Genomic DNA, 72,089 nt, shown 5'->3' on the forward strand with positions numbered 1-72,089 from the left:
AATGAACTGTAAAGATTATCTCTCAAAAGTACTATTTAATTAATGAATGATACATTAATTTCATAATTAGTATTTTACTTACTTGTATCAGTACATATTTATATACATCTTCAACTGTTTTAGGTTGACGGACGCGCATATGGGTCGCCTGATAGTAATTGGTCACCATCACCCGTAGACAATGACGTTATAAGAAATATTAACTATTCCTTACATCGTCAATGTGCCACCGACCTTGGGAACTAAAATGTTATGTCCCTTGTGCCTGTAGTTACACTGGCTCACTCACCTTTCAAACCGGAACACAACAATACTGAGTGCTGTTATTTGGCGGTAGAATAACTGATGAGTGGGTGTGTACCTACCCAGACGGGCTTGCACGAAGCCTTACCACCAAGAAAAGTCTACAAAATGTTGCCTAAAAAATTGAAATCATTACTATTATTATCAAATAGTCATTTTTGATTTTAAGTTTTATTTAAAACTTAAATATATTTTCAAGCAATCTTTGTACTAAAACCAAGTAACAAAGCAAATTGTATTAAAAATAAAACAATAAAACCTTTTTGGTAATTCCGCCTACAAAGACCTGAATCCGGATATACGTACTGGGCATAGTGTATTGTTACTTTTGCATAGACCGAGTATAACAGCATACTGGAATAATAAGGAAGAATAACTTTAAACTTTTTTACCGAATATTGCATGTAAGAAATTTCTTGAATTATATTATGTGTTGAGAAAACTCCATATTTATATATTTTTTGTAACGTAACAGAGTATGCAGGAAGTTATGTTGAATATTTTCGTTATCGAATATAATAACAGGAACGGCGGAATAACGTCAACAAATGTTTGGATGTGATTTTAGGGTAGGATAAATATATTTTTGGATATTACTGTTTTTAGACATCATTTCCTTTAAGTTTCTTATATTTATAATGCATGTATAATTGTTTCGTTATCGATACATATCGGAAAATACGGACTCTGATCAAACCATTTATTTTGCAGGACAAATATTTTTTCAAATAATGTAGAAAATGATTTTGAGATTTAACAAAAAAAAATAGGCAGTACAGTACAGTATCAGCCCGTCAATTTCCCACTGCTGGGCTAAGGCCTCTACTCTTTGTGAAGAGGGTTTGAGCGTCAATCCTGGTTTTGTTTGGATGGATACACATATGGCCGTATTTCGTTTAAATTAGTCACATGCAGGTTTCCTCATGATGTTTTACTTCACCGTCAAGATGAATTATAGGTATTCGCCTGGATTTGAACCCACAATCATCGATTAAGATGCACGCCTTATAACCACCGGGCCATCTCCAACAAAAAAAAACAGCTAGTAGTCATTTTTGAGTAACATCACACATTTTGTCCTTGTTATACATACTCTTATAGCTACCACAATCGAGAGTACTCGTAAATGAAACTGTTGGGCGTCTCATCATAATGAAGGTATTTACAAAAAAATCGCTTGAAAATAATCAAGTGTAAAAATGGTCTAGGGATCCCGGACTAACAAGAAAAGAGAAAATCAAGGAATTTTATGATTATGAACAAAATTATCATTGATGCACCATGCTTTATTGGACCAATCGCAAGAATCATTAAAATTTATCATATAAAATAAAAATAAATAAATTGATATTTGTCGTTCCTATATAAAAACTCTTATTTTATAATATGCGATATAGATTTGCTTTTGTTTTCATGTATCATATATTTTAAGTTTTCTAGTCAACTTGAAGTTTGCCTAAAATTTAATACATAAATTTCCTTAAAATAATAAGTAAGATACGCAGTCTAATTGAACATACATAGATTCCATTATGTATATTAGCGATTGCTTACCTACGCAAATCACCCGTTGAATATGCAACATCTAGTTTAGGAGCTCAAGCATGTGCTTAGACTATTAATTTTCTACGTCACGACTTAAACAAATCCGTTTTATCCTTCCCGATCACAAGCTTAATAATCTCTTGTGATCCTTGACGCTCACGCTATGTGTGTGCATAGTAATATGCTTTTATCTACTTATGTTGTATGTTTATGTTACGACGCCTACATTGATAAGTGTAATATTATTTTTATTTTACATCCAGTAATCCGTTGGTGGAATAAATTTAGAATTTTTTCTCAAAAAAGGATGTCCTTGTTCAGTGGGATATGAAAAGGTTGACACTTATACTTTATTCTATACTATTATTATAAATGCGAAGTGTGAATCGAATGATGAGATTTGGTATTAAGCAAGTTCGAACCCTAAGGAATGTAATAGGCTACTTTTTTATACTTAATGTCTAATGATCATTCCCCAAAAGCGCGAAACATTGTTGAGTGAGAAAATGACCTAGGAGTTCTTGGATTTTATAAAAGTTACTGTATAACATTCAATATTAAAGATTTTGGAAGCTTACAAAGACAAGATTACAATATTAATGTTATATTATGCTATTGAAATTATTTGCAATTTTAATGTACCGATTTTTGTAATAAAAAAACCGCAATAAAATAAATTAATACAGTCCCTTTTTTTATGGTACAGGTTGGCGGACAAGTATATGGGCCACCTGATGGTATGTGGTCACCATTACCCATAGACAATGACGCTTTAAGAAATATTAACTATTCCTTACATCGTCAATGTGCCGCCAACCTTGGGAACTAAGATGTTATGTCCCTTGTGCCTGTAGTTACACTCGCTCACTCACCCTTCAAACCGGAAGACAACCATACTGAGGACTGTTGTTTGACGGTAGAATAACTGATGAGTGGATAGTACCTACCCAGACGGCCTTGCATAAAAGCCCTACCACAAAGTAAAAAACCACTTAACAATCGACTTAAAATTAAAACTCGTAACTTCATAATCACTGATAATTTTACTTTAAATATAGGCTAAGCTGGATTTTCATTCATAATTCTTTATAATAAAACAAAAATTTGAAATTAAATCAGATTTTACAGTAATAAATATCCTTCATTGTGAAATGTTATGACATAATGTATCGCTTCAAAGTAAGACATGTTCATTGGTGCTAACATTATATCACGATCTTTCCCAGAAGAATTAGTATGTCATTATATTATATCATCAATATTTAGTTGCGTTCGCTCTAGTTAATGTTCCTCAAAACATGAACGATTTAAAGGTAATTTCATTAAGGGTTCAATCTTAGACTTTTGAAATTCAATATTTGCAAGTTTAATCACGATTATCTATTGGACTCAATCAAGCATTGACGTTAATCATTGCAATGATTTTTTCAACTATTATTTTGCTTTGTTTTGCCGTTTATATTTTACTAGACACCCGCCCCGGCTGCGCTCGGGTGCAAAACTAAATTTACCATAGAATTTGTTTATTTACGACATCACATTAGAAACTCCTAAAATGATTAATGTTTCTTTACTATATTGTCCATGTATTATACAGAACCTTCCTCTCGAATCACTCTATCTATTAAAAAAAACCGCATGTAAATGCGTTGCGTATCTAGTTTTATAGATTTAAGCATACTAAGGAATATACGGACAGAGGAAGCGACTTTCTTTTATACTATGTAGTGATTTCAATTTTATTAAATATCCCTGGCCTATATTAAGCTTCAAACAAATCTCATTGCTAACTCTTAACTAATTGACCAATAGTAGATCGTCACTAAATTAAGCTAAGTTTATATCTATGTAAGCTGAATCTATCAATATAATTAGCCATATTAATCGCTGTTTAAATGATTTAAGATGGCGATCCCAAATGATCTAATTATCCGCTGCATGTACTCAAAATACACAATAACTAATGACTGGAGTGTATCGATCAATGGTCCGTGCACCATAATTAATTATATTGTCTGGTTACAGATAATAACGGAAGGTGAATTTGGTGCAAGTTAAGACATTATTATTCACAGATAATAAAAACTTTTGATAAATCATTTCATAATTATTATCTCTATAAAATCTTGTTATTTATTTTTTGGTTTTTAAAACACTGTCAAGTTTCGAAATTTGAACAATTGTAATTGGATTAAATTAAAAAATAATATGAAACGTATTGGCAATTACAAGACAATTATAAAAGAAAAATAATTTTAATTGCAACAAAACTGTCCAAATGTTATAGAGTGAAAAAATATTACTTATTTTTGTATGTTAACACAGTCGCTCATCGTTTGTTTGCGTAACGTATGTCGTTCGTTCGTTCTTATTAATTTAAAATTTTGTACATTATTGTTTTATACACTAGCGAAGATCTGGTTAAGTTCAATAGACCTAACGTCTATTAAGCCTCACTAATAAGTTATAAATAAAAATGTAAAATCATAGAAAAGATAAATAAAAATTTTAACAAAAAGAAAAACCGACTTCAAACAAAACACTATTTTAAAACAAATGAATATGCACGAAAAAGTAATAAAAATAATTGCGTATTCAACATATTTTTTAGAGTCTTCCTAAGTTAAATGAAATGAAAAATATTAGACTACTTAAAAGTCGATTAACGATTATATCATGTAGTTATAGTTATTGGTATATTTGGAGCCGGTGTCAGCCACGGTGCCCTTGCCCCAACAATCAAAAGAAAGAAGCGATACGAGCCCCTTGATTGATCCAGTATATTATTGTGTAAAAGGTAATTTGTAAAAAACATATTTGTTAAAGTGTTCTCGTATTGTTTTTTGATAGATATACTGTAGGGTTTTATTGGCTGACACCGACTCCAAATATAACAATAATTATAACTACATGATATAATCGTTAATCGACTTTTAAGTAGTCTAATATTTTTCATTTCATTTAACTTAGGAAGACTCTAAAAAATATGTTGAATACGCAATTATTTTTATTACTTTTTCGTGCATATTCATTTGTTTTAAAATAGTGTTTTGTTTGAAGTCGGTTTTTCTTTTTGTTAAAATTTTTATTTATTTTTTGATTTTAAGTGAAGCTGATGTTGACTAATTTTTTTTTAATATGGATAGATTAAGCGTTCCGTTTATATGAGTCAGAAACTACTTCGAGGACAATTTCAAAGGAAACTTGCGAATAAAGCAAAAATAGACTTTCGAAAATGCGGATTTAATACGTCACGCAGCGTAAACTACAAGGATCCCTCGAAAGAACTGTAATCGAACTCAGCAAAAAAACTTTGAAAAAGACCAACTATATTTCGTACATCATATGACATCACATCACATACACAAAATTTGATTAAAGATAGTAAGAAATTCTGCCCCATATCGCACCCTAACTGCGAGCCGTATAGGAGTCCCATCACTACATAGTATAAAACAAAGTCGCTTTCTCTGTCCCTATATCTTTAAATCTACGCAACGGATTTTGATGCAGTTTTTTTTAAAAGATAGTGTGATTCAAGGGGAAGGTTTGTGTATTTAATACATGAACAATATAGTAAAGAAACACTGATAATTTTAGAAGTTTGCGATGTGATGTCGTAAATACACAAATTCTGTAGTATATTTAGTATCAGTATTGCACCCGTGCGAAGCCGGGGTGGGTAGCTAGTTGATTATAATATTCGACTATGATAATTACATAAACATAACCACATTACGGAAGGTGACTCAAATATCCAAATAACCTATAAATAAAAGATTCGACTGAGTATCGCTAACGTGCTCCTCAGAATTGTTCCGTTCCCTTCCGTTCCGTTACTTTGTCATGGATCCTGTGCTCAGAACCTTACCAAACTTTCACCAAATTACCCTTGAAGTATATTTTTTATAATAAAAAAAGAATTATCAAAATTGGTTAACGTGATTTTCAGTTATTCACCTATTTGTCGCGCATATACATAATGCAAATTTAAGACTTATGTCGTTTTCATATGGATACCATCATCGGAAAAAAATAAAAAAAAAATGGGACCCCACGGGAAGCACTACCTTTCAAACAAAAAAAAATTATCAAAATCGGTCCACCCAGTGAAAAGTTATGAGGTAACAAACATAAAAAAAAAAAAAAAAAAAAAAAAAAAAAAAAAAAAAAAAAAAAAAATACAGACGAATTGATAACCTCCTCCTTTTGGAAGTCGGTTGAAAAGCAAAACAGAGTTATGGTAAGACAGAGTGTCACAGTATAAAATTATTAAAACAAATGATTCAACTTTATTATATGTACATATATGTTGGTGTGCGTAACTGCTACGCTTGACACTCAAACAAACGTAGCTTAAGTAGGTACACGCACACCGTTAAACGTATCGACTTTAACGGTGTGCGTGTACCTAGTGGTCGTCTGTTGGCGACTATTTTCAATGCGTTCTCAGCTTTCTTTCTGTCTACAAATATTAATAATTAAAACAGTAGAATTAATTAAAAAGTATCCACAAAAAAATAGTCAAGGATTTTATTCACTCACGCACGCACACATACACACATACAAACATTTGAACATACTCTTAGTTTTACTACTATTTGAAAAACTTATTAGGTTTTAGGTTTTACAAAATATTTTTTTTTACTGATCTACTACTCTTGCCTGTATCGTTTCTTTATCGAAATAGTTATAAGACTATTTAATGAATTGTAACATTTTACTTTATCTGTTCCACACTCATCTCAGATGTACGAGTATATTAGTTTGAATAAGCCAGAGCTGTTTATAAGTATTTTCTGTGTAGAAACAAAATTAATATCCTGGCAACTACAAGTCGAAGTAACTTCATCCGGCTCTACAAACGTGTTCAAGTACAACATGCACTTTAAGTGTAGTTTCAGATGAGGCTTGTTTTGGTTTCGGGAGGATGTTGGTAAATGTATCCAATTAGCCAGATTATCGTTGTATTAAACAAGTCACTCTGTAACCTCTGTTCGTTAATTAAAGAATTAACCGATAAACTCCTGCCCCTGTTAATTGTCCTCGGAAATTGATTGCAATTGCGCTCCAGCTTTGAGAATTTAAAGCGCTTAATCCAATTGTTTCTGAAATATTTTATAGTGAAATATCATTTACGATTTTCGTTGTTCCGATATTAATACGTTTGTTATGAATGAAACTATGACTTTGCGATATCATCATCATTATCAAGTCAGTCAATGAACGTCCACTGCTGGACATAGGCCTCCCCCAAAGATCGCCACAGCAACCGGTCTTAAGCAGCCCGCAACCAGGTCGTCGGTCCACCTTGTGCGGGCCCACGCTGTGTCTTCCAGTCCGTGGTCGCCACTCCAGAACTTCTCTGCTCCATGGGCCGTCGGTTTGCGACATCAGTAAGACTAAAATATTTTTTCTTGAAATAATATTTATCTCTTAGGTTACTAGATCTGCTTGGATATTATAAGTAAAAATTCGAACACACCAATGTATCTAAATTAGGAAATCTTCGCGGATTTCGTTTGCGTAACTCTTATTCTCGAGCCCGCATGGATGTAAGACCCTCGTCAGACGTGGCGAGTAATTCAATCTAGGCCGACCCATCAATCTGTAAGTTCTCACGCATATATTCCGTTGATTTGACAAATGAGTAGGGTATCTTGGATGCACCATCGGGTGTCAATCGCTTAATAGTTGGATAAATATTTTTAAAAGGCATGCTGGTATGATCTTTAAATTTCTATCAACATAGTGTGTCAAAGCCTTAGGTGGTAGCCCGTTTCATGCTCATCATTGAGCTCGACTACCACAACCTACCTACTTAAGTTGTATTCTACTGCCAAACTAGTGTAATATCTTCTTCATTCTATTAATCATCTCATGACTTTGAAACAATTTTATGGTGTAAGATTTTATTTCTCGAGGTGTCGATTTATATTGGCTATGATTACTGCTGTCCTAATATAAAACGAGCTGAGATGGCCCAGTGGTTAGAACGCGTGCATCTTAACCGATGATTGCGGGTTCAAACCCAGGCAGGCACCACTATATATATGTGCTTAATTTGTATTTATAATTCATCTCGTGCTCGGCGGTGAAGGAAAACATCGTGAGGAAACCTGCATGTGTCTAATTTCATCGAAATTCTGCCACATGTGCATTCCACCAACCCGCATTGGAACAGCGTGGTGGTATATGTTCCAAACCCTCTCCTTAATGGAAGAGGAGGCCTTAACTCAGCAGTGGGAAATGTACAGGCTGTTACTTTACTTTACTTTAATATAAAACAAGTAGGTGACCATTGCTCATAGACATTCGTACGGTTAAGTATGCGCTAAAAAAAATCAATTCTTACAAGCTCAATACGCCGCCAATCTTGGAAACTATAACAACTATGTCCCATGTACCTGGAATTACATTGGCTCAGTCAACCTTGCAACTGGAAGACAACAATGTTGTTGTATGGCAGTAGAATATCTCCAAGTAAAAAGTAAAAATCCAACCAAAATAAGATTTTTCTAAAGTAAGTGTGAATGTAAATAGACAGATGAATGGTTTGTAAAAAGTTATATGTTAAAACGAATACATAAATAGGGCTTTGTGTAAGCTCGTCTGGGTAGGTACCACCTATCAGATATTTTCCCGCCAAGCCATACGCGTTACGCGTTTCCCCATGATGAGGGGGGGGGATTGTGGGTCTCGCCGGCACTGAAGGTGACGGAATACCTGGATGTCCTTCGACTTCACGGAGGGCACCACGGGATCGCTTGCGTATTCTACCGTGACGACGCAACGGTTCATTGGCCCACTATGGGCGTTCAAGCTAGAGGAGTTCCCGGTGTACTGAGTACCCCCTATGCCCGGCGACGCTTACAGCGTGGGGAAAAGGTACGCATAGCAGTAGCGCTATCTTCAGAGTGAGTGAGCCAATGTCCATTACATTAATTAGAGGCAGAAGGGTGTAACATATTAGTACAAGGTTGGTAGCACAGCGCCAATGTCTATGGAAGGTGGTGACCATTTAAAACCAGGAGGTCTTGTCCACCTACCTGTTACACGAAAAAACACATTAAAATGTCGTTGAAAATTTTTCAATAATTTCAAATACATAGATTAAATAGTATTAAATATACATACATTTTTATCCTTTAATAACCTTTATTACTGGAGAATTATTGGCTTTTGATTTGAGTTAATGTACTGTTTGTTTTCGAAAATTTTAAATAACAATACTATTTTACTTTTAATGTATTAAATAAAAGTGTTTGTTTTGATGAAAATGTATTATAAATAGAATTATGAGTATGTATGAATCGCTAATCTCTTTGTGTTTTCATAGAAGCGAATAATTTTTTGGTCAAAGGAAATTCCTCATTCGTATTTATACAATTGTGTCTGCACTTCACGAACAGCTTGTATTTATTATGTATGTCATTTTTATGCACGGTAAAAAGTTTTATACGTAGTTGATTTTTTTATTTAATATATATAATATTAATATTTTTATGTTCATTAATTTCTTTTGTTATACCCTATCTCTTTTTATTTGTGTATAAGCTTATAGTGTGATGTGTAAAAAAATAAATCTGTTTCACATCAAAAAGACAATAAGCCGAAACAACTGGTTTATATTAAGTTTCTAAGGATGTTCGGTCCATTTAGTTATCTTTTAAACGTTCAAGACAACTCATATAAATATTAGATATAAAAATGTTATAATCAGTTTGAGGTTAATGCACTTCAACACCGTGAGATAGATAAGCATGAAAGTTGAAACATGATGATGATTCATTGATGATGAAAAAGGCATCATAAAAACATGGCATGATGACTATGGCACTGTAAGAAATATTAAGCATTCTCCACATCGCCAATGCCATACCTGTGGTATATACCAAGGCGGACATGCGTAAAATATTAAAGTTGGTAGGGACCAACAAGAAAAATTTGTGTAGGTTTTTATACCAAGCACTACTAGATGATACTTGTATTCTGTTACTCATTTATTTGTTGACAAAAGAAACCTATATTAGAATTATAGATCTTCTAAATAAATACAAAAAAAATACACATTATTAATTTCACTAGAAAAACCCGAACTTTTCGAAAAAAATCCGCAGACAATTTTAACTTTGCCGTTTAGTTAATTAAAATCGTTTGTAAAAAATATTTTGGTAGAAAAAGCATATTATTCGATACATGATAAAAAAGCGTGGAGTTAATACCTGTTGACTTCCATGCAGGATATTAATTTAATTTTAATAATTGTATTTAACTAACATGACTTTGTATTTTTTAAATGTTGAAAAAGAGTAACTACTGTTTCTTGCCGGTTCTTCTCGGTAGAATCTACTTTCCGAACCGGTGGTAGCATCACTTAATTGTGAAATGACGATTCAAAAGTGCTCGTAAAAGCCTACTTGAATAAAGTTTATTTTGAATGATTGATTGATTGAAAGATATATAAAAAAAAAAAACAACTATAGACACAGTGTGATACACCCTTTTAGTCATAGGAAACAATAAAACGATAACACACAAGTGCTTTAATATATGTGACGTTGTCCAATATTTATTTATTTATTTACTTATCGACTTGAATTAATAAAAATTTAATGTTAATTAAAATATATAATATATCGAAATAAAACAAATAGGTATGTGTTACTGTTAATTCAGTGTTTTCATGAAAAATTCAATCGGTAGACATTACAAGTGTTACATTTTTTAACGAGGATATGTTTTAAAGGATTTTTTTTATCAAAGTAATTTAGTGTCTTTTTATTAAATCGAGGACAAAGCAGTTTTTAGTTCCGTTATGACCATCTACCGATATGTGGGAATAGTTAGCGTTGGAAATGATATGCTAACGCTCGCTGTGCCTTATAACTCACGGAGATACGATCATGCCGCAGGTGTCGGCTGGTGGTTCGGAATTATTAAATCTTTGTAAAATTCGCGTATATGGTAATGACTTCTTTATTATGTATGCGGTAAGAGCGATAATTGCTAGTAACATTAGTGAAAAAAGTAAGCCACTGTGAAGTGGGTTGCTTTGTTAGAGTTCTCTCAAAATGAGGATGTAATCGTTTTAATGGGATGAAAAGTATTCGATAAGTTGACAAATATTCAGATGTTCGAAATTCGATCTTTGTTTAAAAAATAATCTTATAAGACCTACCAGATGAAAAGTGTCCTCCTTCCTTGGATCCTGCAATACAGGAAGTTTTACCGACCGTAAACAATTTTGAAAATTCGAGGAAATCAAACATGAATCTCCATGTTTTCAATTCTGATATACATATTTTTAACTGATATCACTGAAGCTTGTAAAATCATCCTCCTGATCTTATCCCATATATAAAAAAAAATCTTGTCATATTGGTATCCTATGACAGTAATACAGGAGAAAAAAAATTGTTTTTCATGATTTTCTATTCATAGATATGCGAACTGGGATTATTAAAAGGAAAAACGTAGGATTTATACAAAACTCGTTAGCATATTTCCGGAAAAGATCAGATAGTGTACAATTTGTTTGTCCGTATATGTCAGATCGTATTTAAAAAAAAATCCTCTGTCGATTTCAAAATGTAATTAAAATATTTCAATGGTGTGCTACAAGATATACATGTATATTTTACTGTAAGAACAAGTAAACATAATAACCTATTTAATTTAATTTAGTTTTTTATATTTTGATGTCCTTTGAAGTATCTATTATTAAATTTGTATTTTTGATATTTGAGTTTCTGGTTTTAAAAAGAAAATGAAGAAATAAATTTAAAGTATTATATTAAGTTTAAGACCGGTTAGAAGCATACGAACACAAAACAAATCAGTTTTAATATGATAGTGTAATATTTTATAAATTATTCAATGGCGTTGTTTAATCACAAACCGGAAACCAGAAACATGCCAAGAAATATTTTAAAGATACCACAAGTACCACGAACATATATTTTTTAGTTTAATCAACTTGCAGTCAAAATTACTTTTAACTGATTCATAATATTCACTGTAACATATAATGTAATAAAATAATTGGTTTTTAGCTTTTCAGTGAGCGGTGGAGCTTATATTAAAAATAAAAAAATAAACATTAAATTTTTTTGAAAAGAAAATATATGAATACATCGGATATATGCCGACACAAATATGAAGGTACAATTTTGTACCATACACAACTACCGTACAGGTATTTTTTAATCGTAGATATTATATCTAGTAATTATGTGTTCCTAGTATAACTAGAAACATTGTAATTAATTGTTTTGCTTAGTATTACTTTTAACATGAAAATAGTTTTATATGTATTTCAATACAATTTCAAATATAATCTTACTTTAAATTTACTCATAAGACACACACATGCCCTACGAATGCATGCGTATTAAGTTTTATGTAGGCAAGGTAAACACGCGTAAAAAGTTCAAACACTTGCATCCTAGGGCACGGGTTCATAGCCTTCCACTGCGTAATTTACGCAAGTCGCCCTCATTACCGCAGCCGCCCAGCCGTGGATGATACAAGGGTCCGTAGACCTTCCTGCCCACATTGAGTGCTCAATATCTGAGCTCAGTCGGCAGTCCCCTTCACATGCAATCTTTCTATTATTGGACGGTTTAGCCTGTAACACTGGTTTTATTGCGGACAGTATTAGTGCTTCATTATTTCGCTATTACGATATTATTCCACTACATTGTACCGTATTGTAGTTCTATAATGATGTTTAATAACGTATTAATAACGTAGATTATAAAAATGAGCAAAATATATTCCGTGTATTTTAAAGCTTACCTATTTAAGCTTTTTATAATTATTTTTATTTGAATAGTAATTTTATAAAAAGAGAATATTTAAACGCAATTATACCAATGGGAATTATCAAGAAATTCTATTACTTGTTTTGCCGTTTTAGCTTTTTTCAGCAATAGATATTCCACGCGATAATGATCGTAGCATATGTATATATAAATATTAGTATTATTTGCTATTCAAGAGCATTCTTACTATAAATGTAAATATGGCCAAATTCAAGCCTAACTTTATAATTTTACATTTACAATTTCTGTTCGTAAAAACATTAACGTTTTTTAGCAACCAAACGGTTAATATACGTATTCAATGTACGTCTATTACACGTTAAACAGACATCAATTTTCCTAACTTGCGGTAGATTAATGGCAGTCTTTTTTAATAAACATTCGATCGATTCGAAGTAACAACCAGACAAATTTTTGCAATTACAATATTAATAAAGATAATATTATGACGTCACTCACCTACGCGATATCTGCGTGTTGTTTATAAAACAATTACTGATGTTTATTTTTGTCGAATTTCCTACCCGTCATGCAAATCGCGTTGTTTCAGATGTTTGCGGTATTAATGTTAACTTTTCGTATAAATAACATTGAGGCGGGCTCATCTCTGAAACTCTTGTTAACATGTTTGTTTGTTCACGAAAAAAGGAAACCAAGCGAAACATTCGGTTCGTAAGCGTAGTCGTTACTGGTAAAAGTTTTCTACGCAAACCAATATTGACTCTTGTAATGAGTAGGTTGGTGGTAGGGCTTTGTGCAAGCCCGTCTGGGTAGGTACCACCCACTCATCAGTTATTCTACCGCCAAACAACAGTACTAGTATTGTTGTGTTCCGGTTTGTAGGTGAGCCAGTAACTACAGGCACAAGGGACTTAACATCTTAGTTCTCGAGTTTGGTGGCGCATTGACGATGTGAGGAATAGTTAATATTTCTTTCAGCGCCATTGTCTATGGGTGATGGTGACCACTTACCATCAGGTGGCCCATATGGTCATCCGCCAACCTATACCATAAAAAAAAATATTGGGGTATTCCGTAACAAGGAACTCGATGCTCACTGTCAACTTGAGCGTGAACTGTCAGGATATGATATGCGATATTGACTATAATGACTATGATATCTATAACACACAAGTATTAAAATGGCTTATCAACTAAAGCCACAAATTTCACGAGTGAGATACGAAGTGACTGCATACAGAATCGCAATGCTGAAGTTGATCACGTCTAAAGGTGTAGAAAAGATTAATATAAACATATACCTTACTGTTGGGTTAATGCAATTTCTAGTGTTAAAATTTAGCGTAATTCACCTCCTCCCGTGCGTGTTGGTAATTTCACATGTATAACCTTACGATGTTTTCAACCACCGCTGAGCACTAAATTGTTAGCGTTTTAAAAGTCAGTTGTACTTGTGTTTTTGTCTCCTATATTCGTTTTACACTGAGCGTTTTTATTATAAAACTAGCTGTGCCCGCGACCTTGTACGCGTTTTAATTTAACAAAAAAAAATATTGTAGCCTAAGTTACTCCCTATTATATAAGTTATCTGCCAGTGAAAGTCCCATCAAAATCAGTCCAGCCGTTCCAGAGATTAGCCGGTACAAACATGTATCGTGTATACATGCATATGCATTGAGTAAAAAGGGCCATTTTAATATTACAGATAGACACTCCAATTTAATTATATGTATAGATGGTTTGGCTAACAGGTATATTGCTGTTTGTCCTGAAGCGCCTAGCGTTACTACCTAGTCCTACTACCTAGTGTCGGATTTGTAATAATAGTATCTTTTTTAATTCTCACAAAAAAGAATTAAAAAAACCTTTTGTAATAAATTAGTAATATTTTGGAGCAAAGGTTTTTATCTTATGACGAATAGGTTTATTGTAAAATACAACGTGAGTTCGTTGTGTAACTTTATTTGAATTATTTATTCTTACGAAGTCGGGGCCATCTACTAGTGTTGTATATTATTGGGGATTAAATCTGAAAATCAAGAACAATATTAAATAATTTAATCGTTAATATTTACAGTTCACAAAGTTCAATATTGATATACTTACATTGTGTATTGTAAAATTCAGCTGTGTATTTAAGTATTTATTAAAAAAAATTGTAATTCAACAGCCCGTATGCAAGTCAGAATCACAAAGGACCTTATATGCGGCTTAATTTGTAAAAAAAACGACTTATTAACAAATCCTTTCAGTAAGTTAAATTCGGTTGAGATATTTTGCATGCAATTCTGAATTCACTCATCATATACATTATCTTTGTTGCTTTTTCTGTTATTCCGTATTTCCTTTGTTTGGGGTTCGTAATGTATTTATTTGAGTAAAAGTTACGCAAATAAATCAATCTAGACATAATTCATAATTCGTTTTTAGTATCGTTTTTTATCTTTATGAAGTTTTAGATATATATACAAAGCCAATCATTTTCATTAAAAGAAGCTTATTTGATTACTATAGTAGTGGGTAAACGCGGGTGACGTCATGGAACGTTATAGTCACGTGGACAGAGTAGAGTTGGAGAATATGGGGACTGGATAATGACACTTGCGTTTGAGTAACTGATCAACCCACACCTCAAAGGTAAAACTGTAGGTTTACCTACTTGTAACAAGTTGTAAATCCGTAATAAAACTTCTGTCGCTATACCACGTGTTATTTTAACTCATCGTGATGGACCCCGTACCACCGAACACAGAAAAGGACAATTCTATCGCTAAGCCATCGCTGCTGCCGATATACATACATATATATTGAAATTAATTTTATATGTAAAGCTAAAACGAAGACAATATTGTATTTATGCAAGTTACTTGATGCGGCGTCCACTAGATTACCATCCACTCGTCATATATTCCACCGCCAATTCGCAATACTTAGTATTGTTGTGTTTCAATATGAAGGGTGAGTGAGTGTAATCTATATACTCTGTTATCTATATTAATAATAAATGTAAAAGTAATTAAGTAACTCTGTTTGTCTGTGCGCTCTTTCACGACCAAACCGCTGAACCGAATTTGATGATATTGGTTTGGAGAAAATTTGATGTCCAAGAATAGACTACTACTCTAATGGCTACTTTTTTTCCTAACACATCATAACTAACCTATATTTATAGCCGAGCGTCTTAACAGCCGAGAGTGAAGCCGCGGGCGGACTACTAGTTAAAGATAAAGAGTGTCACATTTGCGATCTAATATATTTTACAAATTATACAATTGACTTTGGATCAATACCAGTATACGCTGTCCAAACGATTATTTAGAGGCATTTAAGTAACGAGAAACAATTATAATGAAATATTAAACAATTATAATGGTCGTTCATGTCGCATTAAAGTTTTATTTACTTTCAACGAAAACCGCGACGCTCGACCGCGTGCCTCCGGCCCTTCGTAATATGTTATTATGTGAAATAAAACAGCAAACTCCAGTCTAACCAGCCCCTTAATACACTTATCGCTCGAATTACCTTATCAATATTAGCGTGGGTCGCTGGCCTAATTAAAATATACGAATGCTATTTAAAGTTCCTTTATAGACTTCTTTCAACTCGTATAAATATTGCATAATTTATTGTAACAACCTCTTGTTCCGGTTTTATTAGACACTAAATATGTCTATGAGTAGAGGCGGAGACTTTGCTTCGTTAAAGTGGAATCCGAAACGCATAAAACGCTAGAAAAAACCCGTTGAAGAGTCTTAAACGTGGGTTTTTGTGATGGTCGGTTTTTTAAAGGACAGTTTTAAGATGTTGATATATAATGCTTGAAAATTGTATACGAGAATACTGAAAAAATATTGAAATATTCGTTATCAGTGCTGAAAGTTCTCCATTTTTATAGTATATTTATAAATTTTAATTCTTGATGTAAATGATTGTTAATGAGGATGTAGTCGAAAATAATTAAAATATTTTCGATCGATTGGTTTTATTTAGGGTTATTATTAAAAATTAAACTTTTTTACCCAGCGTAGATTCAAAAATAAAGGTTTAATTTTATATAATAATTCTGTTGACAGCCTATAAATTATTTTATGGGAAGAAGGCCTCCAGTTCTTCTAGAGAAAAGCTTTATATCATATTCTATCAAGTTGAACATATGTGAAAATATATCGTCTAACACACACAGGGTTCGTCACGACTGACGAAATCGCTGAGTCCGATATGAATTATAACTTCTGCCAATTTTCCAATTAACTGTACTCTGCTCTTGACAATTTTTCGACTGTTAAACCCAGAATAAGTCCTTAATTCTGGGTTTTTAGGAACTAGAATTCAGGACGCCAGCCTCTATGAGCTTATAACTACCCACTAGACTAACGAGTCAGTCATGTATAAATACTAAATACGCACAACGTGTGATAGCTTTTTCACCTTCAATTTTATTTAAAACATTTACACGGACTCGCATTCATAAAAAATACTCTGCGATTTTTTTGTAGTCGTGTAGCTTAGTTTCGTATGTGTATTTGTGACTAATTAAACATACGTATGTATAAAAATCTCTATTACAACAAGTACGTATTTATATATCAAATAAGTTTTTAAAATATTTCATTAATTTCTATTAATTGTTTGTACAGAGAATCTTTACTCCATACAACCATACAATAAAGAAAACTTTACTAAAAGTATAACACGTCGCGCTATTGCCTCCAATCAAAAAACATGAAGGCTGTTTCGTTTCTTCTTTACCCAGAGCATCGGAATTGCGATTCCACTGCGAAATGCTCCTACTCCTACTGCTACTGCCTCCATTCCACGCGTTCTTACTTCATATTTTTATATATTTAATAAATTAATGTTAATAATTCTTATGCAAATAATACATAACGATACAACAATAAGAGATCATCTCACGTATACTTTGGTACTTAGTATTAATAAATGATTAAAAATCTTCTTCTATGACGTAAGTTATCTAGAAACCTTAGTCTTATCGAAATATAAGTGATTAATAACGTCAAGATCCGATAGTTAATCTTAATTATTATATAAATGTGAAAAGTTTCTTTGTTCGTTTATAGACGTGACGCGTTCGATAGGTCATAAACCACATACCACATGCGCGGAGATACATCTAACGTGAGTATAACGCAGATTATTTATTTATTTATTACGCAGAGCGTTAGCTATAGTACTACACAACTTAGATGTAACATCGGCAAAATAAACTGATCACATCCGAATTAAGTACGCCATCCCAAATTATCGATATTTATTTATTATGTGTAAATGACTTTACATGAACGTAATAACTTGTAATATCATAAGACCTAATATATTCGTCAATTAGACATGTCGATTTACATGCACTTGCTTTCTCCGCTTGAACTGACGCGAGAATCTATAGCGACGAATCACATCGAATTGCGCGACAGGGAGCTATTTCTATCGGTCTAATCGGTTTTTATTTAATTTGCCCATGCTACATCTAAGTTGTGTCGGACGATAATAATATTAATGTATACGAAAAATATTTATGAACAGCAACAACAGAAAATAAAATTCTCTGAGTTACGGATGCGAGTGAAAATTGTATGTGAATATTGAAATACCAATGATGCCGCGGGCGTCATATTTTTTGCCTACTAAAATATATTTCAAATTAGTTGCATATGCAACACGTATGTTGCTTTAGAAGCTTTAATTTACTTTACAGTATTTATTTAGTTAGCTTAGATCAAATGTTGTAATCATCACAATCTTATTCTACGGTATTTTACGATGTTCCTTTAGTTTCGACGACAATGCACTTTTATGGTAAGCAATGATTGCACCGACGATTGGCTTCAAGTATTGGTATTCGTGAACAAGTAATAACATTTAAAATAGGTTTTATTAAAATATTATTTTACGTGTCTGACAGAATTGTCATGAAAAGTCAAGCGTTTCCTCCCCTTCAGACGACCTTACTTTCTCTCCCTCTTTGTCACTTTCTACTATATTCAGTATTGTATAATAAGTAACAGCCTGTAAATTTCCCACAGCTGGGCTATGGCCTCCTCTCCCATTAAGGAGAGGGTTTGGAACATATTTCACCACGCTGTTCCAATGCGGGTTAATGGAATGCACATGTGGCCGAATTTCAATGAAATTAGACACATGCAGGTTTCTTCACGATGTTTTTCTTCACCGCCGAGCACGAGATGATACATAGTGTATAGTGGTGCTTGCCTGATCTTGAACCCGAAATCACTGGTTAATATGCACGTGTTTTAGCCACTAGGCCATCTCGGCTCTATTGTAAAATATATATCGTAATATTTAAATTTATAACAATTTTATTTATTGTCATGTATTTAATTGTGTCTGTTATTGATGTATTATATGTGACGGAAGCAACTTCGTTCCGAATATATTGCATCTTATAATTGAAATACAATAAAGTAAAATAATTTAATATTGAGATGTATTTTGGTACATAAGGTTTCCTCAATGTTAATATATATCTTCGATATAGGTATGAAATATTTAGGATCGTTCAACGGTTTATGGCATCGAGTGCAAACTTTGGAATACCTCTATTACGTTGGAGTATATTCTAACTTACTGCTTTATTGCTTTCGGTGGTATTATTTCAGTGGATTTGGAATTTATTTCTCGCATTCGCGGGAAAAGTAATCCCTGAGGTTCTTATTTGCTACTTAGTTCAAACATCCTCTGCCGGAAGGTTAGTAAATATCTTTTGAACATATTTGTACGGACTAATAGGATATTTCAGTGATAGTCCGAAAAATTTAAACTTTGTATTTTTTAAAATGTTTATCAAAGAGTGTTATTATTTTTCTAAAGTATAAAATTCAAGATAATGGTCGAATTTTACTCTTTCTAAATATGATATAGAGCTTCAACCAAGTATTGATGTATTTAAAATTTGAAAACAACAACAACAACAACAACAGCCTGTAAATTCCCACTGTTGTGCTAAAGGCCTCCTCTCCCTTTGAGGAGAAGGTTTGGAACATATTCCACCACGCTGTTCCAATGCGGGTTGGTGGAATACACATGTGGCAGAATTTCTATAAAATTTGTCACATGTAGGTTTCCTCACGATGTTTTCCTTCACCGCTGAGCACGAGATGAATTATAAAGACAAATTAAGCACATGAATCTGCGGTGCTTGCCTGGGTTTGAACCCGCAATCATCGGTTAAGATGCACGCGTTCTAACCACTGGGCCATCTCGAGTGAATTTGAAAAGTTAGTTTCGATTTGGTATATTTATAGAGATTTATTATACTGCACGAAACAAATAAACGAGCGAAATATAAATACAACATGCACAGGATGTAATTTTTCCCCGGTTGGTCTAAGGCCTCTTCTCCTTTTCTGAGGAGAAGGTTAGGACAATATCACACCAAGCTGCTCCAATGTGGGTTGATGGTTCTTCGCGATTTATACTCTAAAGTTAAGCATGAGATGACTTATAAACACTTATAAGGTACATGAAAATTCAGTCCTTCTTGTCTGGGTTTGAACCCGCAATCAACGGTTGAGGTGTACGCGTTTTAACCACTGAGCCATTTCGGATCTTCTTTATTATAAATAATAAGTACCTTAAGCACCGGTTTTCAAAGAACTATAAACCATTTACACCATTAACCATAGGACCTAAGATGTTATATCCTATTTACCTGTAATTACACTGGCTCACTCAGCCTTCAAATTGGACATAGCAATATGGATTATTGATGTTTGACGATAGCATAACGGATGAGTGGATGGTAATGTAAAATCTTCAGTTACGGTTTATGTAGAGAAATATTCTGTCTCATATATGTAGGGTTTACTAATCAAAAATCAACAAATTCTAAAACAAATTTTAATAAAATATTATTTTAAAAAAGGAATTTTAAATTGTTCCCTCTACCGATTAATTTATGTAATTTAAAAAAAAAAATAATAATTGAAGAGTGACTGAAAAATAGCGATAAAATTTAAATTCGTAAATCTAATTTAATATTATAAATGTGAAAGTAAATCTGTCTGTTTGCTGTCGGTCTTTAAAGACAGCCGCTGAACCAAATTTGATGAAATTTTGTATGAAGCAAACTTGAACTTAAAGAAAGGTAATAGGCTACTTATTTGCCTAAAATATGACAACCAATACCCATAAAATCAGCGAGAGGGAAACCGCGGGCAATTACTAGTATATAATAATAGTTGGTAAATAAGATATCTTACATTACTACAATTTATTTGAATAATAGAAAACATGATATGTGTGTATCTGAGTATTCAATATGTGTATCAAATCTGTTTATTTCAAATTATTAGGTAATATGCTTTATCCTCTTTTTAATATTAAAATTAAAGTCAACATATATGGTTGGCAAAAAAACAACGTTGACTGGAGTTTGATACTGTCAACCTACATTTCTGTATCAACCCAGATGGATCAAGAATTACCACCCCAAGAAATTTTCACTATTTGAAATCACCAGAGTTGGATTCCCTGATTCTTATTTTCCGTAGATACGTATCTATGCTTTTACGTATATCTGACAACTTTTGATTTCATATTTTAGAAAAGAATATTAAATCGACTTCGAACTATTTTCAAACAATCATGAAGTTGTATTTACGTATATATTACATGAATGTAGTCAATAAATAAAATCATATTTTTTTTAACTGGCAACATTTATGTAAATACAAAATTTACATGTTTCATTGGCAGTATTGTACGCAGGCCGATAAATGCACAGATTAAAAAAAATAATAATAATACATATGTCAAAATTCGTAAAAATAGGATCGGTATTTACGACACGGTCTCGGAATTGGCATAAAGACCCCCAGCGATATTAGATGAAGGTATTATTAAATTATGTAATGTTATTCAGTCACGCACGTGTTGTTATGGGTGATATTTGTCACAGTTCACTTTTGAACGGTGGAAATAAAAAGTTACAAACATTGTTTATGATTATTACCAAAGGTCAATGGTATAACTAAATAAATGACTTAGTGGGTAGGAGTGACGTTTTTACGTCAATAGATTATTGGTTTAATTCGGACTCATTGAATTACTTTACGTTTACTATAACAATTCATGCACGGCAGAGCGATATTTATATATTTACTAATATATTAATTTCATGTTTTTACGTCAAAATAATTTTATACTAGTATTATAAGTATGAAAGTAATTCTGTATGTCTATTGTCTTAAACCCCTGAACCGATTTACATTAAATTTGGTTTGGATATTGTTTGAGTCCTGAGGAAAGACATGGGTAACTGTTTTCAACCGCCTTCAAAAAGGAGGATTCTATCAATTCGTCTGTATTTTTTTTTAATTCACTCTTTGGTAGGCTAATAGGGGTGATTATTTATATCTCGGACACGTGTATCACCTTAATTCAATAGATTTGTGACGGATTTTTTTTTGGCAGCGGTGACCACCTACCAGCAGTAACGTAACGTGCCACGTAACGTATCAATCTTCATCTTTTTGTGAATTTCGATTAGTTTCTTTAAATATTAAATTCCTATATTATAATTTTAATTTCTTATAAGATATAAGTGATTATAGATTTTATAAGATTATAAATTTGCACTGAGTCGATAACTTGAGGTAAATAATTAATAATTGTTATGGAGTCTATATATAAATAAATGAAAAATTTGATGTACGTTACTAAAAATGTAATTTTTCAACTATATCAGAGCGACGTAAACAGATGCAATGTATATTACAATACAAAAAACACAGAGGAGCGTGCATAACGAACGCACTTGTGTTGTGTTCAAAGCAGCGTATTGTGTAGAAAAATACTGCGGATAGAGCTGTGCGGTGTACAATACTCGCGGTAATAACAGACAAAGTTAGCTCTTATACATTAATTACCTTCAAACCTACATTGCATTTTCACAGTATATTATCCATAATAATATTATTTACTAAAGAGTTTCTATATTTGATTGCTTGTCTTTCGAACTACCACGAATTTGTAAGAGAGATAGAACTCGTGGTAGTAATATGTGTTGTATTTAGTGTATGTGTAATGTGTGTATGTACTGTTTGTAACATTTGGAGCGTTCATTTTGTGTTTTTAATGTTGTTACTATTATTTAATATCGCTTATTACTTTCTGACAATATTAGATCGAGTTTCGCTATGAATTTCGAGTAAATTCAAGCAGATGTTACTAGTAACGTCAAGTTCTATCAAGGAAACTGTATAATACTCATGAAGCCTATAAAACAGACAAGTTTGATCTGTATAGAACATGGGACTAACCTTTGTGCATCGTTTGTTATTTGTATAATTATATCAGAATTTGTTTAGTTGGACAAATGGTTGGGTATTTATATTATAAGTTCTTGTATAGACAATTGATGTTTTTTAAGAAGTACATTTAATATAGCGCTAATATATAAATAACAGTAAAACTATATCAACATTGACAAATACAAGAGTCCAAGCGATATTTGAGTCTGCAACTCTGCAGCGAAGATTGGTGATAAGCGACCAATTTGAGGAGGCGCCACGCCGGGGTACGGAAGTCGTTATTACAGTAGGCGGTGCGACGAAGCAAATTGCGCCCGTGCACGCCACCTGAACGTGACAGCGCTGTCGAACATATTCCTTATTTGAAATGTCTCGGCCTGACATTCGAACTGTTTACGTATTATGAATATTGAGTTCCACAAACAGCTCAAATTATTTGAGTTAAGTTTCAGATCTAGGAAAATGAAATTAGCCACGCTCATGATTAAAATTTGTAATTATCGTTTGTGTATCTATTTCTTTATTTAATATAAGTAGAATACATTAAAATTTATAATATTTTAGTTAATATTATAGTACAACTTCAATTTATTTTTAACTAGTGACTTTCAAGTACTCGATTGGAAATCCGTCGGCAACATTATTTTCTTTCATTCAAAAACTCACCGATTCATTTTAAGTCTGAAGTTTTTTCAGGTATCCTGTATTGCCCCTATTGTATCTCAGTCGTGGTAGTTTATAGTAATTTAATCATACAAAATAGTTGTTTTTTTTTTTGTTAACATTTAACTTTTTATTAAATATATCAACATTAAAAAAATACAAAGAAATCAAAGACACATAAGACTAAATGATATACTTACCTCTTACAGTAAATTTACACACATAATAAAAAAAGATTGTTAAACGAAAAATATACGTACAAACATACAAAATATAATTCCACGATAAGAAATAGCGGCTAATACGGCCTCAGTTATATATATTGAAATTCAATGCCTTGTTTTGGTAAATGTGCTGTTTATGTGTTATGTCATGTTTTATATTTGACAGTGGTCCTCTTTTCGCAGGAACATGCATATTGTCAAGGACTTTGGTGTGTGCTGTTTCTTCATTTTGACTCGTGTAAATCTATTAAGTGAGGCCCCCACGCAGCACTTCGCAGGGTGTGGAACTACGTGTCAACTGCCTCGATAAATATTAGCTGAAATAAGTAGATTTATGTAGCTATATGCCAGAGAAAGGCCCGTCAAAATCGGCCGTTCCACAGACCAGCCGGAACAAAATAACGATTGCCTTTCAAGAGACAAACAAAAATTATAAAAAAACGTTATTTTTGTATATGTGTCATAAATATAAACATATGAATTTACTTAAAGCAGTAAGTTTAATATTACAAATAGATACTCCAATTTTATTATAGATATGTATAAATAAGCAATTTTATAAAGTAGGAAATTTGAGACAGTCTTGTAAATGTCATTGTCATTAATAATTTTCCGAGATATACATCTATGGGAGTTTTCTTGAGTTTACAAGTTGACACTGGCTGTTATGATCGAGCCAAGTTATAAGAAACTGACTGTTTGATTTTTTTAATTATTAATAATCGCGTCCCAAATGATTTAATCTTTACGATATAAAGATTATAAAATTTACAATCGCGATAATATAGCGTTGTTATAAAAGTCAATCTTGTTAGTAGTTTCCTTTTATATTCGATGGTTCGTATGGCGTGACGCTTGGCCACAGTTAACCTAGAATTATAGAATCATAACGAGCAAATCTTTGGGGTTTTATTCCGAAAATAATTAATCTAAAAACGGAATAACAGAATATTTTTAAACATAGAATGTTTTTAGAGCGTATGGCCGTTTCATATAACATTCGTGTTGCTTAGCATTTTGTATTTAGACATATCTCCTTTTGTTATTCTATGCATTGTATTGTTATTTCGTTGTCTAAATAAAGGTTTATAAAAATACAAGTTATTATTATACTTTCGAATAGCATATGTATGTTATTTATAACAAAGAGTCGTTACATACTTTATACTCAAAATATGCACCAAATTTTGTTCTAGTATATATATATTTTTTATTATGTATTAAAATTTCACAAAGATACTTGTTGTTATATAGTTTAACTGTATAAGATAATTATTTACAGGTAAAATTTGCTAAAATCTGAATCGAAGTAAAATATTTAATTGGTATTAGTAAAATCCTATAATATAACATTGTACATCCAAAGACAGGCTGATGTTGGTGCCTTTGGTATGTTCTCATCTGCAATTTGGATTCATTTTAATATCCCTGCTGTTTCTTTTCTGCAGCGTTATTAAGGATACCTTCATCTCAGATGTGGAACAACTCAGACATATATCACTGAGTCATGATAACAGCTATAATTGGAATATAAATAAACTTATTTATATTTTAATATACGTAGTGGAGTTTTTACAACGTCATTAAAGAGTGCTACATTAAATAAAGATAACTTTTGTCATTGTAGGTTCCCAGTGGTAATAATTAATTCTGCTATTTAGATAATGTAATATAGGTCAGCCGTCTCTTTTACGATACATAATATATGATAGGTATTAATTATAATTAACAAATTTAAATTTAGGTAAAAATCACATATTTAATTCCAAACCGTTTTAGACTTTACCATATATATATACCATATAACGAAAAGGAAAAGTTATTATTAAATGCGCATGTCAAATAAATTGTTTATTTAATGTATTTTAATTAATAATAGTAGTCTCAAGATTATTGGTAGGAAACATTGTTCTTCTGTTCTACGTACTGTAATATATAAATTAACTGATGTATGGTGTTGTTCAAAAACACATCAAACAGACATACGTGAAGTAAGTAATGTAAGTATTCTAATTCAAAATAAATCTATACATAACAATTATCAAGAACTCATCAACTACAGTTGTTAATTTGTTCTTAATTTAAACTTTTATTGTTTTAAAGTTGTTTCTAATAAATGTCGCGTATGTTGGACTAACCTCTTATATCTTGCATGTATGATTAAATAATATTAATTACTTTTTATATATTAATTACATTCGATAATTAGCTTCGATAATTAGATAGCAGTTTTATTAATAACATGTACTTGCAAGGAGAAACACAAAGATGAATATACATATATTATCGTAGATACTTTCGTAGCTACAAATATTTTTAAATAAGTATAACAAAACCATATAGTTAAACAATGAATTATTTTTCATTCATTCGATTGATAGTATGCTCTCCCGGTAAAATCTAGATAAGAAATTAATAGTTTTATATTTGGTTATTTTTTACTCGTTTATAAAAATATGCCTGGACAATAATTTAGATGAAATTTGAAATAGCACATTCTGCCTTTTCACTGTTATCTTACAAAAGAGGTAACATACGAGAAGATAGTACATTCTAAGAAGCAAATATTTTATAATTATCTTTACGAATAATTCTCAAAATACACAAACGTGAATATTAATACCGTTCTTAGTTAGTTTTACAGCTCTTGTTTTATATATAGTTATAAGAGTTTACACTTTTACATAAATATGAAAAAGTCAACTGAATAAAGCACCTTGTTCTGCAGAAAGAGTAAAAACACAAATAATACAGTGTTAGCTGCCCCAGGGATCGCCATGTTGAATCGCTATTCCGATCTGGGCGTACATGAATCAGCCCTTCTTTTATCAGTAGGGGAAATAAAGCAGTTGAATTTACTAGTATTTTTATTTGTAGTGATCAACCGGTTGCAAAATTTAAGAGGTTTGTATGGATTATCATAAGTAAAAATGTAATGGCTACTTCAAATAAAATGAAAAAATATAACTGGGATAAGTTAAAATGTAAGTTACGTACGTATTCGTAAGTTAAGTATTCCTTACATAACTAATAAAAATAAATATTAACTATTTCTTACATCGTCAATGTACCACCAACCTTGAGAACTATGATGTTATGTCCCTTATGCCTGTTGTTACACTGCCTCACTCACCCTTCAAACCGGAACACAACAATGCTGCGTACTGTTTTTTAGCGGTAGAATATCTGATGAGTTGGTGGTACATACCCAGGTAGCCTTGCACAAAGCCCTACCACCAAGTAAAAGTAAGTTCTCATCCTCTTAACTTTTTTATTTTTTAGATTTTTTTTGTATATGCACCCTTTCCGATAGATTTTTAAATATATTTCGCTCCGCCCCTACACCCTAAACTTCGATAAATCCGAGAAAGCCCGGACGGATGGAAACCCTACATGTAGAGCAATGGCAGAGACATCGACAACTTTTATTGTAGTAAATATTAATAATTTTAAACCTGACTATAAATACCATTTTGTGAAAAAGCTGTATTTTGATTTGATATCAGATCAAATGGTTTATACAAGTTGTTTCTTAAAAGCACCATCGAATCATTGTTTTATAAGATTAAATAAAAGTTACCAGCGGAGAGTAGATCTATAGAGCAAACTTTCAAGAAAATCAGTAGTTATTGAAATCAATATAGCTTATTACACTATAGCCTTATTGAAAAATAAAATAACAATTTAATTTATTGAATGATTCTATTTTTTAAACAATGTTATGTAAAACATGTTTTTTCGAATGAATTTTTAAAAATTCTTGGCGAACATTGGCTACATAAAAAAAGAAGAAAATAATGTTCCATTTTTGAGCTAGGAACTGTTCTCCTAATTGCCGATCGATGATTTAAATCCAAACAAACATCATTGAGTTAACACCTGATTAATACAAATAAGTGTATCAGAATATTTCGACAGGATCTTTTTGCGGGCTTTCATTTCACTAAATATTTGTTTTTGTGCTATGGCAATATTAGTAGAGAGATACTATATATATCTATTTTATGAATATGATATTTTGGTCATAGTATTAATTCATATCATTTCACTCAATCATAGTAAAATTATGTATATTTAAATAAGTACGAAATATTGTGCAATACACAGATAATATTAAGAACATAGACTTTGTGTCTGCGGCAATAATGAATATTATTTTAAGGAAACTTATGCATCGGTGTCAGTATATCGTATTCACTATGAACGTAATGAACTAACTGCTTCTGTCAATAAAATAAGAAAATCAAACAAAATAAATAAATAAACCAACTTTGTAATATTCGTATAGATAATATAATAAAATATATCAGTTCCATGCAGGTCTAATATTTTAAAAAGCAATTAATAATGTATTTCGTTCGCCTTATTCAGCCTCAAGAAAGTATTAACCTATTTTGATCGTATAAAATACAGCAAGAGAGGAGCTAAAAGTACAGGAGCTGTTGCCGCTTTATATCCACTTAAAACTGTTCCTAGTCTTGCTCCGTGCTCTTAATTTATGCTTGAATGGAGCGTATCCAGTGAGGCACGAATAAAACTTTGGAAGTATTCTAATTATTGTTTTTCAGTTCCCAGCGATCCACGCGACGGTGGTAAAACGTCTGTCGAAATACAAATTTTATCTTTTATTTATTTTTTGGCTCCAAGATTAACTACAATAGTTAAAACTCTTTTAATATAAGGCAATCTTTTAAAAATACTACTTTAAGTTGGTGGTGATTCGGTTTCGTAGTTCATAAATTCATTAATTTATCGCTTATTTAAACGATATCATTATTCATTTCTTAAATATTAATAAGTTTGCATACAATTTAATTCTGCAGATTTTGCAATTAGCTGTAACTACAGGAGATAGAGCAAATTCAATAGCCGTGTGCTGTATTTTATCATTCACTTTATATTATTTAAAATAAATTAAATACTCGTTTAATTGACGTCGTGTTGCTTATTCCAATTTACAAACAAAAACAGAAATCATAGCTTAAGCGCTAGACCTTTATTGTTTAACATATCATATCGAAAATATTAAAGTGCTTAAACCGCTGAGTTCAGAAATTACGTGTAAATATCATTACTATGTTAACTGATCAATAAGCGAGTTATTCGCATCTTTAATTAACAAAAAAAACTTTAACTTCACTTGTACACACAGGATTCCTTACAAAAATATCTGCCCAATCGATCATGTGATAAACCAAACAAAGATAAATTTTTTGTTTCATAAAATCCTGTGAAATGATTTAGTGATAGGCTATAATTCTCATTAGTAGGCTTCAGTGGTCCTTGTTTATATTTGAACCATCGATCGTCGATTAAGATTCACGTGTTCTCTCCACTGAACCATCTCAGCTTACCAGCGAATTTACATACATGTGTCAAATCAATGATAATCGATTTCGCCCAAGCCGACCAAGACATTTGAACTGGATCACAGTTTATTTGTTACATTTCCATTATAAAAGTATTAATTATTTTACATATAATATAAATATTGATGTATACATATTCTCGATATAAAGTAATTAATCTTTACATTTGTTTTTGTTTTAGCCATTATTAGCTTCAGTATAATTTATTTTATATCTAACAATTGCAATATTTTTTTGGGATCAAATATAAACTTAATCCAATAATAGGAAGGAAAAATTGGAAGGACGATGAGCGAAAACGGCCCCGTGGTGAGTTTTTTTTATCGTTGGTTGCTGGTTTTAATCCAGTGTATGTGCTTAATTCATCGCATAGTCTGCTATGAAGGAAAACATAGTAAATCTTCAAGTATCGGAAGAAAGTTCTTTGTATATCCAACTGCACTGGAGTATCTTTCTTGTCCTCAGAAGGGAGGAGGCCCAGTCCCAACAGCGGGGTATCATAGCCTCTTAATATATACATTGCAAATACGAGTGGAATAGCTATCTAGCAATACTACTACGGGCTACTACTACTGCAGCAACGAATTTCAAAGGAAAGATTTCTCTTGAGAGTGGCAGCTGTAGTCTAAAGACATCATCTTTAACAATAGTACAAAACAATTAATTTTAATATTTATTAATTCAATAGAAATAAACTGACATTGTCAAACATCCGGAATCCGGAATCACAATCCGGAATTCTTCATTGGCAACAAGTCCGTAAATTGTTATAATTCGCAAGAAGTTAATAGTATATATCGATTTATTTAAATACTAAAATTATTTGAGAGGTTGTTTCTTTAGAAACTAATTTCCAAAATGATGATAATACTGAGGAGCTGAGATGACCCAGTGGTTAGAACGCGTGCATCTTAACGGATGATTGCGGGTTCAAACCTAGGCAAGCACCACTATATATGTATGTGTGCTTAATTTGTGTTTATAATTCATCTCGTGCTCGGCGGTGAAGGAAATTATCGTGAGGAAACCTGCATGTGTCTTATTTCATTGAAATTCTGCCACATGTGCATTTCACCAACCCGCATTGGAACAGCGTGGTGGAATATGTTCCAAACCCTCTCCTTAATGGAAGAGGAGGCCTCATCTCATCAGTGGGAAATTTACAGACTGTTACTTCACTTCTTTTTTTACTTTACTGATAATACTTATTTAATCTTTTAAAATAATGATTCGATTGATGCCTGTAAGAAAGAGGTAAATTGAATAAAATAATTAATTCCAATATTTCTAAAATATTTATTTTATTTTTAATGTTTTATTTATAGTAAGGTCTAACATTATAAAGCGCTATATAGTTAGTGTTGTAAGCTCCGTTACCGATGTTTGTAATTGTTTGTGGAAGATTTCGTTGACGGTTGCGGTCTGCATGGCAAAAGGTCTCGTGCTAGAATCACAAATGACGTCAATTAAAAAGAACCGTATTTTTTTTCAGTATGGCGATCGAGCCTATAGGCCACCTGATGGTTAGTCGCAGATGTCATGTCCCGTGTGCCTGTAGTTACACTGGCTGATTTATTTTTCAAACTGGAACACAATGATAATATGTATAGCAGGAAAATCTAATGTTTGGTCACCTAGTACCTACTCAGAGGGATTACACAAAAGTTTATCACCAAATTTCACCCGAGATTCCCTTTAAAATTCAAATGTTTTTTTTACCACAAAATTTTTTCTTCAGATCATATGACACTATCGCACTGCCAGAAGTTCTATTTTGATTTTTTTATGGTATAGATTGGCGTATACTGAGTACACACATATATGCATATAGGCTTACTTGGTAGTAGGGCTTTATGCATGCCCGTGTGGGTAGGTACCACCCACTCATCCGTTATTCTACCGCCAAATAACAGTACTCAGTATTGTTGTGTTCCGGTTTGAAGGGTGAGTGAGCCAGTGTAATTACAGGCACCAGGGACATAGCATCTTAGTTCCCAATTTTGGTGGCACATTGACGATTTAAGGAATACTTAATTAACTTTGGAAACTAAGATGCTATGTCCCTTGTGCCTAGTTACACTGGCTCACTCATTCTTCAAACCGGAACACAACATTGAGTAGGTCAACAAGGATGGTTTTGATACTATATTCATATTATACAGCAAAATAGTCGAGATGACCATGTTTAAATCATTTGGATTTTAAAGGAAATCTGTATAATTGTGTTTACTTGTGTTTATTTTAGTTTATTATTCATGTGGTACACGATAGTGCAGGGAAACATCACAAGGAAGCCCGTGCATTTAAAATATGGCCTTATTTTCTCTCTAAAATATGTAAATTTTTTTTTACTCATGAAAAAAAAAATTTTCTTGAATGCGTTAAAAATATTTAATAAAGGCTTTAACTGATCTTTCAATATATATTGCTATACATTTTGCCTATGTTGTATTCTTTGTTTATTATTTTAACATATATTTTTCTTACTAAAATATTGGTAATGAGAGCTCCGATTTCTTGAATTATTTTGTCTGCCTCTCGTTTTGCTCGTGAATCTGCCTGTAATAAATAGAAAAAGTCAATAATAATCTTACCAAGTATTGTAGCCTAGGAAAATATACGATATAAAAGTGAATCTTAGTAAACAATGAACTCTAAAAATAATGATAAATATATTTATTAAAATAAAAGGAAAAGCCGACTTCAAAACGTTCGACGCAGATACAAAGTCCAATCTCATCAATATCAGAACAAAATGCCTAATCCAAGGATGATAATGAACTAAATATTCGTGTATTATATCTAATTACTTTTTTTGTTCTATTTGCTGTCGAAACGCTTGGCCCTTGGAGTAGTGGTGCAAAAAGCTTCATCAAAAGTATAACACCTCGCCTCATTGCCTCCACTGGTGACAGGAGGGCTGGTTCGTTTTTTGCCCAGAGAATCGGAATTGCGATTCAACGGGGAAATGCTGCTAGCACTCTTGCCACCATTCCACGCGGTTAAGATTTATACAGTAACTAGTTTTAGTTCATATTTGTATATATATATATTAGGTTGGGGAAAAAGTCTTTTCGCATATAGTATATATGAACTTGTAATAAAATCTCTTTGGCTATACCATTTGTATCTGGCTGGTTTTGGTATCATTAAAAAGTTTTAATTTTAAAGAAGGCACTTCCAAATTCAAATTAGGAATTTGTGTGATTTTCATTTGTTTTTGTTGTTGTTAAAATGAGTGAATCTAAAGAAGAAATTCGATACATTTTAAAATTTTACTATAAAAAAGGTAAAAATGCAAAAGCCGCGAAAAAAAAATGTGATGTTTATGGACCTAATGCAGTATCTGTGAGAGTAGCGCAAGTTTGGTTTAAGCGTTTTCAAGCCGGAAATTTTGATATCAAAGATGCATCTCGCTCTGGTCGCCCTGTTACGGGCAAAATTGATGCCATTTTTGAAAAAGTGGAGCAAGATCGGCATATTAGTAGTTACGATGTAGCTGAAGAACTGGCAATTGACCACAAAACGGTTTTGACTCATTTGAATAAAGCTGGGTACACAAAAAAGCTCGATATATGGGTGCCTCATGAACTCACTGAAAGAAACCTAATGAACCGTGTACTCATTTGTGATTCTTTATTACGACGTAATGAAACCGAACCATTTTTGAAGAAGCTGATAACTGGTGATGAAAAGTGGATCACATACGACAAGAACGTGCGAAAAAGATCGTGGTCAAAGGCCGGTCAAGCTACGCAGACTGTGGCAAAACCCGGATTAACTCGCAACAAGGTAATGCTGTGTGTATGGTGAGATTGGAAGGGCATCATTCATTACGAGCTGTTACCGCCCGGCAGGACCATCGATTCAGAACTGTATTGCGAACAATTGATGAGATTGAAGCAAGAAATTGAGAGAAAGCGGCCAGAATTGATCAACAGAAGGGGTGTGGTTTTTCACCATGACAACGCTAGACCTCACACATCTTTAGCCACTCAACAAAAATTACGAGAGTTTGGCTGGGAGGTATTAATGAATCCTCCGTATAGTCCTGACCTTGCACCTTCAGATTTTCATCTGTTTCGGTCTCTGCAGAATTCCTTAGGCAGTGTCAGGTTAACATCACGAGAGGACTGCCAAAACCACTTGTCGCAGTTTTTCGATCAGAAACCCCAAAATTTTTACAGCAATGGGATCATGTCACTACCAACAAGATGGCAAAAAGTTATGGAACAAAATGGCACCTACATACTTTAGTCAAATGTAAATAAACTATAAAAAACTTTTTGAATTTTCATATAAAATACGAAGAAACTTTTTCCCCAACCTATTATTTAAGCATTTAATGTTGTTCATTCTTATGTTAATAAATTATTTATCCAAGGTATTTAAACTTAATTTAAGTTGCAAGCCAATTATTGAAGGAAGTTTTAGCTAGTTCTTATAAAAATGAAATTAATTGTATTGTTAATATTATAAAAAAACCACTTACCACATTAGCCTTGCCGTTTACACATGGAACCTTTTCATTACTGAAATTAAGCGGGAAGTGGATTAGTTCAAAACATATTAAATTTAAGTTCATATATTGTAGATTTTGTTAGAGCGATGCCGGGTAATTCTGTAGTGAATATTCACATCTAATTCCATATTATGTATTATAGAAGCACGAAATTTACAGTGAAGCACTGCTTCTTAAAATATAATATTATATACTAAAAACTTCTTCGAATTGCGCTGCATCGTCTGTTATTAGTTTTATGTTTCTTTTTTCATTTATTATTTACAAATAAAACGTCTCCTGATTTATGAGAGTATATCGTTTATAGTAAGTCCTATTCAAAAAAGAAAACATAAAATACTTAAGTTGTCAATATATATATAACGAAGAGTATAAACAGATGTTTATAAATTTGTTTGTGTACAAAATTTTAGAATAAGAATTGCATATATTGGAACTTAAAACACTTTAAATATAGAGCAGATTGTTATGCCCAGAAAGCATTTTATTAATAAATAAATTATACTTTATTTGGTTCCGCAATATCAAAGTATTAAAATATCAGACGTTATTCACTTGTATGGTCGAGATGTTCGACTTTTAGGTCACTTGTTGACTCGACTGCGGTTCGAGAGTGAAAACACTTCAAATAAACTGAATTATTATATTTATATATTAAAACTTATATCATGTTTTCCCTTTATACAAGTGATATTTATAGGATGTATAATCAATATATAATCTCGCTATACAGTATGAGATAGGAATATTTGTTTATTGATTTTAACATTGTTATATATGTTCCTTAATCGAATGGGCATAACCTTTTGCTGAGTGGTCACTGCCTATAGAGATTAAGGCCGTATACATTTTTAGCCATTTGACTATAATCAATGCGCCTCCAATCTTGGGAACTAAGATGTTACATCCTTTATGGCTACATATTGTTAAACTGGCTCACATACTCTTCAAACCGGACACAACAGTACTAAGTAAGTACTAAGTAATACTCCTACCTAGTTTCTACTCTCGAGCTTGCACAAAGTTCAACCGTCAAGTAGTGTATTATTATTATTTTTATTTAAAATAAAAAGATTTTGAATGAATACAATAAGAAACACGTTGTAAAGAAAAATAAAGAGAAATAAATTAAGTAAAAAAAAATGTTTTCATCAACAAATGTCCTTATGTAACTAGTATTAAGACTAAATTATTATTTGGTTACTATATATAAACAATAAATATAAATAAGTAATGGACAACCTCACATATATTACGCTGATCCCAATGTAAGTAGCCAAAGCACGTGTATTATGCAAAATCAGAAGTTACGACGGTAACATAAACATCCAGACCCAAGAAAACATAGGAAACTAATGAACTTTTTCTAAATCGACTCGGCCGGGAATCGAACCCGGTACCTCGAAGTGGCGTACCCATGAAAACCGGTGTACATACTACTCGACCGCGGAGGTCGTCTAATACATAATACTTTAATTGCTACGTTGAAAAATATTTATATAAATTTTTGAAAAACGAATAATTGAAATGTCGGATTTATACGTTACTTACTTACCTTGTGGGTTTTGATACAACGACGTTAGCAAAAGCGAGACAAGCGAATAGTACAACTATTTTCAGCTCCATAATACTCGATTTAGTTCTAAAACAGAGAGTTCAAGCAATGAATATGTATTAATTTTCGTTAAAGGAATCAAATAATTAAAAAAAAAAATAATAGAGTCATTTTTATAACATAAACCTTACGTCAGGATGCCGGTGAGCAAAGTTTAACGATATTCTAATTTTAAAAATCTTCTATGCTAATGCATAAATCTCAAATTTGTCTCATAGATACCAACGACTTTTAAAAAAAATATTATCAGGCCAATATACAGAGATACATCACTAACTTTTTTAAAAAAAATCTTGTCATCAAGCAGACAGCGCTGTAGCGCTCTACAGAATTAAGGTTTAGGACTTATTTTTTAGATTTAAGTGGATTCGTATTTAATTCAACCTTAATTAATCTTTAACATAATAAAACAAATCATAAATCGAATTATTCAACATGCATTATAAAAATAAAAACAATAATAACTCACGCTTTTAAAACTTCACAAATATTTATTGCATTTACATGACAACACTGTGCGAATCAAAGAAGCACTGACAACACTGATTCAACTTCGGATTGAATATAATAATAAGAATAAATTACTTCTTACTACTATCTTAATTAATTACCAATTTTTCATGTTTTATCGTTACACATTAAGTTATAAATATAACACAACAGGGAAATACGTTGATAAATGAATAAGTATACTAAAGTGCAATCACAACCAATGTGATTGTATGTTGTCATTATATTATAAATCGTATAGGAACAGTTCTATCAATCTTTTGCAAGTTTGAAAAATTCTACAAAATTTATGCTCAAATAACAATATTGAAAGCCCAAATTGTTTATAATGTTTTGGACTAAATAACGCATGAAAAAAATATGTTTAAGAGACGATTGTTTTATATTATCATTATGCTGTTATTATATTAATATACATATATTGCAATACATAACATATTTCACTTTACTCGTTTGCTGATTGTTGATCGATTTAAATATTATATACATATTCCAATGAATTTAAGTGTGTTTGTTTGAATGCAAAAAAAATTTGGATAGCTATGGTGTCTGAAAGATAAATTCACTTAATGTTTATGCTAGTAAGTATATCAATAAAATCCCATAGGTTTGTTGGCCATAGTTATTAAAAAATAAAAAGTTCGAAAATTATCGCACAGAATATTATTATTCTAGGATAAATACTACATCGAATAAACATATTCTCACACCGCTGCATGTCTGGGTTGCTAGTTTATAAATAAAAGAATGAGGATATTTTGATTCTTATCGTTGCATAAGTTTTGCGTACTATTCCTTAAAGAACACTACTAATATGATATGCGCATATTTCAAGATTTATATGGTTATTATTTATTACTTCCACGCTGCTAAATAATTTATAAGATACTTTTAACAAATTTATGGACAACGAGAAGTGGGTTGGGTACACTAGATAGCTAGCTGTAGGCCATACATTACACAGTCTTTTAAAATAAAACTTAGTGCAATAATAAATGATACATATATCAAATTCATAACTGACGTTATTCTTTTTTAAGAAACAGTCATACTGTTTACGTAATATGGAGGTTGGAGGGTATTATAATAAATATGAGCATGTATATACATATATCAGACCATTGACTGACTCATCACGAGGTTTTCGAAACTATAGATTCGTTAACTTAATTTGACGTAGTGACTCTTTCACGTATTTTTGTGAGCTTTATTTTGGTATATATATGACTGTACTAGTATCGACATAATAAATATCACATGGTTCCATTATACAGAATTTAAGATGTACGCCCAGAAGTAAAATATTATTTAAATTAAATAGAACGAAAACAGTCTTATTTGGAATTACTTTTTTCATTTAGGTGTTATTGTTGAAAACATATGTATAATATTAAATCACAAGTAGCACACAGTTGACATAAAATAAAGTAAAAGTTTTGAAATAAAATTTATGTAAGCTGTATGCTGTAATCAGAATCGTTTTAAATTCGTCAATTGTTATAGTACCTACTTTGTTTATTGACGCCAGAGATCACGAGTTCAAATAATTGTGAGTTAAATGAACTGAGGTGAAATTAAACCCAGTTTAATAATTGGATTGTTTGTTTTATTTCATGTAGTGTTTATTTGATAATTAACTGAACGATGGTGATCAAACAGGAAAGAATAAATCAAAACATTGTTTCGAAATATTAGACTCGCGAATTTTTATTGAGTTAAAAAAAAAACGTCTTTTTCTGTTCAATTGGAAAAGTATGTTTACAAATACGTCAAATAAATGCCGTTCGGTCCTAGGGCTTTATAGGGATAACTGTGTTGATGTTTTAAAAGCCTACATAGATCAAAAGAAATGTTTTCAGACTATTTGTGGCAACACCCAACGGATTGCTAACAAGCTCCACATCGCTTTAAAAAATTGAATGCCCTGCTATTACTTTTCAGTTCATGGTTGATGTACTTTCTAATACGACAGCATTAAATGACATTAATGTCTTATTAACTGTAAATACAGGTAATGTCGAAATTTTTTTGTATGTGTGCGTATTGATATTATTACATACAAACGTGACAAAGTTCTTAATAAAGGCACGAATTGTAGAATGCTTTTTTAAATGGTTATCTGTCTAATCATAGGTACAAGCATCAACCATATCTAATTAAATCGTAATTATTTTTTTCATTTTTGATGTCGGTATTTTAGTACATGTATAATCACACCTACCTTACAAATCAAAAGTAACTCAATCTGTCACATTGCCTGTTTATTTGTTTGTCTATCTGTTAAGCTTTCATGACAATATTAATCATCCGAGTTTTATAAAATTTCATATGAAAAGCTCGTACCTGAAGGAAGGACACGTTAGGCTATTGTTTATACGTTTATACGTAAAACCTATGCCGACCACCAAGCCATTATAAGAAATAATAATCATTCTTAACATCAAAAAATGCGCCACAAATGTGGGAACTATGACACGAAAGGAGGTCATACAATGTTAGAATATCAGATGAGTGAGTGGTACCCGGTTAGGTGTCTTTTTGTGCAAGCTCGTCTAACCAGACGATAAGGGTCTTGTGGACAGCGTATATATCACTCGCGAAAAACCCATAATTTGTATCAGTGTGAAAAGTTAGATAGATATACCGGAATTAATAAACAAAACACACAAAACGCCCCGAAAATAAACGTAAATTTTATTTTAAATTTCAATAATTGAAATGAAATCATCAGTTACATAAATCAAAACAATACTGTAAATATGTAGATACATAAATATATTCCGAAACTAACTAAACTCACAATAAAACTAGACTGATAAATAACAGTGAAAAATATTTCTATTTTCCCAAAACATGTAACGTTGGGTTTTCATAAATTCTATTTATTCGCTACGAGACGTAATAAGACGAGCGTTTTAGGGAAGGGGCGCGATTCACGGGCCAATCTTCACTTGTTCCTCGAATATGGTAACATTCATGCAGTTACCAGCTGAATTGGCCGCTTCGCCTATATCCAAGGAGTTCGGTTGATCTCCGTAGATATGATCTAACTGGACGTGGCTAGTATTTACAGAGTTATTATAGTGTTCATTAACATTTTTAGCTATCTTAATTTATGGCTTTCATTGGTGCCAGTATAACACGTCATATTTCATGTCGTGTGGCGTAGAGGTAATTAATAAGGGTAAGATTGATCGGTGAAAAAAGGGTGTTTTCCGTACTTTACATTTTGATATATTTATTTATACTCTTTATTGCATATCACATTACTTAAGTTAATAGGGAAATGCTGCTTGGGTTTTATACAGTCATGATTAAAGTAACAACTACATTTTCATGTATATATTATACTTATAGGTACTATATATTTTATAATAGATAATGTCACCTCAGACTGAAATTTAAAATAAAAAGTTTTGTAAAACCCATTGTTTGAATATAGAACTATATTATATTTTTCTTTCTTTCGTACCTAGATAAAACCGTTTTTCATAAGTTTTATATGACATTAGTTCATAAAACTTTTATAATATGTGCTCTTGTGCGAGGTTTGAAGTTGCTAGATTTAATACAACACGGCAGCGACTACTCGCAGCAAATAAATCTGCTAACCAATTTTTCTTCAGGACTTGTAATAAATTCTAAAGCTGATTCTAAATATAAAATAAATTATTCTTAAAGTTTTGTCGTATCTAGCTGAAAATACTCATGGAGGTTCATGGATCCTCTTGAAATATTTTACGATCTTGTAACATAAGCCTCTAGAAGAAGGGCTGAACCAGTATATTCGTCCCTGTCCGGTGATTTGTACATATTCCTGTGTACTATGGATGAATGATCAGATTTAAGTAGAAAATATTTCGTAGCAAATATTTAGTTCTTCCAGTTCTTTAAAATGCATGATTTATTGAATATAAAAATTGAAGTAAACTATTTTCTCGAAAACCTTTTTTTGTTTTTTTTTTTTCAATGTTATGTTAGTAAACATTGTAAAAATTTTCATTTTATATGCTGGTATAATGGAAAGGACTAACATTTATTTCGTTTTATATTTTTGTGCTGACAAATTTCTTCAACTGTCAAGAAAATTGACAACCATCGTTGATGATTCTTTGATAGTAATAGAATCAGATACTACGATATATAATACTACGATAGATCGTGATACTACTAAAGCATACCCGAAATTATTTACAATTTAAAAAATATATGGAAGTTGACTTAAAGACTATTACGTCGATGGAATAAGTTTTATATGAAAAAAAATGTACAACATATTAATGTTATATAGCCTCTTCAGCCATAAAATATATACTATCATGATATGAAAATTCCCGGTGTGTTAGCTAAATATTTCTGTTGTGAAATATGAACTATAAAACAAGTAAAGTTTACCTCTTCATTATCAGTATAATTTTGTTTGAAAATAATGTGAATAGTTGGTTTAGCTCCAGTGTATGAATTGTCATAGAATTCAGAGAGTTTTATTATTGTACGCCGCAGCTATTCATAAAATTTAATAAAACACATGACATCGGAGATAAATTATCTAATATAATAAAGTGCGGTGAAATTCATATAAATAAAAAGTGTGAAATGGTGTAAACAAATGGAACTTAATAGCGTATTTTATTTTCAATAAAATACAATTGGAAGTATAAACTGCTTAGGTAAATTTTATTTATATTTATGAAAAAAATAACGTGAATCCTTTTTGGAACGAAGTCACATTAATATATTATATTAAACTAGCTGTGTCCGCGACCATGTACGCGTTTAAATTTAACGAAAAAATAAAATATTGTAGCCTAAGTTCTATCTTAACTCCTTGTTCTATCAGTTATCCGCCAGTGAGAGTTCCGTCAAAATCGGTCCAGCCGTTTCGGAGATTTGCCGGAACAAACAGACAGATAGACAGACAGACCGCAAAAAATTGTAAAAATGTTATTTTGGCATATGTACCGTGCATACATAATATGCATTGAGTAAAAAAGGGAATTTTAATATTACAAATAGACACTCGAATTTTATTATTTGTATAAATAACAAGCATGATGAAATAATTTAATGATAATGACAATTTTTTGTATTTACCGTGTTCTACAATTCAAAAGCTGTAATCATAGTAAGGCAGTAGTCATAGTAATTGTCATACAGTTAATCAATTAATTATCTAAAGAGAATGCATAGTTTCTTCTCATTATTACGATATTATATTTGAACAAAAATTTCTAACGGAATCGTTAAATATGTTAAAATAAGTTAATTTGTTCCATGGAACAATTAAATAAATACCAATAGGTACTTAATTTTTATCACTTATTATATATAATTGGAATCAGTTTGGACAAAGCTAATTGACTGCACAGTATGCAATGCGGAGTTTCTCTCTGTTACCCCCCAGTTGTTATTGTTCAATCATATGGCAACGAACCATTCATCCAACTCCCTTTGCGAGTTCATCTCATTTGCATACAGGCAATTGTGATTTGAATTAATTTGTTGCCTAAAATTCTCGAGCGACTAAACAAAATGTTTGATCCTAATTATCGTATATTGGGTATTGCATGTTAAATTATTCTTGATTAGGAGCCTCTCCTATCATCCACTGCGAGCATGCTCTACGACTTGTTTGCATATCACTACACAGTATAAAACAAAGTCGCTTTCTCTGTCCCTATATACCTATGTATGCTTAAATCTTTAACACTACGCAACGGATTTTGATGCGGTTTTTGAAATTGATAGAGTGATTCAAAAGGAAGATTTTTGTATATAATACATGGACAATATAGTAAAGAAATACTGTAGAAGTTTGTAATGTGATGTCGTAAATAAACAAATTCTGTAGTATATTTAGTTGCATTTCAATAAATATAAATTAAGTAAATAAAAATATATTTTATTTGAATTAACTTAAAAGTAAAAAATGAAATTTGAATTAAATAAAACCCATTTATTTGTTACATTATATTCTTAAATATAAAAGCCTGTGGGGGATTATCCTGTCAGATTTTTTTGGAATAATAATAATAATAATAATTTATTTATTCTCTCTCACATTACATATATTACAGTTTAAACGTATCTTAATAATAAGTACAATAATGTGTGGGAGACAGGAGCCCAAACTAGGTTGCCCTGTGCTAAGGGTCTCCTGGCTCCACCTCTAGGATATCAACAATTTGTTATATAAAATTACATGTAATATGAAAAAGACCAAACATGATACAGACATTGTAAATTATGAAATAAAGACAAATAAAATGAAATGTAATTTATGTTCGTGACTTTGTTGTATGTGTGCGCGCATCTGCGAATTTCCGTGTATGTGTGTGTGTGTGTGTGTGCGTGCGTGTGTGTGTGTGCGTGCGTGTGTGTGCGTGTGTGTGTGTGTGTGTGTGTGTGTTTGTGCGAGCGTGTGCGTGTGTGTGTGAGTGTGTGTGTGTGTGAGTTAGTCGGATCGTGGTTATGTATAGCCATTACATTATTATTTTTTCTTTCTCGTCATAGTCAAGTGTTAATAGCCAATCAGTTAGTTTTTTCTTACATGAGAATTTATTTAAATTTGAGATTGTAAGTATTCTATTTATCTTATTATACAGCCTTCGTACTTTAAAATTATAAAATTTTTGGGCAAAAAAAGTTTGAACTCTTTTAGTTTCACAGACCTCATAAGATCTTCTTGAGTCAACTGTATCTATTTGTGATGTATTTATCATTGAGTGTTTTTTTAAAATCATATTTTGTATGTAAAGTTTTCTGACAGATAGAACATTTGCCTCCTTATATACATTTACAGTTGGGAATAAGCGAGGCTTAGAGAGAGCTACTTTAAGCAACATTCTTTGAGCTCTTTCCACCTCAATTATGAGCGTTTTACTCGAGCCGCCCCAAACTAATATGCAATATGCTATTAAAGATTGGCATAATGATATATAAACTGTCTTGACGAGTCTCCAGTCAGCGATATTTCTTAATTTTTTAAAGATATAAGTGAGTTTTCTAATTTTTTGACTTATTTGCATTAAATGCCCTTTAAAGGTGAGGTTCTGATCGATTGTAACACCTAAGTATTTAGTTTGATCGGTTCTGTTAATCATGGGACACGTAATGTGATTTTTTTGATTGCAGGAATGAGCTATTAATTCATGTAGAATTTTATTACGGTAGGTGTTGCGTATAAAAAAGGTTATGTATTGAGTTTTTTGTGGATTAAGCGTGAGAGTGTTTAAAGCCATCCAGTGATTAACCGTATTAAAACCCTCTTGTGCTAATAAAAATACCTCATTCCATGTTTTACCATGAAATGTAAGAGTGGTGTCATCGGCGTATGGTATTATTTTACACTTGCTTAGATTAAGGTTACAAAGCTCATTTATATAGCACAGAAATAGAGTTGGGCCTAAAATGCTGCCTTGGGGAATCCCATAGGTGATAGGACTCTCATTGCTAATCACATCACCTATTTTAACCTGCTGGGAGCGATCTTGCATTCTGCATCTGATGTTGATTTTCCTTTCCTAAAGCCATATTGTGAATCAGATAGTAATTTTTTATCTTCCAAATATTTCAGAAGCCTATTATTTATAATTTTTTCAAGTAGTTTAGAGAGGGAAAGTAATATCGAAATAGGGCGATAGTTTGATACTATGTTTCTGTCTCCGGATTTGAAAATTGGTTTAACGATGGATTTTTTAAGAGAAATGGGGAATACACCTTCGGATAAACATCTATTTAATATGTAGGTCAGTGGGGTCACAATAAATTAATTTAAACATTTGAGTACTTTAGAGGAGATGCCATCCCAGCCAGGACTACAGTCTGTTTTTAGGTTGATGATATATCTCCGTATTTCATCTTCAGTAGTATCTAAGAGAAGTAATGAACTCTTTTTGGTTGATGTACTATGGACGTTGGTTAATGCGGGTGGAAGGTTTAGGGTTATTTTTGTTGCCAGATCTGCACCTATTGAGCATTAGTCGTAGAAAAATATTTTTTTTATTTTGTAATTAATTACTGATACAATGTACAAATAATCAAGAAACATGCGAGATCTAATCAAATACTTAAAAATTATTTCATTTAATATTCGTCAATGATGTTCTCGATAGGCTGCAGATTGCTCATAACACCCATAAACTTATTTATCAAGATCATATCTTCTTTTTCTGAATCCGGACACAGATATGATTTATGTGAATGTTTTTGTTGGTGTAATCTCGATGTAAAGTTGGTACGATGAAAATTTTAATTAAATTTCACCAAAACGTCCTCTATTTATTATTTTCTAAGGTTACATTTGTAACCTTGTCATCTGTATGTATCTCGTAAATAAATGTACCCTTTGGCTTGAAGTTTTGATTGGTTGCATCGAATATAGTTTAATCGTTCGTTCTCGACCATAGCGTACATGTCAACAATGAATTGCTAAAACAGTTGACAATACTTCAGAATATGGTTAGATTAATTATGTCTAATCATTATACGATACGCATAAAAATCCAACTCTTCGATGTCACAGAGCCAGTCGTGAGATTATTTTGATACAGTCCGAGATGATATCCATCTTCTGCTCGCATAATCATAATTGAATAATCGTAATATTTGGCATACGATTGATATTTTTCAGCGACACCTTGATTGTTTTTGTGTCGCTTAGTGATAACAATACCTCGTTTTGTAATTTCTGTACCGACAATTACAGCTGTGACTTCAGAGGCTATGGAAGCTTTAATACGCCTTTTCTGCTCTGCGTTCTATCTGCATTGATAATTACTTTGAATCATTTGTTTTTTCACTTTCTAGAGCAGTTTTAGGCATAATCCTAAATTTAGCGAATATTTCTCGATTAGTTATGGTACTGAACATGCATCGAACGTAGGTAAGAAGAGGTTCTGGTGGTTCAACCAATTGTGGTAAATACATTTTACCAGTGGAGTAGCATATACCATCAGTTTATTTAGCGTGACAATATGGGCATACTATATTCATTGAACTAATGATCACATCGGGATTCATCTTGTTATCATAACCTATGTAGTAATTGAAGGCTGATTTATTGAGATTGGTTCTAGTTCTTGACTTAGTCTATTTTAATCGTTCATCATCCAGTCGTTGGGCTTGTCAGGTTTATCAGTATCTCTCGATAAAGATGCTTGTTCGAAGATCTCGAACTTGATCATTTCGTTGACTAACTGTTGGCAGCTCTTAAAGTAGAAATTCGGATTCTATTTGTTTCTAAACGTATTTCTTGTTGGTGTGTTGTTTCCGTAGCTCTTTTAGATGACGCTACGCATATATTGTTGATATTCCGCGCTTTTGTTTCTTCAATGGCATGGTGGTTTCTATTTATATAAATAAGTTGTTTTTTTTTTTGGTTATGTGTCTTACGTTTACATTTTATACTAAAGATTCATTGTTATTGGAGTTATGAGTATACTTACCAATAGTGATTATTGTTTACTTTCTTATATTCAGAACAGCTAATCACTTCTTCCCATATATGTAATTTATAATAATTATCCCATTTTAAAATGACAATTATTATTGTTGTGATTATTTTATGTTTATTGGCATATGACGGAAATTAAGTTAGTTGTTATGCTATTTGAATAGATTTTCATTTTTTATTTCATATTTTATAATTATCGGTTGATCGGAATATAAGTGTATCCTTTTGGCTATCTACATATACTTTTGTATGTATAGATCGCCTATGATTTGCGCAAGTACATGTTTTTCCTGTATGCCAGTTTTTATAAAGATACAGACATCCAAAAATTTCAAAAATAGTAATTAATTAGGAAGGTAATTAAGTCAGTCAAAGAACACATGACGAATTACGACAAAAATAAGTGTACAGACAAACTCTAAAGATTTATATAATAGTATAGATTTAGTACTCACGTGCGATAGCTTTATTATTAGCGTATTTCATGTATAACTTTGGTGTTTCTATACCGATTTCTATGATTTTTTTTTATGGAATAGTTAATACTGGTAACTTTTGTAATTTGGGATGATTGAGAATGTTATAAACGTAGGAATAGACAAATATAATCAGAAAGCTTCGAATTACTACGCTATTGGGAGTGACACGTGTTATTATGAGTCAACCATAAAAGATAGACATAGGCTGTCATGGGATATTTTTTGTATAATTTTAAGGAGAACATTTCCGTAATACATGATTTCTGTGTAGCTTTAATCATTAAGGCCAAACACGCGACGGCAGCTCAAAATATGGGGTAACTTCTCCCGTTTTTCAGACATTTCCCTTCACTGCTCTGCTCCTATGGACTTTAGCGCGATTAAAAGTATACTATAACCAGCTCAGGAGTATGAAAAATAATTGTACCAAGTTTCGTTAAAATCCGTCGAGTAGTTTTTGTTTCTATAACGGTTATATGGACAGACAGACAGACAGACAAAAATTTTACTGATTGCATTTTTGCCATCAGTATTGACCCCTGATCATCCCCTGATAGTTATTTTGTAAAAATATTTCATGTACAGAATTGACATCCCTACAGATTTATTATAAGTATAGAAGATAAGCATTAGGTTTCGAAATTAAGGTATTACAATAATCTGGTTCACAACATATTAAGTCTGTTAATTCAAAACTATCAATATTATTTATATTACGTAAATCTGCCATTGTGCTTTAAAAAATAATACTTTAAGATAATTTAGGGAATTTATGGTGTATCTTAAATTATACTCACAGTAAGCCCGTTTGCGTTGAGTACGAATATAACTGAACAAATTAATTATGAGCATAGACATAAAAGCTGTATATCTACTTACTATAGTATACATTTTTAATATCGATTGACCGTATTGTGTGAATGTGTTAAATAGGTAGAATGAGCATTGTGTTTGTGATATGTCTGTGTGAGCGTGAAATGTGTACATATTCATAAGATTAGTAATAATTAAAATAAAAAGATACAACATTAATGACCGCGAGTCGCTTAAGTAGTTTGCAAGCGTTTGAGATCTAGTTCGTTTTTTAAACGAATTGAGGGTTCATTTTCTTTTTTGCGTAAAAATAAACTACCTGGAGTGGCCCAGCAGAACTTGTAATTATTTTTCGCAGCGAAATGTCTAGCCATGAAATGCAGTCTTTTCATGCTCGGTGTAAGGAAGTCTGATACATAAATTGTTGTTTGAGGTCCATCGAGGCCCAGGTGCATGGTGTTCAGTCTGACACCGTTATTGTCCTTCGTGAGTTGTTTTATCGATCGCAATATTTTATCCTTCGTGCTTACCGTTGAAAATTCCACAATTACGGGTTTAGATGTTTCATTCTTTGAATATCCCCTGTAAATGTTTCGAATTTCCTGAGAGTCGATGTCGACCTTGAATACATTTCCAAGTGATTTCACAATATCATGCAATTCCTGCGCTTTTTCTGTTTTTGAATTTGGAATATTTCGAATTTCTACACAGGTGGCGCGACTTCTTCTTTCCAGTAATTCAACCTTTTCCTCCAAATTTCTTATTTGTGCTTTGACTTCTAATTTTTCTTGCAGTAGTGAGTTATATTTGAAGTTCTTTTCTATAAATTGCAAAAACATATATTCAAATTATAATTTGTGACATGGCATATGTATTCTCGCAATATGGGCTTGGCCAGCACCAAAGATCTTTAGCCTTAATAGAACGGTATGATCTACAGTACTACCTTACATTTTGAGTATCGTTCAAGTCCTAGCTTAATACAATTTGCAACACTACGTATAGCACCGTACAAGACATATACTACACAACCATTGTTATATTGGAACCGGCTGTCCAATTTAAATGCGTATACAAAATTTCATGTTTATATATGTTTATATTATTTGGCTGTTGTCCGTTAAGTTGTTTATTTTTCCCAAGCATTCGGTATGTTTATTCATCTCACAGCTTTGTAAGTTTCGATCAAAATAAATGAACATTGCAATGTAAATGAAGGCTTTTAAAAAAGTATAGTAAGACACAAAGTGGATGTAGCATCGGAAAATGCAATGGAATGAAAATAAAACCGATTACTGCCGATTTACACAACCAATAAAAATAGCTCCCCATCGCGCCATTCGACGCTATTCGTCGCTATAGATTCACGCGTCAGAGAAAGCAAGAGCATGTAAATCGACGCGTCAAATTGACGAATATATTAGGTCAAATGATATTACAAGTTATTACGTTTATGCAAAGATCATATTCGCGTGAGAAATAAATATTGATAATTTGGGATAGCGTACTTAATTCGGATGTGATCGTTTTTACGAATTTTGCCGATGCGACATCTAAGTTGTGTCGTACTATAACACCAAGCGAATATCAAACCCTGTTCGGCTTCAGCAGTTGTATAATTTTAAAGATCAAAACATACAAAATATTATTTAATGATTAGGAATTCGTTTTCAATGATTTTTGAATCTACATTCCTTACCGGAGCTAGCTTTACTAAATTGATTATAAGGATTAAATGCGTTTTAAGAATGTTCTCGAAAATATATGTTTTAATTTCCTGACTTAGATTATATTTATATTTTCTAATTTGCGAACTTAAAGACGTGTACATCAAATTACAAACAACTGCAAAGCGATCAGATGGATTATCTCTGCACAGAGAATTTTAATAAATTATTAACCCATAAAATGATATACAAAATTTATGTTGACAGTATAAATGTGAAAGTAAGTCTGTCTGTTTGTTTGTCTATCGCTGTTTCACGACCACTAAACCGAATTTGATGATACTGCGTACGAAGTAAACTTGAACTCTAAGAAAGGACACTGGGTACCTTTTATGCCTAACACACGACAGCGAACCCCTAAAACGCTAGTGAAGCCACGGGCGACTACTTGTGTGTTACAAAAACAACAGCATGTAAATTCCCACTGCTGGGCTAAAGGCCTCCTCTCCCTTTGAGGAGAAGGTTTGGAACATATTCCACCACGCTGTTTCAATGCGGGTTGGTGGAATAGACATGTGGCAGAATTTCTATGAAATTTGTCACATGCAGGTTTCGTCACGATGTTTTCCTTCACCGCTGAGCACGAGATGAATTATAAAGACAAATTAAGCACATGAATCAGCGGTGCTCGCCTGGGTTTGAACCCGCAATCATCGGTTAAGATGCACGCGTTCTAACCACTGGGCCATCTCGACCGTGTGTGTTATAATAATTAAAAAAGGTACATGAAATAAATCAAAGTCAAAGTCAAAAACCTTTACTCAAAACAGAAGTGTTTACACTCTCTTATTGATTGTCAAAAATCTACCACCGGTTCGGAATATAATACCCCAGACCTGAGAATAACCGGCGAAAGAAACTCAGCAGGATCTATTTTTTTTTTATAATGTCAATTTACAATATACAATAATAAACATATTCTTGTTATTTGAAACAGCCTAGAGGCGATCATCTCTAGAAAGTCATTAGTGCTGTAATATCCTTTAGCACACAATCATCAATTTAAATGATTGTAATTAGAAATTGTTATACTTCGTACGTGTCTTGGATAAACTATTTCGTTACTTCCGCTCGTATGCACTTTGAATCGATGTTAGGAAAGTTAGTGAATGCGGGATACAGCTGGCTAAACTTGCGTACACTATCTGGTATTAGACATGTACTCGTTCCTAACTCGTTAAAATGTTACGGTTCAATAGAACAGAACATTTTAATCAACATGCATAACATTATGCAAATTCATATTATTTTATTTAACACCTTTAATCCTAGAATGATGATTTATTTTATATGCCAGGAATAAATTTGTCATAACACATAATCCTATACCGTCAAAAAAAACATCATTTATATATTTTAATAATATTTCGTTCAAATATATACAATAAAACTATTACCACAACATAAATTTGTGTCAATATATTAATTTACAAATCAATGCATATATTATTTATCCGCTTATTGTATATAATTGTATCCTTTGACCGCCCATCCACGAATATATCTTTTTTCTCCTGCCCGTTCAAAATCCACCGCCTTTTGTTTTTCTCGTGCCAGGCAGTACCAGTCGCCGCACCACGCCACGAGAAGAAGTGACGGGAGTCCCACAATACGGTGTCGATAACCGAATCAATAATTATACTAATATTATTATGTTATTTCAAATAAAAACGTATTTAAAAATTAAAGCCGTACTAAATATTATTATTTCATTTCAAATTATATTTAAGTATATTTAAAAAATCATGACATATAAATTAATTTTGTTTTTGCAAACATGTATGTTATTGTCAGTGAACAATAATTTTATATTACTCCTTATCAAAGACACTTTATCTTGTTACTGTTTCAAAGATACAGTCAGAGTTAATTCTTTGTTTACATAAATAAGTGTGTGATTACTATGGTGATACTGATATTTATAAGTCTTTATAACGATATTTTTATGAAATTTGTAATAAATAACAATAAATCTTTTTAGGTTAAGTTACTAAAGGCATTTAAGGAAATGTGTTATATTACGTTTTTAGCGTGAAAAGGATTTATATATTATAAATTCCATATTCAAATTCTTTAAATTTATAAAAATATTAAGGAATTCATTTATTAAAAAAAAATACATTACACAAATTTGATAGGTCCACCAATGAAATGCGAGCAAAACATGTATGGGAAAAAGTGATGTGTACGCCTGATTTCATTCCAAAAAATAAACTTGTGTTATGGACAAAATAAATCCCAATAGAACGGGTAATACTGAAAAATTCAGTCATAAAAAGTCTAAGTCGCTATTAAAGTAATTGGTTCGATAAGACATAAGAAAAGTTTCTATTTGACAAGGGACCGAGCTCTATGAGTAACGTGGAATCTTGGGAAATAATAAAAAGGACAATGGATTTATTTAGCCTTTATTTGCAAATAAGATACGTCTATCGAACGACGACGGCGATATCTACTGTCCGACAAACGGCGATAGTTATTTAGATATGTCAATTTATTAATTTCCATAAATTTCAAAATCGTTTCACAGGAGCATAATTATTTTCCTAAATCTTGTGATACATATTTATTTATTGGGTTTTACATTTGTCATTCTAACATAAATATACAATGAGATGATATGCATACAAAGATTATGTAAAATGAATCAATATATGACATTACTTTTAAGTTACATGCATAGACGTACAGTTTTTTTTAAGACATTTTTTTTTGGTATGGGTTTGACGAGCATATGGGCCACCCGGTGGTAAGTGGTCACCGTCACCCATAGACAATAACGCTGTAAGAAATATTAACTATTCCTTACATCGTCAATGTACTACTACCAACCTTGGGAACTAAGATGTTATATCCCTTGTGCCTGTAGTTACACTGGCTCAGTCACCATTCAAACCGGAACACAACAATACTGAGTACTGTAATTTGGCGGTAGAATAACTGATGAGTGGGTGGTATCCACACAGACGGGCTTGGACAAAGCCCTACCACCAAGTAAACTAAACATTACTTATATTCCTGTGTCCTACAAATAAAAGTAAAACTTGAGCTAGTAGTTGCGTATACCCACACACTAGTAGGGTCTGCGAGGCTGCGATTTTTACCTGTAAACATTTTTGCATGTAAACTATTGCGATATTTGAGTTTACACTTTATGCTTTTATGAAACGAAAACGATAATAACGAATATTTTTATTACATTACTTTATTTTCTTCATTAAATAAACAAAATATATCCATTATAGGTAATGGAGCAAGTCCGTCTGGATAGGTACCATCCACACATTATAGTCTACCACCAAAACATCAATACTTAGTATTATGTATCCCTTTTTTAAGATGACTAAATAATTGCCAATACAGGCACAGAAATTACAAAACATCTTAAATCTCAAAGTAGCAGTAGTACTATTGGCGATGTAAGGAATAATTTGTTGACAGTCCAAAGTCCATGGGTGGGTACCATTTATTCAGATATCCCATTTGCGAGACTATAAACCAAATAATAAAAAAAAAAAACAAATGCGAAGTTTTACATATTTTGGTACTAAAATATGGAATTTTATAAAGTGTTTTTAATATGTTCTTTACAAGTGCCGTTATCCTTAAACGGTTATGGTTTACTAAAACGAGTATTTTATAAATATCGAAGCAATTCACAGATTCCCATTTCAAGTGGCATTTTGTTTTATGTGACTGCTCGTTACCGACGCCGGCCGCGCGTGAAGTTACGGCCGCGATGGGAGTTATATACACACCCTATATTCATAGCATTTATGGAGTTCCCGAAAAAGCATAATCAGCTTGTCCACTCAAGCCTAAGGGTTCTTCTGCACTTCAAACGTAGATACAAAACTTATTTAATATCGTGTTCTTTATACCTATAATAAAATTGTAGTGTCTGCTCGTATTGTATATGTATTGTGTATATTGACATAACAGACATTTAATAAATGCACATGTATCTAGTGATAGTAGATAAACTTATTACTTGGTGGTAGGGCTTTGTGCAAGTCCGTCTGGGTAGGTACCACCCACTCATCAGTTATTCTACCGCCAAATAACAGTATTCAGTATTGTTGTGTTCCAGTTTGAAGGGTGAGTGAGCAAGTGTAACTACAGGCACAAGGGACATAACATCTTAGTTACCAAGGTTGGTGGCACATTGACGATGTAAGGTAATATTTCTTACAGCATCATTGCCTATGGGTTATGGTGACCACTTACCATCAGGTGGCCCATATGCTCGTCCGCCAACCAATAACATAAAAAAAAACCAAAATAACTTTTTATTACAATTATATCTGTCTGTCTGTATGTTTATTTGTTCCGGCTAATCTATAGAACGGCTTGACTAAATTGACGGGTCTTTCACTGGCAGATAGCTAATGTAATAAGTTGTAAATTTGGCTACCTTTATTTTATATTAGATAACAGTGAAGTCACCCTACAATGTTCAAATATTGTCCAGTATGCCACCACACCGCTTATGGTTTCTTCCTACCAACGACTTAATATCACAGATTGTAGCTGCCTAATACAGAATAAATAAGTAATAGTAAATTCTGGGTACTGAACTTATTTCAAATTAATTTAATAATTAATTAAATATTTAATAAGTCGAGGCCCATCAACATAGTTGTATATAATTTATTAATGTTTTTATTAAAAAGTGTCTACCAAATGTCTAGAAAGTGTGTTCCAAACCTAGCATATTAAAATATGAATTAGTTTTATTTCATTGGAATCAGTAACACTGTTGCTTCGTATGTTTACCGTGGCCCAATGAAACATCCACAACAGTGAATAGCCATTAAGTAACGATTGTATTGAATTGAAAAATATTGTAGTTTTATACGTGAAGCTGCGAACTGTGAAGGTGTAAAACATAAGTTTTATTTGTTTAGAATATACATCGGCTGTAGGTAAGAGCTTTCGCTAATATACAATTTTTATTTATACAAATTTTGTACACGTGTATTATTTGTTGTAAAAGAAAATAATATCAAGTATAAAATGACATTAATGCAATAATTTTTATATGACGAAAGTGTTCATCAGTGTTGCGGCACATTACTCGAATCTCCTAGAATACAATCAACAACAACAGCTTATAAATTCCCACTGCTGGGCTAAAGGCCTCCTCTTCCTTTGAGGTGAGGGTTTGGAACATATTCCACCACGCTGTTCCAATGCGGGTTGGTGGAATATACATGTGGCAGAATTTCTGTGAAATTTGTCACATGCAGGTTTCCTCACGATGTTTTCCTTCACCGCCGAGTACGAGATGAATTATAAACACAAATTAAGCACATGAATCAGCGGTGCTTGCCCAGATTTGAACCCGCAATCATCGGTTAAGATGCACGAGTTCTAACCACAGGGCTATCTCGACTCGTTATATTTCTCACAATGGTTATGTACATACATATATGAGTGGCTGTGACCGGCTACCTACTGTACGCTTGTCCGCCTACCTATTACATAAACTATTATTCATATTAAATATAAAGAGGATTATAGTAGTAACTGTTTACGGTTTTTGTTTATTATCTGTATTTATATACAAATATTTACATATATTGAAATAATCTACTATTGATTTATCAAAACATAACGTATTGTACATAAACCGTTTTATTTTTTTTTAGGATTAATATGTACGTATACTAATATATTTTTTTTTATTTAATTAACAACATCCACAGGCTCGCAGATGCCCGTGCCTTTTTTTACATTTTATATTCAATTACATTTTGGCGTTTTATTTTATACTAAACATCAGCAGATCTTCGCTGGAAATCATTTTTGTCGTCTTCTTGGGAGACGTGGCCCACACTGATATTTTTAATTTTTTTTCAAATAGTATATACATAATCTATAATAAATAATATATAATAAAAATATATATTATACGTATACTAATATTATAAATGACTGTCTATTTGTTTTTCAATCGGTTAATTTCAAAGGCAAAACCATTAAATCGATGTTGATGGAATTTGATTTGAAGCAAGTTTGAATCCCAAGGACAGAGATAGGCTTTTATGTTACTATGAGTGATATCCTTAAACAAAGGAAACCGCAAGTAACAACTATAGATGTACTAGTTGTTTCATAAAAAAGGTTACAGTGACTGTACCTATACTTCCCATTGCTTGTACAAGGTTATCTAATTCCGGTGGAGAATCATTGTAAATCTGTATGTTGGAGAAGGCGTTCTCAGTTTAAAAAAATGTTAGCATTTGTTAGTCATCAAGTTTATAAGGATCACAATTCATAGACAGGCACTAAAATTTTCTACAACTTTAATGCCGTACTCATAGTAGGTAAAAGATACGAAATATAACCAGCTATATTTCAACCCACGTGTTATACTATGTCTTAATTTGTTTTAGTTCCTCAAAGGGATGTACCGGAGAGAAGAACCGTTTATTTAACGGACAGTTAAGCGTTTGGGGTTTTACACACTAGCGTAATAAAGGACTATACACATAGTCGTATCGTTAACATAAAACGTTTTACAAGTTTAAGAGAACTTCCTTATTCGAAATTCACAAGTTTCGAGTGAAACTTTTAGTAGTACTCACTGATGTTTTTTTCTTTCGGTTTTATTTTGAAGATTTACGATTAATCATTAAAAGATTTTGTTGCAATTTTGATTATTAATTAATAAAATAGTGTCAAATTAACATAAACACATTAAATCTAATGATGATGACTTTTAAAAAATGTATTAATGTAAGATAATCTGAGTTAAAACATAGATTATTTGCACTGACTTGTTTTTTGTGATATTATTTATTTGACGATTTAATTTACCTTTTTTATTTTTAATTTCTATCAATTAAAGGAGTAAATTAAAATAAAAAAAAAAAAAATCAACGACAAAACTAGTAATCTTTGAATAATCATTATATCAACACACCACAGTCTCTACTAAAGTACTGAAATAAATTCATCAATTCTAACGTTTCAATGACCTCAAACCGAATCCGTTCCAGTTAATAAAGAATTTATTTATAATTAATATTATATATTTTATATAATCAACAATGTAATAAATTTGTATCTTATGGCAACACGTCAAACACAGAACTAAAAATAAACAAATGCAAGCCGAGTGTACACTCCAGTTCACAAACGAGTAGCTTTGCGCTCTCACGTGGCTCACTTGAAACCTGCAATTGCATATAACAAACGAAAACAAACGAATGATGAAACGAGCGACGGCTTTGTGCGGAATCCGTCTTGGCAGGTGAAGAAAGCTAAACAATAGGTTGCGAGGTCTAACGCAGCGCTCAAGCCCTGAAGTCTGCCGAGCGAGACAATGGCGCGGCGAATGTGGGCTCGAGAGAAACGTTCTTGTCTTGTTACCGCCAGCAATATTGTTAGTTTTATGAAGGAACTTATAGAACCTTTTGTGCCAACTTTTACAGTACACAACACAAGGCCTTAAATTTTTGCACGCGCGTCTAGCATAATACGTTGCGGAAGGTGCGCTGTTCTCGTTATTTTTATAACCGTTGGCGAAAAATGAATGGATCGGGGTTCTTTGAGAATGTTTAACTATTCCACATTCAATTTATGTTAATGTGTTTGTTCAGCATGCGACGTAAATTGAAAAAATATTGTGTTCTTTTTTTAAATTTATTATTGCTTTTTTTTTAATGTAAATCTAAGAGTATAACTGTCAAACTGGCATATTGACGTTAATCCTACGCTAATTTACGACAAAAAAAAAAGAATTAACGACAACAATCTCTGCCACATCGAGTTTATATGAACTGATCTATTCCATCTGTTGTTGAGCGCAGGCCGAGCTGATCAAACGCTAGCTATTGAAAGGGCACGCATGTAACAAGTGCACAAACAAACTCACATCTCTGCTCGGGTTCAGTTTCAATGCTGGAAACGTTTCAAAGCCAAACAACTGCATTGCCGCCGGCTGCTAGATTGGTTTTTAGACCTCATACTAATTTAGTGTTTCGAATTTAATTTGATCAAATTTACAGCTGTTGGTGCCTCGCAATTTTAATTTAGTATAATTATTATTACAAGAGTTCAAAATAACACTTTTATCGTACTTAAAAAAGGTTTTTTTAATAAAACAGTCATAATTTTATTTATTGTATGGATTTCAGTAAACATTTTGAGAATATTCATTAATCCTGCAAACATTATCTTATAAATAAATGATACGTACTCGAATATATCAATCATAACTGAACATCGCAGGATCAAGTCAGGGCAAGTATGTATTTCATAATATAATATTCAATATTAAAGCACATGCAATACGAACCAACGCAGTATTGAGGAAAATAAGTGCCTAAACAAAAGCCAGCGATCCTGGCAATCTTCTCTCCTCCAAAGAAGATTTTTAAGACCTTTTTATTGCAACTCCTGCATTCTGAGTTGAGACGGACCAGCTCCATATTTCATCTTTAAGGCAAAAGACCGTGTCGAGCGGTGTTGCTTTAGATTTTCGAGCACTGAAATGTGTTACTTTCCAACTAAATCAATAATAATTTGGTGGCAGTGCATCGCTCTTGATATGATTAAAAATATATCAGGCTATCAGAGTATCATTTTTGAAATCAGTCTCAAGGCACTTGCGCCGAACAAAACGTCGGTAGTAAATTGTACAACTAATACTTCCATATATAAACCCAAGAATGACGTTGAAATTTATACAATTACAAAAGTCGAAAGAAAGTCCATTTCCATACTGTTTTTTTCACTTATTGTATATGTCAATAGAATCCCTTGAGATAAATACTTCGGCGAATCCTTTTCTCACAATACATTGTAACAAGGTACATTGATTGAATACTCGTTTGAGTTAGTTTATTTAAAAGAAATGATGGAGATTTTTATCGAATAGGGACTTGGGGACTAATGTTTTTTTGTTAAATTTATTAATTTTTATTCTCTATAGGGCTAACATTATAGCCTCAATGTGGCAGTTAGTTGAGGCGTTGGTATGCGGCGTTTGCGTAAAAAATTCCTGTGTTTTTTTCCACTTTATTACCGGGCACGATCGTGTTTGAATAAGACTAGTTATATTTACGTCATAGGTAATAGGATAAAAAATATACATATTGCATGTAAAAATAATCCGTTTGCAATGTAACAAGAAAAAAGTAAATGTCGTTTAATAATAACTATAAATTAATATAATCTTAAACAATTAATAAAAAACATAGGACGTTTGTTATGTACGCGCGTGTGAAGTACAACTTCTTCGGCGTATTTAAAAATAGTTATTAATTGCATGCAAATAATAACTACAATAATGTAAATTAAAATTATAATAATTATAATAAATCTGTATTTTTATTTGTTACCACTCACAAATTCAAACTTCTTCGATTTAAATTTGTAATACGATAAACATAGTGAAATAAGGTAAGGTGTGAATTTGTCTATTAAGAGCAACTTGGTTTAGCAAGTTAATCCTGTAGTTTTCAAGGGTCCACAAACGTTAGCGCATCACATTAAAATTAAATTCACTCTAATTGCTTTTTCTTATGAAATATGTGTACTTATTTTGGATTAGGCTATATTTTGTACAACCTGCATTAATATATAATATATATAATATTATACTTCTTGTATAACCTCATAAAGAACAGAAGAATAATATCAATGGTATTTATTGATAAGTATCCAACAGTGTTGCGTTCCATATATGTACATGTGTCACTAGCGACTCGCCCCGACGTCTGATGAGTGGTAAATATATTACAGAATGTCTTTATATGAAACGATCACAGCTTCTTGTTGTTAGACAACACAAATCGCTATGACCTTTAATTTAAAATCCCTAATATGTTCAAAAATATTAATTTAATTACTTATTTAATATACAATGTATTGAGGGTACTTAATTGGATAAGGATTAATGCTATATTCCTTCAAATCGCTTCTTAAATAAGCCATTATTTATGGTAAAAAGTAAATAATAAAAATGGCTATTGTAGATTATCCCTAAGAGCTAGACATATTCCACACAGACTTTTTGTCGATTTTTTTAAGGAATACTGTAGTTTGATCTATATAGCATTATTTTGATCTATCTCGTAGGGTTCAAACATCGCTTACAATGTAAGCGTAAAAAAATATTTGGTTTATGACATCGCACTAGAAACATCTAAAATGATCAGCGTCTCTCTACTACATTACGCATGTATTATATAAACCTTCCATTTGAAACACTATGTATTTAAATCGAACCCCATCAAAATCCGTTGCGTAGTTTTGAAGGTCTTGGCATACATAGGGACAGACATACAAGGGGAAGCGACTTTGTTTTATACTATACAATATAATCACTAGATTTAGCTACTAAGTTTAGGTACAGTAAGTACTTATGTTTTCAGATATTACTTATAATTAATAAATAGTAATAAATAAGGATAGTACAACTCTTCTCCATTTCGAACCTTGAAGAGCTCGGTCTTCGAGGTAAAGCTTATTTTATTTGCTTAAAGTTGATATTACTTTCAGTGATTAGCATTTTTATTATGAAATTAAATACCATGAACGTTTAGTTGCAAAAACACGCTTTCATTTACTAAAAAAAGTGAGAATTTTGAAACATAAAGTTTAATTCCTATCTTAAAAATCATGTAGTTTTTTCACTTTAATTTTCATGGTTTTTTTTTTTAATATTATTCAATAAAAATTTAAAGAAAACTAATACGAGTGGACTTCACTTTTTTCCAAAGATTTAAGATTACATTTAAAAAACAAACTTTTTACAGTTCATTAAAATATTTAATATTTTTAATCTGTATTTAATAATATGTAATGAACTGTTGAGAACCTTCAAGGAGATCAAATAATACAATAATCTATCTTTCGTGGAATAAAGGTGGAGCGCAGTCATTATTATTGGAGCATATCAATTACATTTTTAATCTGTATTGTCCAGAGTTTTTTAATAGCCACTAAATAACTGTTTTAAAAAGGTTTTATATTTAACGAGTATGTGTTGTTTATTTTTCGAAATCAACAGGATAGATTTGTATTAAGCTTTATTCGGTTTCATGTACATTTTTTTACATTTCATCGTAACTCATAGTAATTACTATTACAGTTGTTATTAAATCATCTCAAAACGAATTAACGTTACTTATTAGAATGGTTATATTAATATAATCTTTAACAGCGATTCTTTGAAGGTAACGTAGAGACTCCTCATGAGTATCACATTTATTTAGTTGACTCTATAAAGAAGGATATTCAATTCAGCTTTTATAGCTGTAGCTACGCTGATTTCGAACAGATTTTGATAATTGAAACTATACCGCGAGGATATAGCAAACAACTTGTTTTGCTGAGATGGCCCAGTGGTTACAACGCATGCATCTTAACTGATGATTTCGGGTTCAAACCCAGGCAAGCACCACTAATTATATGTGCTTAAATTGTTTTTATAATTCATCTCATGCTCAGAATTTCATCGAAATTCTGCCACATGCGCATTCCACCAACCCGCATTGGAACAGCGTGGTGGAATATGTTCAAACCCCTCAACTTAATGGGAGAGAAGGCCTGAGCCCAGCAGTGGGAAATTTACAGACTGTTACTATTTACTACTTGTTTGCTGAGTAGGTGCCAAGGTTATACAGGCCAGTGTAATTTTTATAATAGCTATATGTACTTAAATTAAAATCTTAGATCCTATGGACGGCAGGTTATTTATATTTCTTTGATTGCTCGTGTTTGAGGGCAAAATTGAGTTTATTTTTGTATAATATACTTAAAAAAAAACGTCTACTTGAATGAAGTATCGTACGTGGATCTAAATCCACCTAAATGGCAATAATTTCAATCAACGCCTCACAGTTATACAACCAAGTTCATAATAACTCAAAATAACTTTGTTATTTATTCGATAAATGTAACATAAAAAATATCTTCCGGTAAATGTATATAAGGGTTATATAAAATATTGATCGTTTTGCTTCTAATAAATAATGTTAAAGTAAGGTTTTATTGGGCAATACAAAGTTGTTACGACCATTACTTACTCCTCCCGAATCTTCTGATATTGAAGTGGATAAATTATAGTCAGAATGTTCAAAGATGGGGGGATTTGAATTCTGTTTAATTTATATAACAATAAAGTTACAAAATAAAACGGTATAGATTTATAATGTGCTCAGGGAAATGTATCAAGCGACTAATTTATAAAAAATATATCTTTCTATTTGAAGGTTTAAGAGTTATGAATAGCAGTCAAAATAGCACTCTTAGCGCAATTGGGGAAATTAAATATTTCTTATTACGTATCTTTGTCGTCGTAGTTTTTCTTAATAATAATCAGCTGATAAAAAGAGTAGAAAAGAGTACGGAACTCTTTCGTTATTGCCATGCAGGATGCTATACAATCAGGATCCAGGGTGTTTATTAAACAAAACTGTCAGTTAAGCCTGAAAAACTGCGCTGCCCGGGATTGTGCTCCTCTAGTTGGTTAATCTGAGTCACCTCCTTCTGCTTATTACTTTTTTTATAATATATTTACTAATTTATTTTAGATCTTACTCATAATTTTGTGAATAAAAGAGTCTTATTATTATTAAACTAAGAACGGCTTCCTTATAAATATGTCTATGAAATGAAAGATAAATAAATGTTTTCATCTTAAAAAAATTTCAGCAACCAATTTAGACATAATAAAACAAACAAACAAATTATTACGAATCTGTATATTAAGTAAATATTACGTTGATAAATAAAGTTTATGCAAAAATAGGACCACTGTGTATTTACATTAAATTTAGGGTGCTCTGAACTTTTTTATATGTATTTTTAGTACTTGCTAGATACTTCGGTTGTGTAGATTTGCAATGATTTGAGGAGGTGATTCATTCATTTACATAGTGTTGGATGAAATTCTGCCTATTATAATAATCAAATAAAGTTTATATAAATATTTTTATTCGGGGTATATAAAAATAGTACATTCTAAGGTCAGTGATAATTTTATTGTTGTAGTTATAGGTCGATGTCTAGCAACGCCAAGAGGTGGTCGTGGACCACAAATACTGGAAAGAGATACAATTCCTTATATCGCTAATGCGCCAACAATTATTTATTATATAATTGATAGCTACTTGGTGGTAGGGCTTTGTGCAAGCCCGTCTGGGTAGGTACCACCCACTCATCCGTTATTACTATTACGTACTCACTAATGTTGTGTTCCGGTTTGAAGGGTGAGTGAGCCAGTGTAACTACAGGCACAAGGGACATGACATCTTAGTTCCCAAGGTTGGGGGGGCATTGAAGATGTAAGGATTTAATATTTCTTACAGCGTCATTCTCTATGGGTGATGGCGACCACTTACCATTAGGTGGCCCATATGCTCGTCCGCCAACCTATATCATAAAAAAGCTATGATATGATATATATTATATCCTTTGTCCTTGCACTGGATCAATCACTTTTCAAACCGGACCACAACAATATTATTCATTGTTGTTCTTATTCTGAACTATCTAATGAGTGGGATATTTATCCAACCGCTATTGCACGAAGGCCTATAATCAAATTTACTTACATCTCATAAAATGTTAATTAAATTTGTTACTTTGTTTTTAAGTATATTTTGATTTTTTATTTTGTATAAATATTAGTCCGAACTGGCTTAGAATCCGCTCCACATTTTCTCCGTCTTAGGAGAAGACGAAGCCATAGCCTAGAATAAGTATTTTTAGACGGTCATACTTTTTTTTACGGAATAAGAATTAATTATTTTCGCATCGGTTGTTTATAAGAGTTCGTTGACGTCACTTAAAATCAAGTTATATTCAACAATTATTCCATTTGAAATTACCAGAAAAAATACAGTACCGTAAAAAATTACAAGAGATGACCAAAAGATTTATACAAATAAATTATTATTATTAACAAAGAATTATTAACATTAAGTCCTTAACTATGTACAGATAAGTGTTAAAAATAAAATAATAAGACTATACGTTACGAAATATTGTTTTGTCATTTGAAAATATTCGTGTAATACCCGTCACAGCTCAGCGATCACGCCATAAGGTGTCATGGCGCGTCCTCATGCGACAATATGACGGTGAAATGTAATCTTTATTTAAATTATTATATAATACTAACATAAAGAAATACTTCGTCGACCACTACAAGTCTTCAGTGAGCTTTGGACGTTTATAAGGCATTTGACGACCTCCGTGGTCGAGTGGTGTGTACACCGGTTTTCATGGGTACGCCACTCCGAGGTCCCGAGTTCGATTCCTAGCCGAGTCAATGTAGATTATCAATAGTTTTCTATGTTGTCTATGGGTCTGGGTATTTGTGGTACCGTCGTTACCTCGTTTATAACACAAGTGCTTTAGCTACTTACATTGGGATCAGAGTAATGTATATGATGTTGTCTAATGAGGTTTACAAATTTGTTTGATTCCACTTGAACAAGAGTACAAGATAAGTTTTGGGGGATAGAACTGAAGAAACAATGAGAACCTTATTAAGACGTACTCATCTGTCCATTAAATTTCGATTGTTGAAACGAATTTATTTATCTCTTTTTTATACGTACCATAAAAATGAATATACATAACAAGTCAAAGATCTTTATGTTTGTATGAAACCGAAATCGAAATATACTTTATTCGATTAGGCTTTTACAAGCACATTTGAATCATCATTTAACAAACAAATTAAGTAAAGCTATCACCGGTTTGTAAAGCATGTTCTATCGAGAGGAAATTATTATGTTATAAAATTTATAAGTCAGTAGTTACTCTTTTTCAATATTTAAAAATAAAAAGTCATATTAGTTAAATACAATTGCACATGTATATAATAAATACATCCCGAAGTCAGCGAGTATTAGCTCCTTGCTTTTTTATATTTTATATAATCTTGTATTCAATAAAAGAAGGAGAAAAAGAAGCATCTTCTTTAACTTTAACAATTTATTTTTTACAAATGAGACCAATTCATGAAACAAAATAATTAAACGCAAAATAACAATAATTTGATGTGTAGCATCTATTGGTGTGTCTTGGGGGCTAGGCCGTGATGGAAAGTGACTAGACGTTCTCTTATGCAATCACCATCTCCGCCAATGTTCATGTGCATTCGCAGCAAAAATATATTTACTTTACTTACAAAACTCAATTATATTCGTATTTATTTATTCACTCCATATTTTTTATTGTTTTTTATTCTTTATTATAAATTCTTTCAATGATCATCAGCTTCGATGTTTCACATCCGCCGGGCATACTGTGATATTATTTGTGAATATTTTATTCATATTCATTAAATAGGTACAGAAAATTTCATTGAAGTCGCGCAGTGTTATCACAGCGTATACTCGTATAACTTATTTCACAAAAAAATATTGCAATTTATGTGAAAAAAATAAATTGATAATTAACGTTTTTTCATAACATGAATTATGCAAATATTAAAACATATAACTCGAATCAGAATGTATTTATCAATAACATAATTTCTGGAATATTTTCTTTAAGCATGGATATGCTCTTGCTGATTCTTAACATAACAGCTTTTGAGGCTGAAGTTCCCAAGTATATGCTTTTTTTGTACGCATCGATAAATTTTAAATCATTTGCGAATTTCTTTTTTTTTTAATTATTTTACGTAGTACAATTAGATCAACATAACAAATGGTACGCGCACGTGTAACGAGACTGTGTCCAGGTTGAAATAATGACGTACCAGTATCTTCTTTGAGGATCAGATAAAAATTGACTCGAGATAAAACAAGTCATTGTGCGTTTCATATCAGATTGGCGTATCGACTATATGGTTACCACTTTCTATCAGTTGAACCATTTAGCCGTTAATGTATTGGCGCCATAATAAAAGGGAATTCGAAATTCAATTTTAAAAAGATCATAAGAAAATAAAATTAGAAAAAAAAATTGTAGGCCGACCAAAACCTGATGGTGTGTGGCAAAAATCTGAATTAATAGAATGCTCTTGGCAAATGTCATATTTTGACGGCAGCCGGGTCTAGTAATGGTATATGGTAGATATGGCAAATTAAAATTATCAATTAAATTATTTAGTATAAATATATATATATATATATATATATATATATATATATATATACATCCTACAACATTTTTGGCGTCATGCACGTGGTGCATCATTACGACGTCCCCAAGTTCCCCTTACTGTACTTAACATGTCTTAATGAATACTGCTTAGTTTTTTGATTTCCAGGTCCTTGGGATACGTTGTTTTCCGATAAAACAAAATACCGCGATATTCATCTTTCAGTCATGCCCAAACATTTTTGAACCCCTAACCATGATGATACATTTAAGGCATCCTAGATATATCGATCATAATTTACCTATGGCATCGATTATTTAGCGTCCTCACAGGATGGACTCTATTTGGAAGTGCGACGTTGCCAGCTTTAGGTTTGTTGTCTCTTTCTTTTCCTATCGCTGTTCTGTACAAACAGTTCAACGTTTATTTTGTTCCAATATTCGTAAGGCTTATACATATACGGATGCCCGATATGTTATAATGTGTAAATACGAATCTTTTGCTTCCTATCCTGGATTACGCCGACGACTGTTATACACATCTCACGGAGGATCAGCGACAAACTTGAGCGATTTCAAAATTTCTAAATTAGATTCATATTTCGTTTGCGTAAATATGATCGTGTCTCTCATTTTCGCCTTAGCACAAGTGGCTCTGCCCATAAAACTTCATCGGAATAATTATCTCCTCTCTATCATATTATTTTGTTGTTGTATTTGTTATCTCGTGTGTTTTATTTTTCCTGTATGTCATAAAAATCTACCTACCAAATTTCATATTTACGATAATAAAATGATAGTATTTATAATAAAATGAATTTACTGGGAACAGTGCTTACATTTTATATTTGGTAGCTTGCAGCCACATAGTACCACCACCTCTAATAATACTGTATGCCTCAAGATCACTATCGCTCGGCTATTGTACAAGGTTCAATTTTGGGTCCCTTTCTATTTCTGGTATATATAAATGATCTTCCTTTCTATGTTAAAGGTATTTGTGATAGAGTGTTGTTTGCTGAAGATACTCCACAGAATTTAAAGGTTGACAAAAAAAAAACTGACTATGACCACGTGAACGGTGAATTATCACAGATACACAATTGGTTTACAGTAAATAATTTAGTTTTGAATGCTCAAAAAACAAAATGTGTAGTTTTTACCCTACCGAATGTTAGAATGCATAATTATAAGATAGCTTGAAACGGTGACCGTCTTGATGTAGCCGATACTACGGTGTTCTCAGGAATAGAATTGGATTCCAAACTTCAGTGGAGTCCTCATTTATCATCCCTAACAGGAAGACTCAGCTCCGCAACATACGCGGTTAGAAAAGTTAGACAACTAACTGATGTTGATACCGCTCATCTAGTATTTTTTGGTTATTTTCACAATATTATGTCATATGGCATATTACTTTGGGGGTAACGCTGCAGATATTGAATCTGTCTTTATTTTACAAAAAAGAGCAATCCGGTTTATTTATAATGGAGCTAGAGACGCTCTTTGGGATGTTTTTAACAAAGACGGAATACTCACTGTTCCGTCACAGTATATTTACAACAATATTATGTATATTCACAGCAACATTGATCACTTTGATAAAATCAGTGATCATCGTTGTATGTGCACTAGAACTAAGGATAAGCTGATAACGCCAAGTTTCCGACTCCGCAAAGTCAATAAATCCTTCTTGGGGCAAGGTATCCGATTATATAATAAAATTCCGCAGACATTTTTAACTTTGCCGTTTCGTAAATTCAAATCGATATTATTCGAAACAAGATTTTATAGATGATAAAAAAGCGTGGAGGTAATTAATGGTAATGTTGACTTCCTGGCAGGATATATTAATTTATATAACTGTATTAACTAACATGACTTTGTATTTTTTAAATGTTGAAAAAGAGTAACTACTGGGTTTCTTGCCGGTAGAATCTACTTTCCGAACCGGTGGTAGCTTAACTTAATTGTAAAATGACGATTCAAAAGTGTTTGGTAAAGTCTACTTGAATAAAGTTTATTTTGATTTTTGATTATGTTTTTTTGATTGGGCGTCCGTATACAGCTATTGGGCGTCCGTATAAAGCTATTTTGCGTCCGTATACAGCTATTAGACGTCCGTATACAGCTATTGGGCGTCCGTATACTGCTATTGGGCGTCCGTATACAGCTGTAGGGTGTCCGTATACAGCTATTGGACGTCCGTATACAGCCATCAGTTAAGCGGATATAGATTCCCTGTACAAACTTCTACTTTCCTTTTTTATCTCGTTAGGGTATGTTTTCGAAGACAAAATTATCCTATGTTCTTCTCTACAATGTCTCGATAGTAAATTTCATCTAAATCGGTTTAAGCGTGAAAAGATAACAGACAGACAGACATACTTTATGTTATTATTATGAATAATTAATATAAATATTAATTATTGCAAAATATTTAAAAAAAATCCACTAAGTCCGCGGGAATTCATAATATATTCATTATTAATATATTTATGAAACATTAAATAAGTTCCAATAACAGTTTATTTCTACACACTGATGTAAAACAAACGATAATCAAGCACCGAATAGGTATTATGCAAGTCGTAAGTAAAATGAGCGAAACGGCAACGTCGCAATTTTGGACGCCAAATAAGCGAATCCGTAGTCAGGAATTCCCCTAGATATACAGTGCGCGATATACGCGCTGCGGCAGCGCCTCACCTGCGCGGTGATTTCTTCGGGAACTTTTCAATATTTTATTTCAACTATTTTAGCGACTTTTAGCTTCCGTCGATTTTTGTACTACGGCTAGCTAGGATGAATAGGACCTCAATGCCACCGGCTAAAAGTGGCGTCCGGTATACGGACGCCAAAAGCAGGTGGACGCCAGTTTAAATGCATTTTCGCCTTCAGTGGACGGCCAATTGTTTGCGGGATAAATATATATATATATATATATATATATATATATATATATATATATAGGTATATTTTGTGTTTTTTGAGTATTCGTTTACTTACATTTTACGGAACTGGTTGAAGCATCATCTAGTAAATTAGATATATTGATAATATTGCCGGAGATGGATGCTTGGAGATTATGTTGAACACGATGTATATAATGTTTTCAATTTGCGACTATTAAATAAATAAATGCAGAACGTAAAAATTGTAATCTTAATTCATACACTCAGTATATTTTAATATGAAAGCTATTTCTAATTTCCTTCAATTACACTAAAATGATGCTAATTATATCTTTGCATATCGGAACATAAAATAAAGATTGGTACTATTATCGATTTTAATCTCCGATTATATGATGATCGATATTTTCTTTTGTTTAATAATTTTATGCAAATAATATTTTTCATACGTTTAAACTGTTTTCATAGTTTTGATATTGTTTACACTTTATACGAGTTGTATTTGAATAAACTAAACATCATATAACAGTGGATATGCTCAAACAATGCTTACGATTGAAAGGTTGTGTATCTCATGTGCACAAACTTGGACTGTAGACAAAGGATCGAATTATATTTGCATGGACTTTGGTTGTTAATGATAGTCATAGTCATAATTTGGAAAATTTTAATATATGTAGCCGAGACATCTCAATCGGTGATTGCGGGTTCCAACCCAGGCAAGCACCGCTGAATATTCATGTGCTTAATTTATGTTTATAATTCATCTCGTGCTCGGCGGTAAAAGAAGACATTGTGAGGAAACCTGCATGTGTCTAATTTCATAGAGAGTCTGCCACATGTGTATTCCACCAACCTGCATTGGAACAGCGTGGTTAAATGTGTTCCAAAACTTCTCGTCAAGGGGAGAGGAGCCAACAGTGGGGAAATTTACTTGTTGTTGTTGTAATATACATATCTTTTATTATATATAACTGTCTCATGTATTATATCGACTTCTGGGTAATATAATTAGATTCAAGTTAACTGTATTATTAAACTATTCATAACCAAAACCCCAGGACGGTTGTTGGTTGCTTAATATTTACACGTGTCAGTGATAAAGTCTCTTAGCTAATACAAGCTTTTCTTTTTATATCAACGCCAGTGGTTAATTTGCCGTCTGATATAATTCCATTGACATAGGAACAAGTATAAACCCCTTCTTAGAATGTCAATGTGTTTGCAACTAAGGGATCCTTGGCTGAGCTGGCTGGCTGTAACAATGTATAAAGTAATATAACAGATCTAACTGGTACATATATAGAAGATAATGATCCGTGAGGTGTTATATTCCAGTGGTAGTTTTGCATTTAATTCAATATTGTAATATAAATAAATATAAGACAACATCACATACATTACTCTGATCCCAATGTAAGTAGCTGAAGCACTTGTGTTATGGAAATCAGAAGTAACGACGGTACCACAAACACCCAGACCCAAGACAACATAGAAAACTAATGGTAATCTACATCGACTCGGCCGGGAATCGAACCCGGGACTTCGGAGTGGCGTACCCATGAAAACCGGTGTACGCACCACCATCAAATGGTGATCATAAGTGATTTTATGAGCCTATTTGAATAGAGAATGTTTTGGTTTTGGACTGAGTCAAAATTAAATGATCAATTTATATAAATGAAGTGTTGTTTACTCGTATTCGATGAATTCACGCATAGAGTTGAAACATCGATTAAAAAAAATAAAGATTATTTTTTGTTCTCTATTATTCATTTATTTAAAAAACACAATTTACATACATATGTTTGTATAATTTATGTTAAAGCAAACCAAATAGGTGGGTCAGTTTATCGAAATTACTAATTTGAGTGAGTATTTTAAACGTCATACATGAATTTACCGCTTTTACACTTATGTTTTCAATGCATAACATACACAGAGTATAGTCTAAAAGAACTGCCGTGTTTTCGCGCTGCAGTCGTTACGTCGGCATTACGCTCAGTTTCAACAAGCTTGTTCAAAGAAGCAGCGAAATGAAAACAAGTTCAGTGCCGTAAGCAACATTGTACGGAACCGTCTATAACTTTTGCTATATCATGAAGAGTTGAACACGGTCTTACTGACCGAACCACGGAAAAACTTTAAACAATCCAACACACAAAAGGTAGAAATGCCGTTTCACTCGGCGTTATTCTAACTCGGTTGATTCCCTGGAGATAAATTCTTACTGCGACGAATCCTTTACTACATTACATTGTGACAAGCACTTACTGTGAGTAACGATTCGTGTATTTGTCTATTTGCTGCGATGATATATTGATTTTTATGTGAAATTAAGATTCTCTTTACCTTCGATATATTCGAAAAGTAAGCTTAAGATACTAAAAAACGTGCTATACTATATTATTGGTTTTTGAGATGAGCCATTGGATTTTTCTTGGTGGTAGGGCTTTGTGCAAGCCCGCCTGGGTAGGTACCACCCACACATCAGATATTCTACCGCTAAACAACAGTACGCAGTATTGTTGTGTTCCAGTTTGAAGGGTGAGTGGGCCAGTGTAACTACAGGCACGAGGGACATAGCATCTTAGTTCCCAAAGTTGGAGGCGCATTGACGATGTAAGGAATAGTTAATATTTCTTACAGCGTCATTGTCTATGAGTGATGTGACCACTTACCATCAGGTGGCCCATATAATCGTCCGCCAACCTATTCCATAAAAAAAGCCAGAGATTAGAAGTCGTGGCTTTTATAGAAAGAAAACGCATTCAAATCCGGTGAATAATTATTAATTTTTCCTGCGTTAAGTTTGTGTGTGTTATCACTTATGACGATGTGAACGGTGCCTTATCACAGATACAAGATTGGTTTAATGTAAATAATTTGGTTTTGAATACTCAAAAACAAAATGTGTAGTTTTTACCCTACCCAATGTTAGGAAGCAAAATTATAATATATCTTTAAGCGGTGGCCCGCTTGATGTAGCCGATACTACCGTGTTCTTGGGAATAGAATTGGATTCCAGACTTCAGTGGAGTCCCCATTTGTCGTCCCTAACAGGGAGACTCAGCTCCGCAGCATACGCGGTTAGAAAAGTTAGACAACTAACTGATATTGATACCGCTCGTTTAGTTTATTTTGGTTATTTTCACAGTATTATGTCATATGGCATATTACTGTGGGGTAACGCTGCAGACATTGAATCTGTCTTTATTTTACAAAAGAGAGCAATTCGGTTTATTTATAATCTTGGAGCTAGAGACTCTCTTCGGGATGTTTTTAACAGAGTAGGAATACTCACTGTTGCGTTGCAATATATTTACAACAATATCATGTATATTCACAGTAACATTGATAACTTTGATAAAATCAGTGATAATCATTGTATATGCACTAGAAGTAAGGATAAGCTTATAACACCAAGTTTCCGACTCCGCAAAGTCAATAAATCATTCTTGGGGCAAGGAATCTATTTCTATAATAAAATTCCACAGACATTTCTAACTTTGCCGTCTCGTAAATTTAAATCGTTTATAAAAAATACATTGGTGAAAAAGGCGTATTATTCGATACAAGATTTTGTAGATGATAAAAAAGCGTGGAATTAATACCTGTTGACTTCCAGGCAGGATATATTAATTTAATAATTGTATTAACTTAAAAATTAACTAACATGACTGTATTTTTTTAAATGTTGAAAAAGAGTAACTACTGAGTTTCTTGCCGGTTCTTCTCGGTAGAATCTACTTTCCGAACCGGTGGTAGCTTCACTTAATTGGTAAATGACGATTCAAAAGTGCTTGTAAAAGCCCACTTGAATAAAGTATACTTTGATTTTGATTTTGATTTTTGATTATCACATCTTGTACTTGGTATCTTAAAGAAACATTTTTGTACCATTTATTGGGTTAGTGGACTGGTAAAAGGGCCCTCTGATGATAAAAGAACAGGCATTCGTACTGGTTATATAGAATTAAGTGTCTGACGAAGATAAACAAAGTTAATCATAATTATGAAGAAATAAGTCAATGAAGATGTCTTTTTAATCTACGACTTAATGGAGAGTCTTATTTATATAGTATCTATGTAAATATTAAGAAAGTATCAAAAATATACCATCCATCCATCCATCAGCCCATTTTCGTCCACTGCTGGACATAGGCCTCTTCAATTGCACGCCACTGAGATCGTTCTTGGGCTACTCGTATCCAGCTCCTGCCAGCCGTCTTGCGTAAGTCGTCACACCACCGTGCCCGAGGACGTCCGACACTACGTTTGCCGAGACGCGGTCTCCACTCCAGAACACGTTTTCCCCGACGGTTATCGGCTCTGTGACAAATATGGCCAGCCCACTGCCACTTCAGCTCACTAATCCGATGGACTATGTCGATGACTTTGGTTCTCTGGCGGATCGCCTCATTTCTGATGCGATCCCGCAGAGAAACGCCGAGCATAGCCCTTTCCATAGCACGCTGAGCGACTTTAAACTGGTGGACTAGCCTTGCCGTGAGTGTCCACGTTTCGGCTCCGTATGTCATGACGGGTAGGACGCACAAGTTGAAGACTTTCGTCTTAAGGCACTGTGGGATAGACCATGTAAAGATTCAACGTAATTTTCCAAACCTAGCCGAATTCTTCTATCCACCTCGTCCTCAAGGACTTGTTTGTTTCTACCAAATCGCAAAAAGATACAAATAAAACAAAAACTAAAATTAGTTTTCATATTTAACTTGTTACTTATAGATCCATGATGGTATTTGTTCTTTAACATTGCTAAGCTCATCATAT

At 32.4% G+C, this 72,089-nt stretch overlaps 1 protein-coding gene across 1 annotated transcript; it reads right to left on the reverse strand.

Moving 5' to 3' along the window:
* Nucleotides 1-30,501: 30,501 nt before the first annotated feature.
* Nucleotides 30,502-35,344, reverse strand: LOC124532439. Its single transcript, XM_047107343.1, has 4 exons — nucleotides 35,264-35,344; nucleotides 33,679-33,718; nucleotides 31,674-31,745; nucleotides 30,502-30,630 (listed from the first exon to the last, which is right to left on the reverse strand). The coding sequence occupies exons 1-4, from the start codon at nucleotides 35,332-35,334 to the stop codon at nucleotides 30,502-30,504; spliced, it is 312 nt and encodes a 103-aa protein (XP_046963299.1). The 5' UTR covers nucleotides 35,335-35,344.
* Nucleotides 35,345-72,089: the final 36,745 nt, after the last annotated feature.

Source organism: Vanessa cardui, chromosome 9 (genome assembly GCF_905220365.1).
Source record: "Vanessa cardui chromosome 9, ilVanCard2.1, whole genome shotgun sequence".
Classification (NCBI taxonomy): domain Eukaryota; kingdom Metazoa; phylum Arthropoda; class Insecta; order Lepidoptera; family Nymphalidae; genus Vanessa; species Vanessa cardui.

What these genes read in the sequence shown, in the direction of transcription:
- LOC124532439 (XM_047107343.1), bottom strand. Translation starts at nt 35,334, where the DNA reads ATGGAGCTGAAAATAGTTGTACTATTCGCTTGTCTCGCTTTTGCTAAC. An exon ending in GTTGTATCAAAACCCACAAG is followed by an intron (nt 33,719 to 35,263) that starts GTAAGTAAGTAA and finishes GCTTAATTTCAG; the next exon opens with TAATGAAAAGGTTCCATGTG. An exon ending in CTCTCATTACCAATATTTTA is followed by an intron (nt 30,631 to 31,673) that starts GTAAGAAAAATA and finishes TTGTGATTCTAG; the next exon opens with CACGAGACCTTTTGCCATGC.